The sequence below is a fragment of the Neoarius graeffei genome, chromosome 3 (assembly GCF_027579695.1).
Source record: "Neoarius graeffei isolate fNeoGra1 chromosome 3, fNeoGra1.pri, whole genome shotgun sequence".
Classification (NCBI taxonomy): Eukaryota; Metazoa; Chordata; class Actinopteri; order Siluriformes; family Ariidae; genus Neoarius; species Neoarius graeffei.
The window spans coordinates 31871224-31943312 of record NC_083571.1 but is presented as its reverse complement, the minus strand read 5'-3'; the positions used below and the strand labels follow the sequence as shown (position 1 = coordinate 31943312).

General features: G+C 44.5%; 1 protein-coding gene across 2 annotated transcripts; it reads left to right on the top strand.

The window, feature by feature from the left end:
• The first annotated feature begins 15788 nt into the window (after nucleotides 1-15788).
• On the top strand, nucleotides 15789-44701 carry rnf38 (ring finger protein 38). 2 transcript variants are annotated; one of them, XM_060916668.1, is made up of 13 exons: nucleotides 15789-15957; nucleotides 17101-17720; nucleotides 25772-25833; nucleotides 40037-40230; nucleotides 40324-40585; nucleotides 40679-40852; nucleotides 41036-41212; nucleotides 41293-41454; nucleotides 41568-41671; nucleotides 41762-41849; nucleotides 42335-42456; nucleotides 44164-44263; nucleotides 44396-44701. In XM_060916668.1, the coding sequence occupies exons 2-13, from the start codon at nucleotides 17222-17224 to the stop codon at nucleotides 44456-44458; spliced, it is 2007 nt and encodes a 668-aa protein (XP_060772651.1). In that variant the 5' UTR covers nucleotides 15789-15957; nucleotides 17101-17221; the 3' UTR covers nucleotides 44459-44701. The 2 variants fall into 2 exon arrangements, with proteins under 2 accessions (XP_060772651.1, XP_060772652.1); XM_060916669.1 differs by lacking the exon at nucleotides 17101-17720 and having other exon boundaries at nucleotides 15792-15957.
• The last annotated feature ends 27388 nt before the right edge of the window (nucleotides 44702-72089 follow it).

Here is a 72089-nt window from a genome sequence, read left to right as displayed (position 1 = left end):
TGTCCAGCCTGGATGTGTCCTTCTTGGATGTGTTGCCCCCCCAGCACACCACGGTGTAAAACAGGACACTGGCGACCACGGACTGATAGAACATCCACAGGAGTTTCCTGCAGATGTTAAAGGACCGCAACCTCCTCAGGAAGTACAGCCTGCTCTGTCCCTTCCTGTACAGGTGGTTGGCATTGTATACTTATAAGTCCAGTCCAGCTTGCTGTCCAGCCACAGCCCGAGGTACCTGTAGGAATCCACAGCCTCCACCTCGACTCCCTCGATCAGAACTAGTCATGACCTTGGTCTGGACCTCCCAAAGTCAATGACCAGCTCCTTGGTCTTCGAGGTGTTGAGCTGCAGATGGTTCCTGTTGCACCAAACGGCAAAGATATGTAATATTGGATCATTTTCCTCAATAAATAAATGACTAAGTATAATATTTTTGTCTCATTTGTTTAACTGGGTTCTGTTTATCTACTTTTTGGACTTGCGTGAAAATCTGAATATGTTTTCGGTCATATTTATGCAGAAATATAGAAAATTCTAAAGGGTTCACAAACTTTCAAGCACCATTGTAAGTGATTAACTCGCTAAATAAGCTAGCCTAGCTAGCCAGATCTTTTGCTGTTGAACAGTATGAAAGCTCTGTATTAAACTAAAAATGTCACTTTGATGTTTGGTTTCGATTGTCTGTTGTGCTAAATATATCCTAACCCTATCAAACACATAGCTAGCTAACAAACTTATAGCAAGTTACCGAAACCCCAACAGCATCTAGTTAAAATTACATTTCTTTATACTGTATACTGTTGATAATGGAGATGGTGTTCACTTCAGCATAGCTCACTTGGTTAGAGAGAACATTAAAACATTATTATTAGAACATAAGAACAGAATAGAAACATTTTCGGATTAGTTGGGCTAGCTATAGAAATATCTCATCTCATCTCATTATCTCTAGCCGCTTTATCCTGTTCTACAGGGTCGCAGGCAAGCTGGAGCCTATCCCAGCTGACTACGGGCGAAAGGCGGGGTACACCCTGGACAAGTCGCCAGGTTATCACAGGGCTGACACATAGACACAGACAACCATTTACACTCACATTCACACCTACGGTCAATTTAGAGTCACCAGTTAACCTAACCTGCATGTCTTTGGACTGTGGGGGAAACCGGAGCACCCGGAGGAAACCCACGCGGACACGGGGAGAACATGCAAACTCCACACAGAAAGGCCCTCGCCGGCCCCGGGGCTCGAACCCAGGACCTTCTTGCTGTGAGGCGACAGCGCTAACCACTACACCACCGTGCCGCCCGCTATAGAAATATGAAAAAGTCATTTGTAAAGTAATAACTCGAGCAGTTTTCCGCAGATGACATTTAATTTTCTTGATGACTAATTTTACTTCACTGAATGGTGAGTATAGAAGCAGTGCTTTTGCTCAAGTCGGTGTGTTTTGTATTTTTTTCCACGACAGCAAATTATTTAAAATTGACCCCAGTTTCTCAACTGTCACTTCAGATTCACTCCTTTTTCATCTGCAGTTGGAATCCAGACAGTTTCCACATCTTAAAATCCAGGTTTTGTTCCCTTCACCAAAATATCCTACATCAGCTCACAGTTGGAAAGCACAGAAATGGAATGACCAGGATTTCAGAAATAGAAGGAAAAACAGCACAAAGCATATGCTTTAAAAAAAAACCAAAAAACAAAAAACCCATTATGACCATGTATAACCAAATTCATCATTCAAAGTTATACAAAACATGTGTATTAATTTTCTTGTTCCTTCATTACACAAGAGGAAAGATGAATTTCTCCTTTTCATCTTCAGTAAGCCCATACAGACATGGGAAGAACGTGCAAAGAAACTCCACAGAGAGTCGAACTGGAGATCAAATCGAGGGCTCCGGAGCTGTGATGAGGTGGGAACAGTACCTGCTGTGCCCTAACCGCTAATTTCTCAGATGAACGACAGAAATACAGCATCGACCCGACGTATTAGGACCACAATCACTAAATCTATCATGGATATTTCAATATAATGTGTTCCTTTGAAAAAAATAACATCAAACAGGGTATCAAATTGTTTGCTTCCCAAAAAGCTCTATTTGGATTAGATTTACACTAGGTCTTTGGGAACACTGCGATAGATTGGTGACCTACCCAGGGTGTTCCCCACCTCTCGCAGGGATTGGTTCCAGGTTTCCCAGCGCCCCTTACGGATAAGCGGTATATATAGTGGCTGGATGGATGGGCTCTGTGATAATTTCTTATTTTACAGGTCTTGTTTTGAATTCCGTCCGGATCGGCCACACCAGTGTTTTTCTCCATCCTAATGTTTTTCACCAAATTTGGCGCTCGTCTGAACATTGTAGTCCTGTCCGGAGTCATGTCCGTGATTATCTATGTACAGTAGATGTTTGAAAAACCAAAAATAGATGTGTGACTACTGCTTCTTTATGTGTTTAGTCACATAGTAAGCATATCAGTGACCTTCCCACAAATATTAAACACTTCCCAGGACACAAAACGAAAGACGGATGCTTCTCATAAGCTACTTCGTGATCATTGTTTTGTTGTGTGGGTGTGTATGTGTCTCATCTCATCTCATTATCTCCAGCCGCTTTATCCTTCTACAGGGTCGCAGGCAAGCTGGAGCCTATCCCAGCTGACTACGGGCGAAAGGCGGGGTACACCCTGGACAAGTCACCAGGTCATCACAGGGCTGACACATAGACACAGACAACCATTCACATTCATACCTACGGTCAATTTAGAGTCACCAGTTAACTGCATGTCTTTGGGGGAAACCGGAGCACCCGGAGGAAACCCACGCGGACACGGGGAGAACATGCAAACTCCACACAGAAAGGCCCTCGCCGGCCCCGGGACTCGAACCCAGGACCTTCTTGCTGTGAGGCGACAGCGCTAACCACTACACCACTGTGCCGCCGGTGTGTATGTGTGTTTTTTAAATTATTTTATACACCCAATGGTGGTACAGTGGTTAGCACTGTCACCTCACAGCAAGAAGGTTCCGGATTCGAACCTCATGGTTGACGGGGGCCTTTCTGTCTGGAGTTTGCATGTTCTCCCTGTGTCAACATGGGTTTCCTCCAGGGGTTGCACAAGCCAGTGCATACGTAGTGCCAGTCTCAAGCCCGGATAGACCGGGGAGGGTTGTGTCAGGTTGGGCATCTGGTGTAAAACCTATGCCAGATCAAATATGCAGAACAGATCTGCTGTGGTGACCCCCTAACAGGAGCAGGTGAAAGAAGATGATGAAGAAGAAGAAGAAGAAGATACACCTCAAACTGAAATAAGAGCCAGCATCTCTTATGTACTCCATCATCTACTGGGACGCCATGTTGTGAATGGAGCAATCACATGACCTGGAAATGCCTCCTTTGGTAAGGTGACCAGATTTCTGAGAAGAAAACCGGGGACATTTTCGGTTCAGCCGTGAAAATATAATTAAAACATCTAATGCTTTCATCTTTGCAATAAAAATGGGGGACATTTCTGTTTTTCATGTATTTTGATCATGCATTGCATAAACAGTGGGATTTTCCTCACTGAATGCACTGTAGGCCGATTCTACAAGTGCTTTAGGTTAACACTAATTAAAGACAATGTAAAAACCTCTGGTATGGGTACATAGTTTAGATTTATAGACTCTTAAATTGTAGGCTAGCTGAAATAGATGTTTTAGACCCATGAAAGTAAATATATCTCATCTCATTATCTCTAGCCGCTTTATCCTGTTCTACAGGGTCGCAGGCAAGCTGGAGCCTATCCCAGCTGACTACGGGCGAAAGGCGGGGTACACCCTGGACAAGTCGCCAGGTCATCACAGGGCTGACACATAGACAACCATTCACATTCACACCTACGGTCAATTTAGAGTCACCAGTTAACCTAACCTGCATGTCTTTGGACTGTGGGGGAAACCGGAGCACCTGGAGGAAACCCACATGGACAGAACATGCAAACTCCACACAGAAAGGCCCTCGCCGGCCACGGGGCTTGAACCCGGACCTTCTTGCTGTGAGGCGACAGCGCTAACCACTACACCACCGTGCCACCAGTCTCATCTCATCTCATTATCTCTAGCCGCTTTATCCTTCTACAGGGTCGCAGGCAAGCTGGAGCCTATCCCAGCTGACTACGGGCGAAAGGCGGGGTACACCCTGGACAAGTCGCCAGGTCATCACAGGGCTGACACATAGACACAGACAACCATTCACACCTACGGTCAATTTAGAGTCACCAGTTAACCTAACCTGCATGTCTTTGGACTGTGGGGGAAACCAGAGCACCCGGAGGAAACCCACGCGGACACGGGAAGAACATGCAAACTCCACACAGAAAGGCCCTCGCCGGCCCCGGGGCTCAAACCCAGGACCTTCTTGCTGTGAGGCGACAGCGCTAACCACTACACCACCGTGCCGCCCCGTGCCGCCAGTAAATATATTAAATGAATAATTACCATATATGCCACTAGTAATGGACAATGTATTTAAAAATATACAAAACACACAACACAATTTCAATAAACAGTTTGCTTCAATCCAAGCAATTTCAAGGTACGGTAGCATATTATTATTATTATTATTATTATTATTATTATTATTGAGGATACAAATGATTCCCGATCTCCCATAGCCTAAATTGTAGCCATAGCTGAATTGGTGACCTCGCCTAAATGAGTAGCCTTAATCAAAATGTGTAGTCCGCTACACATCACAACAAATTATACAAATTACTGACACTTTGGTAACTTAAGGTGGCACGGTGGTGTAGTGGTTAGCATGGTTGCCTCACAGCAAGAAGGTTCTGGGTTCAAACCTAGTGGCTGGTGAGGGCCTTTCTGTGCGGAGTTTGCATGCTCTCCCCGTGTCTGCATGGGTTTCCTCTGGGTGCTCCGGTTTCCCCCACAGTCCAAAGACATGCGGTTAGGTTAATATGGGATGGCCTTGGGCTGAGGTGCCCTTGAGCGAGGCACCTAACTCCCAACTGCTCCCCGGGTGCTGTTAGCATGGCTGCCCACTGCTCTGGGTATGTGTGTGCGCTCATTGCTCACATGTGTGCAGGTGTGTGTTCACTGCTTCAGATGGGTTAAATGCAGAGAGGAAATTTCACAAGGGTGTGATAAATAAACTTGTGCTTTCTTTCATTACCATAAGCCTACAGCTTTACATAGCCAGCTACTCTGTGGGATAACACACCAATTTGTGTGTAAGTTAGCTTATGCTGTTGAACTGTTATGATTTTACCTCAGCTGGATTTCTGTTACAGCAATGCTACATCTAGCAACAACTTCAGCTGACTGATTGGTGCTGCACTGAGCTTTCTCCTGCTAGCATTAGCCACAGTAGGCTATGGTTTGTTAGGTCAACCGCTACATCTCAGTACAGTGTGACAAGCAATGTTATGTCATATACAACATCGCAAAATGTAGCTTACGCATTTAAAGGCTAAATAACAGATGACAAACAATATCACTTAGGCCTACAAGAAAAGACTATGGTTCACCTGTCCAGGAGCGGATGAAGCAGTCTGTCAAAGCTGAATGAATGACTTTAGTTTAGGCAAAGATTCTAGCACTCTGTTAAAAAGTTGTTCCTCAGCTCCACCAATCAAAATATTGGAAAGACTATCGTCAGATGTGTTCCAGGGGCAGATCCAGGAAAATTGGAGGGGGGGCTGTGCATCAACCCAGTAAGGCCGGGGGTCCGAGGGCTGCCAGAGTCCCCTGGAAGCTCTGCAGTTTTTAAGTGCCCGGAGATACATTTTGAGCTGTCAGAGACATGTTGTAAATGAAATCCCTTAAAGAAAATTACCATATCAAAAATATGTTTTAAAATTAGGAACTTTCAAAAGCATGTTTTTCATTACTGAAAATGATATTGTCAGAGTTGCAGGTATACGTGTAGAACATAATACAACTGATATATGGTAATATTTATGAAAGTTGCATTGTCATGTAATGCATTACCACATGACACACTACAGTGTAGTACACTGACCACAAAACACCTTATATCAATAAATTATTACTATTTTAGCAACTGCAATCTGAGCTCCTGCTCAGGACATTCAATATACATCTAAGACAGTGAATATCTCATCTCATCTCATTATCTCTAGCCGCTTTATCCTTCTACAGGGTCGCAGGCAAGCTGGAGCCTATCCCAGCTGACTACAGGCGAAAGGCAGGGTACACCCTGGACAAGTCGCCAGGTCATCACAGGGCTGACACATAGACACAGACAACCATTCACACTCACATTCACACCTACGGTCAATTTAGAGTCACCAGTTAACCTAACCTGCATGTCTTTGGACTGTGGGGGAAACCGGAGCACCCGGAGGAAACCCACGCAGACACGGGGAGAACATGCAAACTCCGCACAGAAAGGCCCTCGCCGGCCACGGGGCTCGAACCTGGACCTTCTTGCTATGAGGCGACAGCGCTAACCACTACACCACCGTGCCACCCCGACAGTGAATATACCCAGGGAAACTGAGGGAATGTAAGCAACCACTTAAGACAGAGCTTAATACCGGGAGAACTATAAACAAAGACTGCAAGAGTTTCATGTCTATAATACAAAGTCAGTAACTGCAATCTGAGCTCCTGAGTCTAATGCCGCTTTTCCACTACAAACGCGGCTGAGTCGGGCTGAGCCGTGCCGTGCCGAGTTGGGCTGAGTCGAGCTGAGTGGGGCTGTTGGAGTTGCATTTCGACTACAACCGTGCTGAACCATGCTGGCTGGAAGTGGGTGGACACATTGGGTGGAGTTAGCGAAAGTGGGTGGACGTCACGTGATGTCGTTAAGCAGCGCAAACAGTGACATCAGTGAGCTTTTAAGCGGTAGTCTCACGACCCGGATAGTAAACAATAAACATGGAGGACATGGAGTCGTTAGTGTTGCTGGTCTTGGTTCTGTGGCTTGTTGTCACCGATAACGCCAACAGATACTGGCAAGAGCGTATAGATGAGGCGAGGCGCATAAGGCTTCAGAAATTCTCGTAATTCGTAATTATTATTCTTCCGGGTTTACGGTGTTTACAGATCCCAGCGTGCTTGCGGGGCGTGTGTGGGCATGTGAGGACACTCCTCCTCACCAATCAGTGCACAGGGGAGTGTCTGCTCACGCCCCCAGCCTCACTCGGCTCGGTTTGGCTCGCTTCAGCCCCACTCCAAAACCGTGTGAGTTTTAGGGGCTAAGCAGGGCTGAAGCGAGCTGAGTCGTGCTGTTCTTTGGTAGTCGAAACGCGAGCCATGTCGGGCTGAAGTGAGCTGAAGCAAGCTGAAGTGAGCTGAAAAAGGGTAGTGGAAAAGGGCCATAATAGACTGAGATAACTATACAATCACTGTGTGAGTTGGACCTATCCAGCCACTGTAGTCAAAATCAGAGTGAGACTCACCCCCCAAAATGGCACGTGTACCATGTACATACACAGGGTATAGTGAGTACAGGGATACCCTATTAATGAATACGAGCAGTAGCCGGACAGCCGACCCGTGTGTGTACGCAGTAAGCCTGCTGCAGCATCTTATCATTTTGGCTTGTGAACATGCGTGTTAACAATACCATGAACATAAAAGGATGGCGCACACCCTTTACATGTAGGAATACAGTGCAGTCCGGGAATACAGTATGTTGTTATGTCGATGCACGAAGTTCTGGCACCCTATTAAAATCCAACAGGACTCGCCCAGCTTGCTTTTCACTGCATTCGTGTCATGAGCGGGAAAAAACTAAGCTCGGACCTACTATTAAATGTAAATTTTTACCATAAACTCTTCAGCTCAATCCCACATAATGAATTATTTTGTTAATTTTTTTAAACTTTATTAATTAATAAAAAAAAAATGCCAGGCATATCTCGGTATCTGCAATACTAAAGCTTTTATTTTTTTTACGGGTGCACTCGCCGGGTGTGCCCCCCCCAAATCCATGCCAGTGTTCTAGAACACCTCTGCTATCGGCCTGAGCCCATCCATTACTGCTTATTCTATTCAGGGTCACGGGCAAGCTGGAGCCTATCCCAGCTGGCTATGGGTGAGAGGCAGGGTACACCCTGGACAAGTCGCCAGATCATCGCAGGGCTGACACATAGAGACAAACAACCATTCACACTCACATTCACGGTCAATTTAGAGCCACCAATTAGCCTAACCTGCATGTCTTTGGGTGTGCATGTGGGGGAAACCGGAGCATCCAGAGGAAACCCACACAGACAACATGCAAACTGCACACAGAAAGGCGCCCGTCAGCCACTGTGCTCGAACCCAGAACCTTCTTGCTTGCTGTGAGGCGACAGTGCTAACCACTACACCACCGTGCCGCCCAGCCTGAGCCCATGATCCACAAACTGATACGTGAGGTGTCTGCTGAAATCTGGTAGATGGTTTGGGCTGGGGGGGGGTTCGGTCTTTTTTTTTTCTGGATCTGTCGGTCATGGTTAAAAACAGGGACATTTCTGGGGACAACTCCAGCCGGGGACAGGCCACCAAAAACGGGGACTGTCCCCGGAAAACTGGGATGTCTGGTCACCTTGTCCTTTGGTGATTTTATTGATGTGAAAGTTTTATTACTGAGAAAACTTGTAAAAATGTATTAGATACATACAGTATGTATTACAGTCTCACTGACGAACCAGTTGAATCTGAACAGAGTTTAAGACGCATTTGAATTGCGTCCTGTTTGTTCACGGTCTTGTTCAGGGGCGCTGTGGTGAAAGTAGTTAGCACTGTCGCTGTACAGCAAGAAGGTTCTGGGTTCGAGCCCAGTGGCTGATGGGGGCATTTCTGTGTAGAGTTTGCATGTTCTCCCTGTGTCTGTGTGGGTTTGCTCCAGTTTCCACCACAGTCCAAAGACATGCAGTTAGGTTAACATAGGACGGCCTTGGGCCGAAGTGGCGGTGCGCATGTGCTGCATACATGCTCTTCTACGATGAACTAAATTTTGTTGTATTTTTCAGAAACCGAACAGCAGTACGGGTTTATGCCAAGGAAGAGCACATCGAATGCAATTTTTGCTTTAAGAACGTTAATAGAGAAGTACAGAGAAGGCCAGAGAAAGCTACATTGTGTGTTTGTAGACCTGGAGAAGGCATACGATAGAGTGCCGAGAGATGAGTTATGGTATTGTATGAGAGAGTGTGGAGTGAATGAGAAGTATATCAGAGTGGTGCAAGACATGTATGAGAACAGTGAAACAGCAGTGAGGTGTGCAGTTGGAACGACTGAATGGTTCAAGGTGAAGGTGGGACTCCATCAAGGATCTGCTTTGAGCCCTTTCTTGTTTGCCATAGTGATGGATAGCTTGACGGATGAAGCGAGGCAAGAGTCACCATGGAACATGATGTTTGCGGATGATATTGTGATATGTGGTGAAAGTAGAAAGGAGGTTGAGTTGGGTTTGGAGAGATGGAGGTATGCATTGGAACAAAGAGGAATGAAGGTGAGCAGTAGCAAAACAGAATATATGTGCATCAATGAGAATGAGGATGAGAGTGTAGTGAAGATGCAAGGAGTAGACGTAAAGAAAGTTGGTGAATTCAAGTACCTGGGGTAAACTGTGCAGGAAAATGGGGGCTGCGATAGTGAGGTGAGAAAGAGAGTGCAGGCAGGGTGGAGCAGTTAGAGAAGGAGTCATTTGTGATCAGAAAGTCCCAGCAAAAGTGAAAGGTAAGATGTATAAGACAGTAGTGAGACCAGCTGTGATGTATGGATTGGAGACAGGAGGCAAAGTCGGAGGTGGCGGAGTTGAGGTTTGCGATGGGAGGTTGGACAGGATAAGGAATGAGCACATCAGATGGACAGCACATGTGGAGAGCTTGGGAATGAAGCTAAGAGAGATGAGACTGAGATGGTATGGGCACATCCTGAGAAGAGATGCAGAGCATGTTGGAAGGAGAATGTTGAGGATGGAGCTGCCAGGCACACGAAAATGAGGAAGGCCAAAGAGGAGATACATGGATGTGGTGAGAGAGGACATGAAAGTGGTAGAGAAGACAGGGAGCAATGGAAACGAAAGATCCGCTGTGGAGAACCCTAATTGGGAGCAGCCAAAAGAAGAAGAAGAAGATGTGTGCAGTGACCAGAGGTGGACAGTAACAAAGTACATTTACTTGAGTACTGTACTTAAGTACACTTTTTGAGTATCTGTACTTTACTTGAGTATTATTTTTTAAAGAAACTTATGACTTTAACTTCACTACATTTGAACGGCAAATATCGTACTTTTAACTCCACTACATTTCTGTCAAGGTCCTCGTTACTATGAAGCAGCTTTGAAAGTGGATGTTTTTTCATTTCTTTTCTAAAACGTGATGTTTTTTTTTGCAGGTGACACTGAGACAGTATCAGTAATCACTAGGGTCACGTCATGTCTGTAGACTGTATAAAATCAAGTTCACTGATTTCTCAGCAGCATTATTTAACACGAGTAGTCGATGGCAGAATGGAAGGAGGCGGTTCTTCTGGAGAATGCACTCACCCAGGGCTATAGCTAGAACCCATATTTCAGTTTTCTGAAAGGATTAAAGATTCGTTTCACTTTAAAAGTTTGCTTTAGTTGCCAAAAATGAACCACATCAAACTACAAAAACTCATCGTCCAACCTGCAGAAGCATATTGAGGTGTGTAAATATTTTATTTCAAGAGAAAGCTCGCAATGAAGTTGTCTGTGCTTTTAGAGCTAGCGATAATGTTGCAATAGCTATGCAGTCTCATCTCATCTCATTATCTGTAGCCGCTTTATCCTGTTCTACAGGGTCACAGGCAAGCTGGAGCCTATCCCAGCTGACTACGGGCGAAAGGCGGGGTACACCCTGGACAAGTCGCCAGGTCATCACAAGGCTGACACAGACACAGACAACCATTCACACTCACATTCACACCTACGGTCAATTTAGAGTCACCAGTTAACCTAACCTGCATGTCTTTGGACTGTGGGGGAAACCAGAGCACCCGGAGGAAACCCACACGGACAGAATATGCAAACTCCACACAGAAAGGGCCTCGCCGGCCACGGGGCTTGAACCCGGACCTTCTTGCTGTGAGGCGACAGTGCTAACCACTACACCACTGTGCTGCCCCCTATTCTAACATTGTAATAAATAAAATGAATTAAAAAACGATAGTCACACTAATGCAGATCATCGCCGCTTCATGCATCATCAAAATTTGTCTCACGGCCCCCTTTCCCATGGCACAACATCACTGCCAGGGTCAGTGTATGGTCCGTGTGACTGCGTATATTTTATATAGGGGTGCCTTGAGAATTTGCATACTTCTGATGGGTGCCGTGACCGAAAAAAGGTTGAGAAACGCTGCGTTAAACCACCATGATGGCACAACATGCGTTCATTTTGTGAATTCACATTTCTGTCTTTGGTAACAGCGTTAGGTTTTGTAAGCGTTGTGGCAATAAGACAACAATGTCTCATCTCATTTCATCTCATTATCTCTAGCCGCTTTATCCTGTTCTACAGGGTCGCAGGCAAGCTGGAGCCTATCCCAGCTGACTACGGGCGAAAGGCGGGGTACACCCTGGACAAGTCGCCAGGTCATCACAGGGCTGACACATACACTACGTTCAGACTGCAACCTGAAACGACCCATATCCGATTTGTTGTGAAATCCGATTTTTTTTGTTAGGCCATTCACATTACCAATTATATGAGACTTGTATGCGATCTCCAATATGAACGGAAAACGACCCAAAAGTGTCCCGCATGCGCAAATTGACACGTAATAAGCACATCTACGTAATACGTAAACAAAAAAAAAAGCGCACTCTTCAAGTTTGCAAGTAAAGCATGGAGATGAGGCGAGACCTGGCGATGTGGTTTTTGTGGCGGCGGCGGAACTCACACAATAATCTGATTAATGTGGGCAGCAGACTAATGAGACCGAAGGTGTCAAATTACTGGAAATTTCCAGAACAATCTTATAATCTTGTAATACAGGATGGTTTAAGTTATAAATCAGTTATAGAAACTGTTTTATTTAATCAGGCTAACAAGTCAAGTCAAGTTTATTTGTATAGCGCTTTTAACAATAAACATTGTCGCAAAGCAGCTTTACAGAATTTGAATGACTTAGAACATGAGCTAATTTATCCCTAATCTATCCCCAATGAGCACACCTGTGGCGACGGTGGCAAGGAAAAACTCCCTCAGACGACATGAGGAAGAAACCTCAAGAGGAACCGGACTCAAAAGGGAACCCATCCTCATTTGGGCAACAACAGATCAACATCCAGGTCCCTACCAAATCCACCATTAGCTTGATCAATTCTATAAAAGTCTATTTAAATTCTGAAAACTGTACAAATGTTGTTGTTTTCCACCAAAGAGGCGGGATTAGCCAACGCAGAATAGTGACGTTTGTCTCTTGTTGATGACGTGTAGGTCGCATGAATGCGACCTGTCCGGTCAGACTGCAGTCGCATGTGAAAATAACGGATATGCATCGGAATTAGGACCACATATCCAAGCGGCCTGGGTCGCATGTGAAAAAAATCGGATCTGTGTCGTTCAGATTGTCAATAACAAATCGGATACAGGTCGCATATGGGCAAAAAAATCGGATATGGGTCGTTTCAGGGTGCAGTCTGAACGTAATAATAAGTTGAATTTTTATAGCGCCTTTCAAGAAACCCAAGGACGCTTTACAATTATAGACAAAGGAAAAAAAAAAGGAAAAAAAAAAAAATAATAATTAAAAAATGAATAAATAATAAAAAATAAAAAGTCCACCAAGTAGGGGTCAGGATGTAATTCCCGTGGTGTAGCAGCCACAGTCCCACCAAAAGGCGCATGAAAATGAGTCCCACATCTCCAGCACAGCCGCCGTGACGCCGCCAGCCACATCGCTCGAACACCTCGCCGTGGATCCACAAAGCGAGCAGAGAAGCTCCACCACGCAGAGCGCTGGTGTGTCCCAAAACAGCTGCTGCGATGCCACCGAGCAACATCGCTTGGAACATCACACCAAGCGTTAAAGCGCAGAGCGCTGGACAACCACGATGTAAAATGAGCAACGAGCTCACTGCGGTCTACAGCTGGGAGCGCAGGCATTGCCCACAGCGAACCAAGGCCTGGAGGGAAACCAACGCCCAAAACTGGGTCCGGAGCTACACCACAACTGGCGAACAAACACTCAAACAAACATCAAACTACACAAACACACAGAAAAAAAATTAATTGAAAAAGAAAGAAAAGAAAATTAAAAAAGCTCTGGTAGTCATAGACACAGACAACCATTCACACCTATGGTCAATTTAGAGTCACCAGTTAACCTAACCTGCATGTCTTTGGACCAGGCCCGGCGCCAGGAACAGTTTACTAAGGGGGCAATTAGAAATCGCAAGGGGGCAAATATTTTTCATATAGTGTGTAGTAGTGATGGCGGTCTGACAACGTGTTTCAAACAATTAACTGCGCCAACCACAAAACCACGGCCCCGAAGGTTGCTTTAGTCCGGGAAAATCATGTGACATATTACCAGGGCAGTTGCGCTTTATCAACTCCCGTGCCCACCTGTTAACCCTCCCCTCCAATTTTCTCACAGACACGCATTACAACCGGAAAGATGCCAAACATAAAACACACACAAACCTACAGGCAAGTCCTTTACATTTAAAATACATACAAATAGCTCCGCGGCATGAAAACAAAACGTCAATGCAAGTCTAAGGTACTTGGCTCGGCGGCCAAAATCATAATTTAAAAAAATCAACAGACCCCGTGGCTGCACCAGTAATAGCCTTCCTGACTCGCACCGAGTCAACGCTAACCACTTAATCCGCAATCCCAGTTTAGGCGTGTGGGGACTAAACACTCTGAAGTGATGAATTTTCACCCCCGCTGCATGGGGGGTGACGTCAACGACACATATTCTTACGCTATTTGCGCACAAAGCGGACCATATATGAACACATACACCAACATAAACGGAGATAAACTTAGCCTACAAAGAAAGAAAATGGATTCACAATATTGTGATTGAATTCATTTAATTCGGTGGGGGAAAGACTACTCCCGTAAACTGACTGCACATTGCAGGATATTGCGGAGACAGTGCACTTGTAAGGCCAAGTTTACATTAGACCGTATCTGTCTCGTTTTCTTCGCGGATGCACTGTCCGTTTACATTAAACCGCCTGGAAACGCCGGGAAACGGGAATCTGCCAGGGTCCACGTATTCAATCCAGATTGTGTCAGCTCCGGTGCTGTGTAAACATTGAGATACGCGGATACGCTGTGCTGAGCTCTAGCTGGCGTCGTCATTGGACAACGTCACTGTGACATCCACCTTCCTGATTCGCTGGCGTTGGTCATGTGACGCGACTGCTGAAAAACGGCGCGGACTTCCGCCTTGTATCACCTTTCATTAAAGAGTATAAAAGTATGAAAATACTGCAAATACTGATGCAAATACTGCCCATTGTGTAGTTATGATTGTCTTTAGGCTTGCCATCCTTCCACTTGCAAGTGGTAAGTGATATGCGCTGGGATCACACACACAGCGGCTCAGTCCCGAATCACTGCTCGTGCGCTCCACTCGCGCGCTCTGTGAGCTGCGCAGGGCCGGAGTGCGCACCCTCCAGAGGGCACTCACTGTTCAGGGCGGAGTGATTTGGAGCGCAGGATGCCTGCGGAGCCGAGCGTATCCGTGTATTGGTGTTGCTGTGTGCACGCAAATCGTGTATTGGTGTTGCTGTGTGCACACTAATCGTTTTAAAACCGTTAATCTGATGATCCGCTGATATGGTCTAATGTAAACATGGGCTTTAAGTGTCATAACAACCAATCAGATTTGTTCTACCGTGCCAGTTTTAGTAGTGATTTATGTGAAATGTATTTTTGTACAATGCGCAACCACTTAATATTTTGTATTTGAAAATGCAAATTATTAATACGTCTATAATACATTATATTTTCATAAGAAAACAATTAAGTGATCTGAGTCTCCGTTGAGGGGGCGGGGCTGTCGCCACGAGGGGGCGACGCCCCCTTTCGCCCCCACGGCGCCGGGTCTGCTTTGGACTGTGGGGGAAACCGGAGCACCCGGAGGAAACCCACGCGGACAACATGCAAACTCCGTACAGAAAGGCCCTCGCCAGCCACGGGGCTCGAACCCGGACCTTCTTGCTGTGAGGCGACAGCGCTAACCACTACACCACCATGCCACCCCTCATTCTATTCTATTCTCATCTCATCATCTCTAGCCGCTTTATCCTGTTCTACAGGGTTGCAGGCAAGCTGGAGCCTATCCCAGCTGACTACGGGCGAAAGGCGGGGTACACCCTGGACAAGTCGCCAGGTCATCACAGGGCTGACACATAGACACAGACAACCATTCACACTCACATTCACACCTACGGTCAATTTAGAGTCACCAGTTAACCTAACCTGCATGTCTTTGGACTGTGGGGGAAACCGGAGCACCCGGAGGAAACCCACGCGGACACAGGGAGAACATACAAACTCCGCACAGAAAGGCCCTCGCCGGCCACGGGGCTCGAACCCAGACCTTCTTGCTGTGAGGCGACAGCACTAACCACTACACCACCGTGCCGCCCCTCATTCTATTCTATTCTATTCTTTTGTATTCTATTCGTTTTTCTCAAATTCCAGCTTCTCACAGCCACTCGGTTGTGTTCGGGTTTTTCCGGAAACACTCGGCTGCGCCGACAACAACGTTCGGGTGCGATTGGCTCTGTGTGCTGTTAGTTTGGTCTGGTGTTGGTTGGAAATGTGAAAATCCCCGTTGATGGGCTCTGTCACATTTTAATCAGCGCCGTCAGTCTGGGGAAATACAGGAACTCAGCTTCTGGGAGAGAAATATAGAAACATATATCTACACACACACATACACAACACATGAGTCTAAGACTGAAGTTTGGGATTTGTACCAGTTTTGTTGTGTAAACTCGGTAAGTGAGGTGGTTTTTATAAGAATGTAGGCTGTTTTATGTCTCAAAGGGGGGTTTGTCCTGTTTTTAGCTTCGGTGGTGAGACAAGGATGAAGTAGAATTAAAATTCCGGGTAATTGAGAAAGAAAGAAAGAAAGAAGGAAGGTTAAGCTAAGCTAAAACCCCCTCCCTGAAATACCTCTCACCGGGTAACGCTTTTTATTTTAGATCTGATTATATAAGCAGGAATTTCTTCATTTCTACCTGGATACACCTTTTTAAAAATATATATTTCCATGTCATAATTAGTACAGTTATTTATATACATGTGTATATTTTTAAACCAGGACTGTTTAAACACTGCTAAGGCATTTCTGTGCTTTGCTACTTGTTTTTTTTTTTTACGGTTTAGCTCCTACGAGTTAGCCACTGAGTTTAGGTTCACACGTCGGTTTTGAAACACGAGTGTATTTTTATTTGCTTTCGCGAGTCTCATTTTATAAAAGGGGGAAAAAAAACAAAACTAAGTCGTGTATTATTTGTGTGTTGTTGTATTTTTTATTTTTTGGTAATGTTGGTGCGCTCGCGCTGTGTGTTTTTTATGCTAACGCGAACTAGCTTCAGCCTGAGGCGGCTAGCTGCTGCTAGCCAGGGGAGGGAGGAAAAAAAAAAGGTTTGACGGAAGTGCTTAAACTTATTTACGTCGAGGTTCTAATCGAATAAACAACAAAACACACGTTTATATGTTTCTATACACGTATATACGTGCGTGTGTGTGATTTTTAAATTGAACTAGACAAGAGAAACCGTAAAAAACTACTAGTTATTGTGTCTGCCTGTGAGCGTAGGTGCTAACTGGCTAGCTAGTTGTATCGCGATATATTGCTTGTGTGGGATAAACTCTCGCACACACGGGCTGTTTTTATCGAATTCTATATCTTTTCTGATCTCTAAAACAACACCTTTACGATGTATACAATACAAGTTAGTTAGTTATCGCCTGGCTGGCGTTTTCAGATGCACCAAAACAAAAGAGGGCTCAGTTAGATGACGTGAGTGTCAGAGCCAGAGCCAGCTCCACCTTTCACTTTATTTTTAAAACGAACACATTTAATTTTGTGTGTTTAAAAAGTTTCATCTGACTCATGTTTTTGTTCTGGACAGATTTTATTCACTGCCTTGGTGGTGGAGAAGAAGAAGAAGTGGGGAAAGAAAGGAGAAAAAGAGAGATAGATAGATAGAAAGAGAGAGAGAAAGAGAGAGCGCGCCTCCCTGTGTAAAGGAGATGCCCATCGCGGCTACTGGTGCGCCACCAGCGACTCCTGAGCCCCGCGTGCGTCCCCGCGTCCACGCTGGCGTTGAGCGCGTGCCCAAGCGCGCTCCGCAAGGTGAGTACGTTGCACCGGAGGCGGCTCTTGTCGCGGACAGGCTGCACGGCGTTTCCGCCTCCTCAGCAGCCACTTCTTACCCTTTACTCCCTTCTCCCCCGGCGCTCTCACCCCAACCCATGACCACCGAGCCGCCCAGGACTCGGTCCCGCTCGCGCTCCGGGTTCTACCAAAGCGCTGGCGCAAACAGTAGCGCAGGGAGTTCAGGCGCAAACCTCCATCATCATCATCATCATCAACAGCAACAGCAGCAGCATCACCACCAGCTCAGTGGTGCATGTGCAGGGCTCGGAGCTCACGGACACCCAGAGAACCTGCGGACACCTGCCGGCGTGCTTTCTCCAGGAGGACATCGGCATCCAGGACCCGGAGCGCACAGGAGCCCGGGCGGAGCAGGTATGGCTCTCGTTAATGAACATCACAGAGTGTGCTGTTGTTGGAAATGTATCAACGACAGCATGGTGTGATGACACTGTGGGTTATTTTTCAGTAACAGCACATCGTGGTGCATTTTTATCCCTTTTATATATACCATGCGGAATTGCGAAAACGTAACTTTATCCGGTTTTAGTTACGTTTAATTTAGGATAAATCCACTTCACACTGAACGCTTGCATTGCAAAATAAATGAAAAGTCGCCGCACTGATGAGCTGCTGTCGGTTCAGTAATGTACAGAGGATCTACTGCTGACGTTCGGACACTAGACTCGACGAGCGATGGTTTGGGTCCGGACCAGGTGACGGCTGTAAACACACTGGAAGGGACAAAGCAGTTCAGTTCACTGTTACTAAGTAACACTTGTTAGAGTCGTCTCAATAAAACGTATTGATTTGCTCTTATGGAAAGTTAATAGTTAATCAACACCTTCTGACCAGTCAGAACAGGGGATTCAGCAGCACTGTGGTGTTATTTGAGTTAGAGTAAAGGTCTTTACTGGATAAGTAAAAGTTTATGGATTCAGCTCAGCCCAGTGGACCTTGGTGGGGTTTTTTTTTTTTTGGGGGGGGGGGGGGGGGGGGGTAAGTCGCTGCAGGAACCGCTCCCGCTTCAGACGCTTAATTTTATTTCCCGCTGGACAAATATAGCTGGGCGGATTTTCCCCCATCGCAGGGAAAGTCAGAGACGATTGTGCTGTGACTTTGGCTCTAAGTTAATAATTGGCCTGATGGCTGGATTTGATTATCCTCCATCATTCAATCCTGTGTGTTCTATTCTTGGTGTGTCTTTGGGTGGTTTTGAGGAAAATATTTTTGGCTTTTGTAGTTGGACATGGATGCGTTTGGATCGAATTTAGGCCTCTTAACCCGGGCAGAAGTCGATTTTCTGCACGTTTAAGCTACGCTTTCTTCTAAAACGGCCTTGAAAATGTATCATGCGAACGCTACATCTGTTACGCTGCTCAGTTTGGAAAATAGTAATAACTGCTTATAATCCTTCATGTTTCCTGATTTGATGAAGCCGCATTTATGATAAGACTAAGAAATTGCGTAAGTTTTTTTTTTTTTAAATTGGAGTGTGTAGACTTGGGGTGTGTATACTTTTTATATCCACTGTTTTATAAATGTTTACTTTTTTTTCTGTAATCGTGTGAATAAGAGCTGCCCAGTCTGCACATAAAAAATAATTAGGAGGTAGCTTAAGATAATCACATATGATCAGCTAGTTAAGGAGAAAACCGATGCTGGGACCCGCCATGCTCTGTCCTTGCGTCACAGTTTCTCTCCAAATGTGCGTCAAAATGCATGCGACGTTTTTATGAAACCCTTTACGCGTCGCGATATGTAGGTTTGTAACAAGCTGCGTGAATAAAAATAGATAACACGTGTACAAGTACTTCCAGAGTTTGTAACTGATATTTAACAAGAAATGAATTCTGTATTTCTGGAAAATGCATCATGACTTCATACGTCACCGTATCGCCGTTGTATTGTCATGTCGCTTCGTGTGATCTAAAACCTTGAAGTGGCAGCATGTAGAAAATTACATAATGACATTTTGCGTAAATTAATTATTTTTTTTATCATCAGTGATTTTTACATACCTACGTGGAAAGGTCGCCCAGTCAGCCGTGCGTGCAAACGTGTAACAGAAAAGCATTCCTCCTTCAGGGCAGATGTGTGTACATTCGGAAAGTTCTATAGTTTCGGTATCAAGTTGCGTCACATCACCGTGAAGCATGTTGCGGTAAAAATGAGCTAGGTCACAAATAGACTGTCTTTTTTTTTTTTTTTTTTGTGTGGTTGTTTAACGTGTTTTTCACCAGTCAGCTACCAATAATTCTGACAGCAAATATGTTCGTTGCAAGTGTCGAGGCTACTGACAGGAGAGCGACGGAGTAAATAAATATACACACAAGTAAGAATTCACCAGTGTTCCAGTATCGACTCTTGGAGGACGTTTAAAATCAAAGTATAGAAAATTTTGAGGTGGCCAGTTCCCGCCCTCGACAACTGTAGGTGTGTGTGTGTGAGAGAGAGAGAGGTTTTGAATGTCGGTTAGTAGGAGTTAAAAGGTTATTCTTGCCAAATGTGAAGAACGAAAACATTTCCCAGCTGCATCACAGCTTTCACCAGGCACAGTGAGTCACTGTCACACACATGCACAACTTGAACACAACTTTTCCAACTTTAGAGATCGTGTTGTTTGGTCACACAAAGCACTCAATGGGTAAGCACACCAGAGTTTACTCAAAGAACAGCGCGACACACACACACGTGCGTGCGCACGCGCACACAGTGATTTAACCCCAGACTGGAAATACCTGCCTGCCTGCCTGCCTGCTGCTTCTGTCTACCAGCTGTGAGTGAGACAGACAGAGAGACACAGTCATTTGCCTTTGTTTCCTTATTTTAAAGCATTTCTGCCGTTTTATCTGCAGTCTGTGTGCACACAGATGATCCTCACCTGTAATGTGTGTGAGAGAGAGTGTGAGTGAGTGAGTGCACGCACGCACGCGCAAAGGAGAGATATCGACCAGGATCAAAGAGACGGCTTTGATAACGAGGGGAGCGAAATCCCCTGAGTTCAACACCATCTGCTCGCAATACAGAACAAATGCAGCTCACGTGTTCTCTCCCTCTGTGTGTGTGTGTGTATGTGAGAGAGAGAGACAGGTACAGGCCTCTAGAGAGCTGTTCTGCTGTAGGTGTTCACTCATATTTTTATCAGAGGAGAGTGAAGTGGTTCATCAGTTCCCTATAGGATCATTTTAGTTCTCATTGTCTCTCTCTCTTTACCACACTTGCTTGTTCTGTCTCTCTCTCTCTCACACACACTCGCTGTTTCTCAGTCTCTCACTTTTCATCTGTCTATACTGTATTTACTAAAGAGTAGCTGTGTGTGGGAGCACGAGTGCGTGTCTGTTCTCAGACACCTGGCACCTGTGAGCCCGTCCGCTCTCGAACATTAAACATTTCGTTGTCCTCCTGTGTCCCTCTGAAGATGCTGCCAGGTCCAGACTCCACACTCAGTCTGCTCTTTCATTTATTTTGTGTCATCACCCCCCCCAAACGCAGGTGGAAGCGAAAAGCCTCGCTCTCATTGACCGAAAGAGAACGGAGGCCTCTCGGTCCATGTAAAGGGCCCCAGTTTGGCGTATTAGGTTAATTAACAAGCATGATCCGGGCCCAATTAGAGTGGCTTATCCGTGCCGGAGCTTCCAGAGACGCAGACCTCCTGCTCCACGTCCACGTTTTCTCAAGAGTCCTTAAACAGGTGCAGCTGTGGAGGAGGTTCGGGTTTATTTCAGTTCTGTGATCCGCTCCGTCAGTAAAGTCAAGCACAGGAGATGATCCATGACGTCTGTACGCGAGGTTCATGTCAGATTGATATCTGATTCAGTTCCTGTTGTCATTGTTCTGTTTTTAAAGAAATGAACACGAACGCACAGCCGGTGATGCGATAAATTAGATACTTGCATGAATAAAGCATTTCATGTCTTTTGCGCATCACATCCAGAGTGTTCGTTCGTCTCGGTGAGTCATGTTTGAATCAACTCCTTGCAGGTGAGTCGATTCATTTTCTCACCGGTTCACACAAGTGAATAGAGACCTCTCATTGTCTGTCTTTACCTGTCTCTCTCTCTCTCTCTCTCTCTCTGTCAACCTTTTCATTTTCTCCCTCTTTCTTGGAGACTCGTTCTGTCAGCGTTCCAAAAGTCTCTTCACAGAGTTGTTAAATAGCAACACTTGTTTAAAATCCGTTTATTACACTCACGTTACACACAGCAAGTCACTGTGTAAGTCGTTGCCATGGAGAATGAGATCGCGAGTGTCTTCATCGATCCTGACTCTTCCTTTCACTTCTCTGCTTAGTACCGGTCTTCATCTTGTTCATGTTTTAGACGATGTAAGCGATGTTCACCGTGACCGTGAGGCAGGAGAGGGAGAAGCGTACACGCTTTCGGCGTATTCGAGTAAATACGACACGTTTTTAGATCAACACTTCGTTCCATAGCTTTGGCAGGCGCTAATTAGAGTCTCCATGGTGCTGCAAAGCATTGCTGCACAAAACTAAAAATAATATTTTCATCAGGTTCATCATCACATGATCACGGTTCAATTGACGTTACTGTTCCTAAACTGATCCTGGATCAGCTCGCACTGTTTGCTGTTTCAGATTCATAACCAGTAACCATCTGCTCTTTTTTTTTTTCTCCCCGCATTGACGTGTCGATTTATTTAAAACCGTAAGCGATGCTAGAGCGAACACTTCGTATTTTATTCAGCTCAAATCAACACTTTCTCGTTTCACTTTCTCTCACACACACACTCCCACACTCCTCCATTTTCATAACAAAGGGAGCTATTTGTTTTCTCCTGCTTTTGTGCGTCTCCAGGCAACCTCTCGAGCAGTTCCGGCCACTTCGGAGCTGGACAGGGAAACGGACCAACAAGCCGCCAACCGGCCGATTCGCTAAAAAAACTTCCTGACTAACCGAGTGAGCCTGTTAAGTCCTGTAGTGGAAAAATAAATCCTGAATCTCTGGTTAATTTCTACATGTTAGTCTTTATTTTACTAGGAATTTACGAGCAAACTTAAACGAGTACTTATGAGTTTTTTGGGGCGCTCGCACTCTAAAAAAGCATTTGGGTGACGGAACTGTTTTTTCCAGCTATGGTTATAAGGCGGAGTAAGAGACACTCTGCTCTCTTCCCCATACATGACCTCACAGACGCTTGTGGTTGACAGGAGAGCGAGATGAGGATGCCCCTCCCACCCAGGATGCATGCACAATGTTTGTTCTTATGGGATTCGTCAGTCTCTTGCCATTCGGTTCGTTGCAGTTGCTCACGATAACGCTCATTTTCGAGATTACGAAATGACCTGACGTCAGACGGTTGAACCCATTTTGGTGACGAGCCCAACTCAGCCTGTTGTCGAACCCTGACCAAACCCCAGTGCTTTCTTAAATAACAAAGCCAAAGCCAGCTTACTGTCTCAGCCAGGAACTGCGCTGTGTCCTGTCATGGTACCTGTTTACTGTGTGTGTGAGAGAGAGAGAGAATGCATGCAAAAGAGGGCTGAAATGAGAGAAACTCTGAGTGGGTGAAACCAAATCATGTTTCATGGGGCCCGTGGTGGAGTGAGTGAAAAGGGCCAAGAGAAGGAGAGAGGAAGAGAAGAGAAAGGGAGAGTGGGTGTGATCACGGATAATGTCTCTCTCTGTCTCACTGTCTTTCTCGCTCTCACTGTTACTTGGTCAATCTTTCTTTTTCTGTCCATCTCACTGTCTGCCTTTCTCGCCTCCTCTATGTATATCTTTCTCTCTTATTCAGTTCCTCTCTCTCTCTCTCTCTCTCCCTATCCCTCACAGTCTGTCTCTCCTTCTGTTTCTCTGTCTGTCTCTCTGAGAGAGGAAGCTGAACACAGAGAGGAAACATTAGCCCAAACACTCGCCCTCCCTCCCTCCCTTCCTCCCTCTCCCTGGTCTGGTTTCAGCTTTTCCAACTCCGTCCTCTTTTCCTCTGGCTTTATGTTGCTGTTGGGTTTCAGAGGTTAAAGTGCGCTCTCGCGCTCTCTCTCTCTCGCTCTCTCCACTTACTTCCTCTTTTCCTGTGCTGTGTTTGTTGCTTCTTTCTATTCAGCTGGCTTACAGTTATGCAAAGCACGCTGGCAAACACACACAGTCGTCCTGCGTGTCTGATCGTGTGCGCGCGTGCCGATCTCTCGAACATATTTTGAAATATGCTGTGAGATTTAAAAGCTGTTTGCTTGTGTATAGTGTAAGGAAGGCTCCACATTCACGTTCAAACTCCCGATATCGCTCAGATAACCTGCCGGAAATAAACCCGAACGTCCGAGTGACTGTTCTCCTGTGATAGTGGTACATCCCGGACCTGTTTGACACAAGTTTTATTTTCCATTCCAACCAAATATTCATTCATTCATTCCCATGTCTGTGGTGATTTATAAGATGTGTGTGTGTGTGTGGACGATTTGACAGGTGAACCGTGTGTGTGTGTGTGTGTGACAGAGAGAGAGACTGTATTATTAATGGTTAGCAGGGGGAGAGAAAGGGAAAGGAAAGGAGTGAGGGACTAAAAGGGGGCAAGGGTAGAAAGATGGCGGAAATGGATCGAAATAGCTGATGCACTCTGGAGCTCCGAGTAAAATCAATAACGGCCATAAGGGGACGCCTCAGCCCCTTAATGTCTGCCTCTCGCTCTCTTTTCCCATCCCCCCCCCATATAGCTATCCAAGACACCCCCTTCCTCTCCTTTTACCCATCCATCTCTCCGCTGTCTTCAGGAGCGTCCTGTCAGTCCCGGCTCTTCCCCTCCGTCCATCTCCGATGCCGTCTTGAGGGAAATATGGCCGGAAAGGCTTACAATTAATCCTTCGCTGCACCAAAATCGGTCATCCAAGTGCAGACGTTCCAAATGGTCCTTTTATGTATTTTAATGTGATCCTGTCTCTTAAAGACACACTTTTTTTTTTTTTTTTTTTTGGGAGTGTTTATTAGGCGCTTTCCAGACAGCACTCTGAAATTAATCAACACCTTCAGACCAAACTGGAGCAAACCATCTCTGAGTGAAGGAGGGGGGGTGGGGTGGGGTGTCGTTGATGATTCTACATTGCCGTTTCAGTGGATTCCTGGCATGTTTACTCACGCCACTTCACACCTCCAGACCCTGGCGTCATGTCAATCTCACAGGTGTGAATCAGACACGGCGTTAAAGTAGCAGGGCTTTCCCAGCATTCATTGGGGCTGAACTCCGTCAAACTCCCTCCCTGTTCATGACGAAGCACGAGGAGTCGAGTGCGACTTTTACTATTGCTCTTCTAACGCCTACTGTGACCTAGTACTACTAGTGTTATTCTTATCGCCATGCTTATTACTACTAGTCGTAGCGGTATTACTCGGCTTACTACGGCTCTTTTTACGACTACAAGTTGTAGTAATCTCATTACTACTAATACTCTGAATCTTTATCGTCGTCTTACGTACTAGTCCTACGACTCACTTACTACTTTTGCTCCTATACGACTAGTACTACTCCGTAACTAATGCTTGTCCACGACTGCGCTTCCTGCTAATAATACCACCCTTACTGTTACTACTACATTATCCTGTGATGGACTTCAATGAACTTGGTAGCTCCAGACCTGACTTGAAGAACCGAACCGCACAAACCTGACGGGCGGGGCAGCAAACCGTGTTTTAATTAGGAACCATGACGTTTCGCACCATCTGTTGGTGCCGTTATGTGGTAATCGGCGTATGTCGGTAGAAATGTTCCAGATTTTGAGTCACGTTTAATCATCTGCGTTTGCGGATTTGCACTTGGGTGCAAGTTATGGTCATTCTTAAACACCTGTTAGTTTAAGTCCAAGCACATGACCAAGCGTTCGCTCCCTGTCTCTCGAGCTCGAGTTTGCGAGGCCGAGATGTGCCTCATGGATGGGTTCAGATCAGTCCGTGCCGAGATGAAACACAACAGATCAAACTCTTGCTGAGAAGCACAGAGGATGATTTAATTAGTTACAGCCACACACACATCTTAATTCTGTCTTCAAGCATCAGAGAGGAGAGAGAGACAGATCTTCTGCAGTATCAAGCAACAAAAAAGGATTCTAGTCTCTCTCTCTCTCTCACACACACTGCTGTCCTTGGAGCAGACATTTCAAGTCATCCAAGGGTAACTCCCTCCTCTTCACCTGACGAAATCCGAGCACAAGAATACAGAACACCTACACACGCGCATTAATATTGTACTAAATTGCACCAACATGAATATTACTGCTAATCCCAGTAACCAGGACATTTGAATCTAATCTGCTTTCGCTAATATGTATTTCCTGGAAGCCTAAAAATCATGTTAAAGTGACGTTAGGTGTTTTTGGGGCACTATTTGCAAACTCGAACGTCCTGAAAAGTATAATGTGAGCTTTTGTTTTACCGTGTGTGTGTGTTATTAATGTGTCTGTGTCTGTTCCTCTGCAGGAGCGATGGGAGGAGTGTATCACTATCATTCCGAGCCGTCCTGCGCAGATACCACAGATAAGGTAAAAAAAAAAAAGTTTCAAGTTTCACAGTAATGCTCTTGCTGGTTATTGTACTGTGCTGTAGCTTACTTTGTTTCGTCGAAGTATTGAACAAGCAAGTGATTTAAAAAAAAAAAAAAAAATGATTCGTCCACACTTTACTTCTATCTCTCTGGCACTGTTGCTTCATTGACCTAAAGGTCCAAACTTGTAATCTCCGACTCGGGACAGTCTTCTGAACCCTGAGCTGGCGTTAAATCAAAATGGCCGCTCTCAGGACGAACGATAAGTCGTCAAAGTAGCTGTTAGTAGCATACACAAGAATTTGCTTTGGATCGGTGAGCATGCAGATGTATTTTTATTAAATCTATAACACTGAGTCGACATTTTGCACTTCTGAGAAGGTAAATAGGCTATGGGTTGTTTTACAATCAGGGTACAAAGTTTGTGTCACATGCCCCTTTTTCACCAAAGCAGTTCCAGGGCTGGTTCGGGGCCGGTGCTTAGTTTGGAACCGGGTTTTCTGTTTCCACTGACAAAGAACTGGCTCTGGGGCCAGAAAAACCGGTTCCAGGCTAGCACCAACTCTCTGCTGGGCCAGAGGAAAGAACCGCTTACGTCAGTGGGGGGGCGGAGTTGTTAAGACCAACAACAATAGCAAGACCGCGAAAGATCGCCATTTTTAAGCGACAAGAAGCAGCAGCTGTACAAACACGAAGTCATCCATTATTATGATTGTTGCTGCTGCTGCTGCTTCCGTGTTGTTGTTGCGTCGATGTTCGCGCCAAGGTTTATGCAAACGCAGCGACGTAACTGACGTATACAACGACGTAATGACATGTCTTCCCTTAGTACCGCGAGCTATGGAAAAGCAAACTGGTTCTCAGCTGGCTCGCAAGTTGAACGAGTTGTGAACCAGCACCAGCACTGGAACTGATTTGGTGGAAAAGGGGTAACGGGTCCAAAATTCAAATTGATTCAGACTGGTTCTTGTACCAGTTTTTAAGTGAAGGACAAGTTAAAGAACAGATTTCAGGTAATTTTTTGACACGTGTATGGTAGTTTTGTGTAATCTGCTATAAGATAAAGAAAAGTAGCAAAAATGTTATCAAAGACTCCTTGTCAAAAAATAGCTGATAGAAATAAAATTCCAACAGTTAAGAAATTGTTAGTAGTCCATAACATTCACCTAATGTTCTAGCATGTTCATGAACTATTTAGATTTTTTTTTCCTAAGTAAATTAAGTGTACACTACCGTTCAAAAGTTTGGGGTCACTTTGAAATGTCCTTATTTTTGAAAGAAAAGCACTGTTCTTTTCAATGAAGATCACTTTAAACTAATCAGAAATCCACTCTATCCATTGCTAATGTGGTAAATGACTATTCTAGCTGCAAATGTGTGGTTTTTGGTGCAATATCTCCATAGGTGTATAGAGGCCCATTTCCAGCAACTCTCACTCCAGTGTTCTAATGGTACAATGTGTTTGCTCATTGCCTCAGAAGGCTAATGGATGATTAGAAAACCCTTGTACAATCATGTTAGCACAGCTGAAAACAGTTGAGCTCTTTAGAGAAGCTATAAAACTGACCTTCCTTTGAGCAGATTGAGTTTCTGGAGCATCACATTATTTTGTGGGGTCGATTAAATGCTCAAAATGGCCAGAAAAATGTCTTGACTATATTTTCTATTCATTTTACAACTTATGGCGGTAAATAAGGCCCAATCCCAATTCTAATTTCTACCCCTTCCCCTTGGCCCTTCCCCTTGAAACTGAGCTACAAGGGATAGGGCTTGAAATTCAACCCCTACGTATTGGGATAGCCCTTCAACGATTGCATACGTCATCACGTACCTCTGTCAGCGTTTACGTTAGCAAAACGCGACCAAATGCGTCATTGGCTGCGACCAGCTGCTGCAGTCAGAGCCAGAGGCAGAACCAGAAATCTCTGCTGAAATGCCGTCTGCTGCTGTTGTGATCACTGTGTCCTGGGCTATAGGCCTCTTTTTACGGTTGTCTGCAGCTAAACGGAGAGTGTGTTTTCCCACTCTGAACAAGTGCATATCACAGTACTATGTTGAAAACTCGTTTCAGACAGTTAAAATGACCAATATGATGAAAATGTGTTAAAAGCTCGAAAACATGAAAATCCATGCTTAGAAAGTTGTTTCATGTCACATATGCTCGAATGCACTCATTTCACTCAAAATCACTGTTCCTTGTTAAAAGTTTGCTTTATGCGCTGAAAATGTGTTTGGAACAGGTTGAAGGCGCTCCTGCTGTAGGAAAGCTGTTTTCTTGCACTCAGTGACCCAAAGTGTGTATTCCCACTCTGAACAAGTGCATATGACAATCTTTCGCCGCGGGAACCGCCATCTTTCTGAAATCCGCATGAAATCTCGCTGAAATCCGCATGGCATTGTGGGAAATCACTCAAACCCCTTCGTTCGGAGTCAGCTCCAGGAAAATCTCCGTTTGGAGGGGTGCAGAAGCCCTACCCCTTCCCCTACCCCTCCGCGTTAACTGGGATTGGGATACCCCTACCCCTTCACGTGAACGCGCAAAATGGAGGGGAAGGGCCAAGGGGTTGGTCCAAGGGGTGAAATGGGATTCGGCTTAAAAGTGTGACTTTTCATGGAAAAAACACAATTGTCTGGGTGACCCCAAACTTTTGAACGGTAGTGTAGCTTTAAGCAGGGCTGGGAGAAACAAATGAAGTGATTCTCGGAGAGGACATTTTTTTTTTTTTTTGACAATTCAGAATCCACTACTTCCATAGTGCTTTTAAATATAAGGCTGTAAGCTTTGTGTTAGTTGTCTCTAATATTTATGTCCCAATATCTTGACCACATTTTAGGATGAAAATAATCATTTTAGATATGTTATTTTATATTGAAAAATTAGCTGTCTCGGAGAGGACTTTTTTTTTTTGACACAATTACATACTAATTTGATCAAAATAGTCTGAAAACTTACTGGCATTCAACATTAAAACTTAACTATGTTTCCAATGATATGGAACCAAATATTTGTTTTATGGTATAAAGCAGTGGTTCTTAACTGGAACAGTCTTGGGACCCACAATTTTCCATGGTCATTGGGTCGCGACCCAATTTTTTTAGCGTTCAAGTCAATTTAATGTAATTCTCAAAATATAACCATAATATGTAATAATAACATTATTATTATTATTATACCTGTGTTTGCATCTGCATGGCCATTATATGCTGTATGTCTGATCAATAAACATAGGCAAAACGACGGCTTCATGCTGTCATGTGCAAGTGTCTCGCCACATACCACACAGATGGGTTTCTGTACCATTTTGTCCTCAACACAACTAAATCCATATTTCAAATATTCGGGGTCGTACCGTCGTTTCGACATGTTGTTCACCACTCAAATGACTAGCACGCACGTTATGTCGCATAAACATTCTGCGTCTATGGCAACAGATGACATGGAGCTGGAATCATCTCTCAAAATAAGAGTTGTAAATTGTCGCAGAAAAAAGTTGCACTTTTTTTTTTTTTTTTTTTTTTTAGTGAATCAATGAAATAGCATTTTTTTTTTTTTTTTTTTTAACACCACAGCTCCGCGACCCACCCAGGACCTCTCCGCGACCCACTTTTGGGTCGCGACCCACCAGATAACAGTCCACCGTACTTCCATAATGAAATATGCTCTTATCTGAGTTGAGACGAGCTGCTCCGTACCTCTCTGAGCTTTGCGCGACCTCCCAGTCAGTCAGACGCAGTCAGACGCGCTGTCACTCCTGTTAGCAACGTAGCTAGGCTCAGTATGGCCAATGGTATTTTTTGGGGCTGTAGTTAGATGCGACCAAACTCTTCCGCGTTTTTCCTGTTTACATAGGTTTATATGACCAGTGACATGAAACAAGTTCAGTTACACAAATTGAAACGTAGCGATTTTCTATGCTATGGAAAGTCCGCACTATAATGACAGGCGTACTAATACCTTCTGCGCGCTTCGGCAGTGCATTGACACGGAGCTCAGATATCAATGCGCTGTTAGTACGCCTGTCATTATAGTGCGGACTTTCCATAGCATAGAAAATCGCTACGTTTCAATTTGTGTAACTGAACTTGTTTCATATCACTGGTCATATAAACCTATGTAAACAGGAAAAACGCGGAAGAGTTTGGTCGCATCTAACTACAGCCCCAAAAAATACCATTGGCCATGCTGAGCCTAGCTACATTGCTAACAGGAGTGACACTGCGTCTGACTGACTGGGAGGTCACGCAAAGCTCGGATAGGTACGGAGCAGCTCGTCTCAATTCAGATAAGAGCATATTTCATTATGGAAGTACGGTGGACTGTTCCTTTAAGAAACACTGGTATAAAGAATGATTTAAGTGCATCCCTGTGGTCAAAAAAGCACTTTTTCTAAATGACACGAGTAATTTTGCTAAATATGACATATATATTGCCATACATTCACCAAAAATAACGCTATCACCAAATTTTTTTTTGCATGGGAAATAGAGCGATCACAGGGCTACAATAAACAACCAAGTTTATTTAGTCAAGCCTTTTGATATTGAAGATGATAAGTGTTAAATGGGATTTTTAGCTTGCGTACCCTGATTGTAAAACGACCCTTATACGTCACTCATCACACTTAGCCGACTAGTTTATTGCTAAGAAAAGATGCACTTTTTTTTTAAACCCCCCCCCTCCTCCACTTCATAGCTCGAAGGTTAAAAATAAGTCATTCAGAGTTCTGCTTTCTCGCTACTTGTCGAAGTGGATGTCTTGCTTTCCTGCTAGAGGAGTTGTTTTAACTGGGCGGGGCGGGGGATCCACTGACTCCCTTCATAGTCTTGGAATGTTTGGTGATGGTGTCGGGAATCGTTAATGGATCTGTCACGATGGATAGCTATCAGCTGTAAGATTTTTTTTATTTTATTTATTTTTCAAGTGTTCATGTTTTCACTTGTTTTGTAACCCGTACAACAAAACGTCTTTCTCTGATTTCTCTTCTTCTGTTTGTCCGTGCTGCCAAACAAGCAGTCGTGAATATCGTGAATGAAAATGACCTGTTGTGTCATTTATCACAGCGATTTCACTATACAGTGATTTTTAAGTGTCTCCGCTTAAGCATAAAATGCAGCTTAAATTTTCTAATAATGCAAGAACTCAGTACGTTCAGGGACTGCACCTACACCCAAGCCATAACCAGCTTCCTGTAATCATGTGGTGATATCCCAGGATGCCACTTTGAGAACCGACGATATGCATAGAGCTTTTAAGTATTTATTAATGTTAAAAGTATGTAAATGAGCTCTGCCCATCCCAACCAATTGCAGACAAATAATTTTATCGCAGTCGGCCCGACAATAACGAGATTTTGCAGTCTGTTTATTATATCGGTGAAAATTGCACCAGCCCCCCCCCCCGAGAAAAGGAGACGGAGCAAGGAGACAAAAACGAGGTCTAGTGGCAGAAACGGGTGGAGTGGATTGGCGGCGAGGTGTGTTAATGATCTCAGCTCCAGCTGTGGGGACGCAGCAGGACAAGCAAAAGGGCGAGAGCGAGGAGGAAGTGGTGTCTTGCAAAAAAAAAAGCTGTACAATGTGGAAAAAGTGTGCGTGTGTGTGTCGGCTTGAAGGTTCCGCTTCAGTCAGCTGATACATCTGCTGTTCTCTTGGGGAGGGGGGACTTGCTAAATTGGTGGCTGTGTCCGTCCCAGTTACACTAAGGCAAAAAGGAAAAAATAGCGTGTGTGTTGGTCGGAGTGAAAGCGCCATATTCTGTGCTGTTAGCGAGAGCAGACAAGAAGATTGGCTCGTGGGAGGTCCTGAAACATAGAGCGCTGAAGCTACTGTGTGTGTGTGTGTGTGTGTGTGTGTGTGTGTGTGTGTGTGTGTCTCCATTCCTGGGCTTCCACACAGGCAGGAACAGGCTATCCTCGCTTCAGAATGTAGAGGCAGCCTCAAAATGGGTTTGGCTGTCAGAGAGAGAGATGGCGGGAGGGAGGGAGAGAAAGAAAAGGGCAGAAAATAATGAGGGAGGGTGGGTGGGTGGGCAGGCAGGCGGGTGGTGGTGGTGGTGGTTGGGGGGCAAAGAACAAAATAGCCTCGACACTGTAGCTCTTCACACACAAATAATTGATAGCTCTTGGTCTTGATGTAAGGACGAGAGTATGGATAAGAGATTTGACCTTAGGGCTCGGATGGTTATGCGGATATAATTATCCGGAGGTCAGAAAGTTCAAGACGCAGCACTGACAGGAAGTGAACTTGAGGCCCAACCCTGCACTCTGACCTTGCACTTCCTTGTTTGTCTCCAAGGACGTTGAATATATACTGAAAGAAAAGCACTGCAATGGTTAGTTAAATATAGTGGGACAGTTGTGTGTGTGTGTGTGTGTGTGTGTGTGTGTGTGTGTGTGTGTGTGTGTGTGTGTTTTCTCACTAATTTTTCCATGGAGAAATGGGTGAAAATTATCAGCCCAGAAAACAATGTTCATGACGGAACACAAAACAACAGCGACAGTAGCTCTAAGTTATTTGTAGCACACGTGGTCAGACGTTTTTCCAGTTCAACTTCACTTCCTTCACAGAAAAGGAAGAATTGCCTCCTTTTCATCGTGTCCTGTCCTGTGTGACTTCTTGTTAAACGTCTACATACGTTACAAAGGGAGAAAAAAACTTGGAAAGAGGTAGCCGTGCATCCGGAGACGAAGCTAGCACGTAGCAAACAATGGGATTTCGCACGTTATTATATGGCCCTTTTCCACTACCCTTTTTCAGCTCACTTCAGCCCGACACGGCTCGCGTTTCGACTACCTCAGAGCAGCACGACTCAGCTCGCTTCAGCCTGACTCAGCCCCCAAAACTCGCACGGTTTTGGAGTGGGGCTGAAGCGAGCCAAACCGAGCCGAGCGGGGCTAGGGGCGTGAGCAGACACTCCCCTGTGCACTGATTGGTGAGGAGGCGTGTCCTCACATGCCCACACATGCCCTGCGAGCACGCTGGGATCTATAAACACCGTAAACCCAGAAGAAGAAGAATTACGAATTACGAGAATTTCTGAAGCCTTATGCGCCTCGCCTCATCTATACGCTCTTGCCAGTATCTGTTGTCGGTGACAACAAGCCACAGCACCAAGACCAGCAACACTAACGACTCCATGTTTATTGTTTACTATCCGGGTTGTGAGACTACCGCTTAAAAGGTCACTGATGTCACTGTTTGCGCCGCCTAACGCCATCACGTGACGTCCACCCACTTTCGCTAACTCCACCCAATGTGTCCACCCACTTCCAGCCAGCACGGTTCAGCGCGGTTGTAGTCGAAATGCAACTCCAACAGCCCCGCTCAGCCCAACTCAGCACGGCACGGCTCAGCCCAACTCAGCCGCGTTGGTAGTGGAAAAGCGGCATTAGTGAACTAGTTAGCGTTTTACTGTGTCTAGCTACAAGCAGGGTGAGATCCAGAAACTGAGCGAGAGGTGTCTGATGGCCGAGTGAAGAGCTGCTAGTGGGGTCCGGGGGCATGCTGCCCTGGGAAATTTTGGAATATTGAGGCAAATTTGGGGCCCTCTGGTGTAATCTTGGCATGGAAAAGCAGTTGGGAGAAGCTCAGGGGTTTCAGGTAGTGAATTTCTGTAAAAGGAATCGGTCAGCTCAAGTCATTTCAAGAAAACGCTTTATTTTCTGCCATTTTATAGTGCATGTAGCCTTGATTAGCACGTTGTGGTAAATTGGTGATGGCTGTTCCAACCACAGAAGCTAACCTTAACATGTGAATATTGAGTGTGTATCTAGGGGCATGAAAATTTTGAAATTCACGTGCATTCTCTGCTTATAAATTACTACCCATTTCCCTGTAAAATACTTGCAAAATCTGTATGAAATTTCCCTCCAGATGCATGTGTGCTTGGCTTTCTCGGGTACCCTCTGTAGTACGCTGCCTGGCTCTGGAACATAACTACATACGTGACGGCGTGGTCATATGAACTGGCTCAGCCAATCAGAGCACGAGAATCGATCAAATAATATGACGTCGCTTCCCGTAATGTTAGACCCGAATCAAAGACAATTTCATGGTGAAATAATTGGATTTGCAGCAAATTGTGGGCAGTGGAGATGATCTAAATCGCTTGAACATTGAAAAGCAAGGGTTTTATTTATTTATTTACTTACTTACCCTGGGCTCAAGTAGCCGGCGCAGAAAACCACCGGCGTTTATTTTCATCTGCCAGTGCAACTAACGTTGGTCGTTTTTGTTTCATCGTAACTTCCTCTCATATGGAATTTAGAAGCCTGCCATTGCAGGAAATTATCCAGATAACACGGAGATTACAAGTGAATAGTGTGCGAGGTTTTTAGGTGAGCTGGAGAAAATGTTCAGTAATGGACTTTGTTTTCCAGAAATAAGCAGCAAATTGCTGTGGTATAGAGATCTTGCAGTCACGTGACTGGAAAGTACACAACCGCCATCTTGTCGGTCAAAAACACCGCTAAATACTGCTGCACTCGTGTACAGAATGGATCAATTTCAACCGACGGATTACACGGCTCATTTTTCTAATGAACAGATAACTAGATATATGTCTAAAATAAACGATCTACAGATTAGTGACCCTTATGGCTTACCGGACGGAGTTTTCACGACCGGATTTTGAACTGCCAGCGGAATACCCGGACGTGTATAATTACCTCATTAACTTTCCCTCGCTGTTCAGTGGTGAAGCACTGCGTGCCTATAAATCTCTGGACAGTTATCTTTACAGAAATTCAGGATTTGTCAGCGACTCAGATGTGGCATCTTGTAAACAAGAATCCTCATTGGATGGGTAAGTCACTTAAGTATTGAGTATAGCACTGACCAGCCGATTATAGAATAGAATAAGGTAATTCCAGCTGTAATTCCAAATCGTCCATCTTGTTTACATGGATCTGGCGTTGGAGAGGTAGAGGCTTAGCAGTGGAGGTTTGAGTGGCTGTTTTCTGAGCTTAGTCAACAGGCCGCTCTGCAGCCTCGCTTTTGCTTCTGCTCCCGGCGCCGCCTCCTTCGCTTTGCTTCCGATAACAATCCACGGAGACCCCGCTGGTCTCGCTATCTTGTCCGGAATGTTGTGCATGCGATGGAAATCGCTACAAACTGTCATTTTCTGCTGGAAACCCATGTCCAGTGAGTCCATACGGTTGTAGTGGATATTGAAGTCCGGTACAGACGAACAACACGCAAAAATACACATAAAAAACGTGCACAGGTAGGGAGAGCTTGTAGCTGCAGCCGTTGTAGTAGAATTGTATATAGTAGGGTTTTCCAGAAGAAAAGGTAGAAGTAAAAGCAGAAGTAGAAGGCGGAATATGGCGTTTGACTGACAAGATGGCGTCTGTCACAATCTGGATCGGCTGTGACGTCACATGCAAGTGCTCCATAAGGGGAATAAATCACTTTGGGGGGGGGGGGGGGGGGGATGATGAACGTTCAGGGTTGCAATAGTCACTTCAGAGCAGTGAATTTGTCTGGCTAAATCTAGGACTTGTTGTGTTTAAATGCCCCAAGGCTGTGCTGGGTGTGGGTGTGGATGGAGGGGCCGGTTGTGTGCAAATGCCTCAAGGCTGTGTGTGTGTGTGTGTGTGTGTGTATGTAAATGCCCCGAGTGTATAATCGTCCTTGTGTGTGGGGGTAAGTTCAGGTCCAGTTGTTGTGTGGGTGTGTCGTGCTGATGAGCAGGTGTATGATACATCACGATATTCAATACCACAATATCAGTACACGAGTGCGTAGGCAGAGAGCGAGGCTGGTTTTTGTTTTGTGAAAGCAGCATCTTGTTTTTCAGTTAGTGTAAATTTAAATATGTCTTCCTGTAAAACTGTGTGTGTAAATCCTGGCTGCTTTGTGTAATGCCCTAAAGCTGTGTATGTTTGTGTGGCCTAGTTGTGCGTAAATGCCCTGAGGCTGGGTGGATGGCGAGAGCGTCAGAGTCTCTGTTCATAGCTCCTCATCCTCAGCAGCTTTAATAATCCCGTCTCCCCCCCACCCCGTTCCCCGGAGACTGCGTCGCGTCCTCTCTGTCCGTCTCTCCAGCTTTCATATTGTTCCACCTTCCCTTGTATCCTCTCATCATCCTGTCATCCCGTGCACACGTAGTGTTAACGCTTTGAGGCTGGAGTCATCTGTCACGCCTGTCTTGAAGCTACAGTCATGAGGTTTGCTTTATGATGAGCAAATTGTGGCCATAATAGGATGCACGTGACCAAGGAGCTACACTCCGATAGATAAGCGTTCAGACGGGACGTGATTGATCTGACGTGTGCCGAGAAAGCATTCCCCACACCATCACACCACCACCACCAGAGCCTGAACTACAGGGCGTCGGAAAAGTCAGGAACCAGTGAGAGTAAAGCGACAGTGGTGCTTGAAAGTTTGTGAACCCTTTAGAAGTTTTGTATTTCTGCATAAATATGACCTAAAACGTCAGATTTTCACACAAGTCCTAAAAGTAGATAAAGAGAACCCAGTTAAACAAATGAGACAAAAATATTATATTTGGTCATTTATTTATTGAGGAAAAAGATCCAATATTACATATCTGTAAGTGGCAAAAGTATGTGAACCTCTAGGATTAGCAGTTAATTTGAAGGTGAAATTAGAGTCAGGTGTTTTCAATCAATGGGATGACGATCAGGTGTGAGTGGGCACCCTGTTTTATTTAAAGAACAGGGATCTATCAAAGTCTGATCTTCACAACACATGTTTGTGGAAGTGTATCATGGCACGAACAAAGGAGATTTCTGAGGACCTCAGAAAAAGCGTTGTTGATGCTCATCAGGCTGGAAAAGGTTATAAAACCATCTCTAAAGAGTTTGGACTCCACCAATCCACAGTCAGACAGATTGTGTACAAATGGAGGAAATTCAAGACCAGTGTTACCCTCCCCAGGAGTGGTCAACCAACAAAGATCACTCCAAGAGCAAGGCGTGTAACATTCGGAGAGGTCACAAAGGACCCCAGGGGAACTTCTAAGCAACTGAAGGCCTCTCTCACATTTGGCTAATGTTCATGAGTCCACCATCAGGAGAACACTGAACAACAATGGTGTGCATGGCAGGGTTGCAAGGAGAAAGCCACTGCTCTCCAAAAAGAACATTGCTGCTCGTCTGCGGTTTGCTAAAGATCACGTGGACAAGCCAGAAGGCTATTGGGAAAATGTTTTGTGGATGGATGAGACCAAAATATAATTCTTTGGTTTAAATGAGAAGTGTTATGTTTGGAGAAAGGAAAACCCTGCATTCCAGAATAAGAACCTTATCCCATCTGTGAAACGTGGTGGTAGTATCACGGTTTGGGCCTGTTTTGCTGCATCTGGGCCAGGACGGCTTGCCATCATTGATGGAACAATGAATTCTGAATTATACCAGCGAATTCTAAAGGAAAATGTCAGGACATCTGTCCATGAACTGAATCTCAAGAGAAGGTGGGTCATGCAGCAAGACAACGACCCTAAGCACACAAGTCGTTCTACCAAAGAATGGTTAAAGAAGAATAAAGTTAATGTTTTGGAATGGCCAAGTCAGAGTCCTGACCTTAATCCAATGGAAATGTTGTGGAAGGACCTGAAGCGAGCAGTTCATGTGAGGAAACCCACCAACATCCCAGAGTTGAAGCTGTTCTGTATGGAGGAACGGGCTAAAATTCCTCCAAGCCGGTGTGCAGGACTGATCAACAGTTACCGCAAACGTTTAGTTACAGTTATTGCTGCACAAGGGGGTCACACCAGATACTGAAAGTAAAGGTTCACATACTTTTGCCACTCACAGATATGTAATATTGGATCATTTTCCTCAATAAATAAATGACCAAGTATAATATTTTTGTCTCATTTGTTTAACTGGGTTCTCTTTATCTACTTTTAGGACTTGTGTGAAAATCTGATGATGTTTTAGGTCATATTTATGCAGAAATATAGAAAATTCTAAAGGGTTCACAAACTTTCAAGCACCACTGTACATGGTGGAAATTGGTTTGTTAGACCAGGTGGTGTTTTTGTTTTTTTTTTCCAAACCTTCAACTGTCTAGTTTGAGTCATTTCTAGGCTCAGGTTCTCATTCACCGCCGACAGGAGCGGAACCCGATAAAGTGGCCGGTGAATTTGTATCACCCCAAGTCATGATTGTGAGAACTTTGCCCACTTTTGAACCCTTAAAGTCGAGGCTGGTCTTCGTTCTTTTGACCACAATTTACTGCCAGTGTGAACGCAGACACGCGTGCACACACACACTCGGGCCAAGGACATTGTTTGCTTTGGGATTTGAATGTGCACTGTGTTTCTGCGCTTCCTGATGGGAACGAAGAGGCTTCTGGGTAAGAGAGGGTGAAGTGTGGAGAGACTGGGTGCTGATGTGAAGGCTGAGACAGAGGCAAGTGTGAAACGTGACACTGAGCCTGATTAGGCGCACGTGTTTTTTTTTTTGTGTGTGTGTGTAAAAAAAAAAAAAAAAAAGCTGTGTGTGCTTGTTGGATCTCGTCCCTCAGTGATTTCCTGTTAGTGATTAAACACGGACACATGTGCTCACACACTCAGTGGTGATGATGGCTGCGCCCTGACTGTCGAACTGTGTGAAATTTACCACCCACAACTTGTGTCCCCAGGGGTTTTAGATGTGTGCGGGTGTAAAATGTTCCAAGTCGTGCCTCATTTTGGCTTTTTTTTTTTTGTGTGTGTGTTTTTTTTCTCCATTTGTTAATGGTGTAAAATGTGTTTTTTGTTTCTCTCTTTGTCTCAGTCTCTGTCTTTATCTCTTTCTTGGTCTCTGTCTACCTCCCTGTCTGTCTGTATCTCTCTCTGTGTGTTTGTGGGTGGGTGTGTGCGTGTCCTGTATGAGTGGTTGTGAAAGCTCCCAGTGACTCAGTGAGTTCCTGTAAAGCGACGCACTGTGCTGTAGAGCAAGTCGACTAACGCTTGCAACACAACGAATGTGTCATTTCAGCGTCACACTGAAGCTCGTCCTGCATGTGTGCCCGTGTGTGTGTGTGTGCATGCGCATCTGTTGCGCAAAAGCCCCTCCCCACACCCAGCATTTCCTCACTCTTGCAGGAAGTGACCTCACTCTGTCCCAAGGCAACAGAAGGTGGTGATGTTGCAGGCAGGAAATGGCTTTAGTTTGGATGGGCGTAATTAGCTGTGTGTGCTACTGAGCAGATACACTCTTCTTCTTCTTCTTCTGCATTGCTTAGCTGCTGTTTATCCCATTGATTAATTGACAAGTGTTCTATATTAATATTTGATTTTAATATCGGGTTTGCTGTGTACCGTAGTGCCATAATTGTTTAAATCAAGTTCGGTTTATTAACAAGCTTGTATCCTGTTTTCTTTTGCAAAGGTTTCAGGGCTTAAAATACACTGAAAGGAAATGACATTTGGGACGTGACCATGCAATGAATCTGCTTCTTCATGTACACAGTAAATGGCTGGGTTTATAGATGATAAATGAGAAATCGATTAATAGATAGGCGAGTGAGTGAGTAAGCAGATCAATGGGACTGGAACGGTGCAATTTATTATTTTTATGTCTCCGTTAATACCTCAGCAGACAAACTTAATAGTTATTCCATGAAATTGAGTCGTACATGAGCTGATGGCCGATGAGGCGCGTAGCACCGAGTCGGCTATAAGCCACACATGACGAGATTATAACTCTTTTATTCTATCCACATTCACTGGATTTTGAGAAACGGAGCATTTTTATTTTTTGCAAGTTCGATAAATAAAAACTTTTCTACAAAGCGTTTGACAATCATTTCCACTTAGAATGTAAAGAAACCGGCAGAAGGGCTGGCAATTTGTGAAAAGGGCTATAATAATTCTTGAAGGGGGAAAAAAAAATGCATTCTTACCATCAAATGCTTTTACTTCATATTGTGTTGCTTTTGTATTTTTTTTTTTTTGTGGTTTTGCTTTTGAGTAGACTTTTTATTTCGTCGTCAGTCAGTTCAGCAACGTGATCCGCCTGTTTGTTTTTCCCTACTCACGATATATGAGCTAATATCGTAGTAGTAGAGTAGCCAATCAGAGCTCGCGATTGCTCATATCCAGTGAATGCGGATAGAATAAACTTGTATCTATTCAATCGCCTGTGAAAAGTAAATAATGTTTCAGTATTGAGAGCTTGAACGCTCTGAAAGTTTGATAGGGAAAGACTCTACAGTCTTACATGCTCCAATCTGTCTCACTCTCACAGACAGAGGACTCTCCCAGCCCAAAACGCCAGCGACTCTCCCAGCAGTCTGTGCTCGAGCTGGCCTCAGCCCCGCCCTCCACGCCCTCGCCGCCCATCAGGCCGTGGGAGCTCCCCCCTAGTCGTAGATCACACCCCTATCCTCACTCACACTACCACTCGGAGCGCTGTCACACACCCGCCAGGCACAGACGCAGGTATGGTGTAGATTTTGATGAGGTGGTCCATGATGACATCAACAGTGATTTTGATTTGATTTGATTTGATGATGTTGCTCTGTGGTACATCAGCCCTCCAGCACGACGTCAGCGTCCCCGGCGCGAGCGCCTCTCTCGGCTCCATCACGGCTCCCCTGGCGGCACCCAGGACGAGAACTACCGCCACCCTGCTCATCCTCACACACATGCTCTTCACTCGTACGGGTCAGCCGTGCCCCCTCACCCGCCAGCGGGTACCGACGAGCCCCGCGCCTTCCATCCTCCTGCTCTGTCGCCACGGTTACATGGTTACTCACAGCAGCAAGGCACCGTGGTCATGGACCTCCATGAGCAGGTAAGATGGCATTTAGGTTGTGATGAAAGTCAAAAATGGCGCCGTGTGTGGACATCGTGCGAAGTAATTTACGTTTGTGTGTGTGTGGGATAGCTTCCTCAGGGTACAGTCCCCGTATCGTACACAATGTCTCCAGTGACGGCCCACGCCCTCCCGCCTCCTCTCTGTACGGGACAGCATATCCCAGCATGCTCCTCTCAGCAGCAGGTGCCCGCCTGCTCAGTGGTCTTCAGCAGCCAGCAGCACTACCCTGTCTGCCCACCTCCGGTAATTGTGTTTGTGTGTGTGAGAGTGAGTGAGATTTGAGGCAGCACATGAGCGTCACACTCCTGATACTCTGCTGCCACCTTGTGTTCAAAGCAGAGAACTCCAAACTCGGTTATTATAATTTTTCCATTTCTGTTTTCGTTGTGTATTAATACGTTAAAAATTTTTCCGCTTCCTTTTTAGATGCTGCCTGCGTGTTCGGTGCAGCACTTGCCCGTGCCGTACGCGTTTCCTTCACTGCTTTCCAGCGATTCAGCATTCCTGCTCCACCCACAACACCACCTCTCACATCATCACCATCCGCCACACCTGGCCCCGCCCACGCACTTCCTGCCCTTCCAGACACAGCAGTCTAGATCAGTGAGTATACACACAGGATATATTAAAGCGCGCACACACACTGTAGTATGATTTGTCGCTTAAAAGCTGCGCTTGTGTAGCCACTACAGAGGATTGAGAATGAGGTGGAGCTGCTCGGCGATCACCTGTCAGTAGGAGGCAACTTTAATTACACCCACTCGAGCCACCCCAGCTCCCTGCCTCCCTCCACGCCGTTGCAGTTCCTCTCTCACGAGCCCCTGACGCAGGAGCTCTTCGGAGTGGTAAGTGTTGTTCTGATTCCTTAATCCACAAGGATGTATTCATGAACATGACAAGATGACAAGTGGTTCTTCGGAACGGTTAACAGCATCGTCTTTGACTTTGTTCTGCGCAGCCGTATCCACACTTCATGCCTCGACGCATCACAGGTCGGCGGTATCGTTCACAGCAAACCGTGGCTCCGCCCCCATATCATCCCAGCCTCCTTCCATACTTCCTGTGAGTTTTTACCATTTTTGTCCAAAAAGCTGCATTTCCAGGATGTGTACGGAGTGTAAATGTGACAACGCGGCTTCTTTCTCTGTGTAGATCTGTTCTTCCGGTGCAGCCTACAGCAGTGGGGCCTGCCATCAGCTTAGAGCTGGACGTAGACGACGGAGAAGTGGAGAATTACGAGGTGAAGTATCATTTATAACGGTCCACAAAACATTTCTAAAGCTATATCCACTAGGGGGCGGGTCAGAGCTGAGACATGGCGGTTATGGCAGATTTCCGTAATGATTCGCAGCCAGCTGTTCTAGGTCTCGCTTATGCTCTGTGCTGCTGGAGACGCAGACAAAAACAGACTCGGTCCTTGATAAAACTTTGCTCCAAAACCATAAACTGTGTCTCAAACCTCCAATTGCATCTAAGTGTTTAGAGGAATCCCCCCCCCCCCCAGGGTAAAAGACTACATGGCTTTTTAAAATTTTTTTTATTTAAACATTAGGAACTTGTTTAGCGTATACAAAAAAAAAAGATAAAAGCAAGTACAACCCTGATCTTATGAAATGTGTATTAAGTTTTTTTTTTATTTTTTTAAAATTCATGGACGACTTCTTACACCAAGATGTCATTAACAGTTTACTTTAATCTTGTGTGTGTGCACATGCGTGTGTTTAGGCTCTGCTGAACCTTGCCGAACGTCTCGGGGAAGCCAAACCACGCGGCCTGACAAAAGCAGACATCGAACAGCTGCCTTCCTACAGATTCAACCCCAGCAACCACCAGTCTGAGCAAACCCTGTGAGCAAAACTCACGCGCACACACACGGCGCAGAGTCAGGATGAGTACGAACAGCAGTAATGATGGGGTTATGACTCGTCGACTAATTGTGCTCCTGTTGAACAAAATATAGTGCGTTGGGTTGCAGTAGTGAAGCCAAGGGTGCCGATACTTTCCGAGTGCAACCGTTAAAGGAGTACGCCACCCCCAGGTGAAATTGAGTCAGTCCCTGCAGTCCCTAGAGTTGGATGAGTGAGCCAAAGCGTTTTGTAGCCGACCCAGCCATTGCCCTGATCTGGAAACGCCCCGGTTAGCTTTAGCTTAGCGTAGTCGCTGTAATCCGGCGTGTCCAGCTAGCATTGTCATTGCAAAAGTGAATCAAATAACTCAAGATTTTTTATAATTGTTTCTCATGACCTGTACGTTCACATCGAGTACACATATCAATGCAAATTAACACGAAGGGATTTACTAGACCAATTTATATCTGGAACTATTTTCAGCCACAGCACAGGCAAAGCACCGCTGCAGGCGCAAAGACACCACGCAGCACCACAACTTCCGTCAATACACCAGTGTTACCAGGGAAACCAGGGTTTTCAGGTGCTGCGTGGTGTCTTTGCGCCTGCAGCGGTGCTTTGCCTGTGCTGTGGCCGAAAATAGTTCCAGATATAAATTGGTCTAGTAAATCCCTTTGTGTTAATTTGCACTGATATGTGTACTTGATGTGAATGTACAGGTCATGAGAAATAATTATAAAAAATCTTGAGTTATTTGATTCACTTTTGCAATGACAATGCTAGCTGGACACGCCGGATTACAGCGACTACGCTAAGCTAAAGCTAACCGGGGCGTTTCCAGATCAGGACAATGGCTGGGTCGGCTACAAAACGCTTTGGCTCACTCATCCAACTCTAGGGACTGACTCAATTTCACCTGGGGGTGGCGTACTCCTTTAAAATGCTGAAGCTGAAATGGCATTCTGTTGAACTGATGGTGCACTGTGTACACTACCGTTCAAAAGTTTGGGGTCACTTTGAAATGTCCTTATTTTTGAAAGAAAAGCACTGTTCTTTTCAATGAAGATCACTTTAAACTAATCAGAAATCCACTCTATACATTGCTAATGTGGTAAATGACTATTCTAGCTGCAAATGTCTGGTTTTTGGTGCAATATCTCCATAGGTGTATAGAGGCCCATTTCCAGCAACTCTCACTCCAGTGTTCTAATGGTACAATGTGTTTGCTCATTGCCTCAGAAGGCTAATGGATGATTAGAAAACCCTTGTACAATCATGTTAGCACAGCTGAAAACAGTTGAGCTCTTTAGAGAAGCTATAAAACTGACCTTCCTTTGAGCAGATTGAGTTTCTGGAGCATCACATTTGTGGGGTCGATTAAATGCTCAAAGTGGCCAGAAAAATGTCTTGACTATATTTTCTATTCATTTTACAACTTATGGTGGGAAATAAAAGTGTGACTTTTCATGGAAAACACAAAATTGTCTGGGTGACCCCAAACTTTTGAACGGTAGTGCATGTACTGCTGTCTTGTACCCTATGTAGTGAGCACAGGTAGTGAACAGGATGAGATTTTGGATGTAAACGGGTTTATGAAAGGATCCTCGTACATCAAAGCAGTTTTAGATTATAGGTAATGTAAAGAAAATCCATAAAGCATTTTAGTTTAGCTGTTTTTAACCTGCTGTGTGTGTGTGTGTGTTTCAGATGTGTGGTGTGCATGTGTGACTTCGAGTCCCGACAGCTGCTCCGAGTCCTGCCCTGCAATCATGAATTCCACGCCAAGTGTGTCGACAAATGGCTCAAGGTGTGTGTGCGCATTAGTTATTATAAAGCAACACTGAATCTTAATGAAATACTCACTCACTTCTGTTCTGATTGGCCGTATTGGTATGACCTTTGACCTGGTCTCTTATCCCCCCCCCACCCCACCCCGCAGGCGAACAGAACCTGCCCTATCTGCCGAGCCGACGCCTCCGAAGTTCAGCGGGATTCTGAGTGACTGGTCCCAACCCGTTTCACTCCTGCCCCATCACACACACTCATACTCGCCTCATACACACACTCGTGTACACATCCCATTCCGCAGTTTCCTCTGGACCTTTTCCATAACGTCACAACACACTGGACTTCCTTTGAGAAAAGTATATATATACAATACACACACACACACACACACACACTCCCCCTCTCTCCTCCTTCTTCTTCTTCCCCTGCCCTTAACAGTAAAAGTTCTGTGAATAGCTCCTGTTTGCATCACATTGTCGTTCTTCTAAAAAGCAAGCACAGACGTCTGAACAAACACACACACACTCTGTTCTACTAACCCCAAGAATCCAAAGATGGTTCTCGGTTTAATTTAGGTCACTCCATCACTGCCATTTCCTTCATCTTCATTTCTTTATTTGTATATTTTATTATCTTCAGGTGGGTACAGGGTGGCTGAGGTCCTCATTTTGCATTTGGTGTGCGTGTGTGTGCGTGCATACACTAACATTCCCGAGCGTGTGAATTTATCTTATGTGAGGAAGTGAATGTTTTTTTTTGTTTGTTTGTTTTTTTTGTGTGCGCGCGCACATGTCCTTTCCCCCACCCCTCCAGCCTTTTTCTTTTACAAATAAAAAATATTGCATATTAATGGATGTATCAATATAGAGGGACAGAATAACACAAAAAAAAGAAATTGTTCTTTTCTTCTAAAAACGAGGAAAAAAATGTATCTATATTATTAAGATGGGTGGGGCAGTCATATAGAATTGGAATACTGTGAGTGTGTGTGAGTGTTGGCACACGTGTGTGTGTCGGTGTATCATTTGGTTACTCGTGTATTATTTATCCTGTATGTGTGGTACAGAACACTGGCTTCCCGCTCTCGTCTCTCATTGGCTGCAGCGCTCGCGTGTGATTGGTCAGGAGGCGCCTTATTTTTATTGGCTCTCCTGGCTCGAGTCTGTTTTTCTTTCTTTTCCAACATCCCGCCGTTATCCTGGAAAAGAAGGATGTAGTCTTCCTTCCATAGCAATCTTTATTATTATTATTTATTGTTTTATTATTATTATTTTTTTTAAAGAAAAAATCTTGGCAGGTTATTGACACGCATTTCCACAAAGCATTTTGAGAAGAGCGAGCTTGAGGATGAAGTCGTTCATCATCCGTTCGCAACAGGAAGACCTTGTTGTCGATGGCAATCCCATCTTGATTGTTAAAAACACCTTTATAAGCATTAGTAGTGTAGCCTCGTTCATTTTTTTTTTCTTGTGTTTCTTCTCATTTTTAACAGTAAATGTTAAATTCCTTGCACAGTTTGTTTTGTTCATGATCAAACGACCCCGCCGTCAAGATCGGTCCAGTTTCCTGGGTTCATTCCGACTTGCTAGGTTTGTCTAAGGTTGCTTATAGCCCAGAGGTTTGCCTATCAATCAGCTAGTTTTCTGTTCTATCCCCTTCTTTAGTTTTGTACTGGCGCATTCAGAATGTGCAAAGAGGAATTGGAAAAAATGACAGAACATTGCTTCCTCTGAGACACATGAAGCTGCTGTTTGTTTTCGAACTGGGCGATGTAACAGCACACTTTGAGAAAAGCGCTATCCGCCCTCTTCTGCATACACAAGCTCACAGATGCCCATTATTGGCTAGTGTTTCTGTGGTTGACACAGGAGAGAGAGAGAGTGCATGTCCTCGCCGGTTTTGCTCTCTCGGACCCCTGGTGTGTGGATGTCTATGGCACCTTCGTTCAATCTCGTGATCTTCGACCATGTAGCTAAGCAGTGACGTTTTTTGAAAAAACAAGTTGTTTGAGGAAAGGCGCTTTCTTTCTTTTTTTTTTTTTCTCCCCCCAGCAAGCTAAATCTTGTGGCTGAAGTGCACAACTAAAGTTTCAGAGGGAAAAATCTCAGCTGATTTTGAGCATATTTGGTGAAAATTCGATTGTTGATTTGCAAAACCACTTGTATAAGATGGAGAAATTTGGGAGAGACACACTGATGTACACTTCCATTTTGATTTCATGCTCAGCACTACATCATTCAGCACTTGGCAATATTTACGACAAACCTGCAGTTCAACTTTCTGACTTTATAAATGTATGATCAGGTAGCACGTGTGTGTGTGTGTGTGTGTGTGAGACACAATGGCACGTTGGTAGAATTTGCATTATTCCCAGTTCATGTTTTATTCTAAAAGTAACGCACAACAAACACGGTTTCCTTTCTCAGTCTCTCTCTCTCTCTCTCTCTCTCTCGTCTCCAATCCTCTGTGTGTGTAATAACCTGCCATAGATGCTTCATAGGATTATCATAACCACGACCGTCCCTGCCTCGACTTGGGTATGTGTGTGCCAGTGAAGGTGTGAGTAATAAACGGTTACATCATTAAGCTCTCGTAGCTCGCAAACCCGTAGTGTCTTAACTGCAGATGCCTTTCAGCCGTTCTCCAGCATCAACGTCATGCATCATATCGCTGATGCAGTGATCGCAACGTCACAATATTCCTCTTATTTGTCTTGGATCGCTTTACTAAACCCGACGTTTTACTTTATAATGTATGTATTTTCCCTCCTGCTTGGTACAATAGCAGTTACCTCATTTTTACTATTTATGGTGTTATCTTTTTTCCTTTGTTTTATTTTTTTGCTAAACGAATGAGACAGCTTCTGATCCTCTTTTTTTTTTTTTAAATGGGTTTTAATTTGTTTTCCATTAAAAGTACAATTGTATCGTTTAACATGTAGTTTCTTATGTATAATATCTGTAACCAAAATCATTTGAAGGCTTGATATAAAAATTTTTAACAAACATTTGTACATTTTCTATGAGAGTTATTACTAGTAACGCTTTACTAAGTAGTGCAATGATTTTTGTTTGGTTTTTTTTTTTTTTTTTTGGTTCCTCTCTGACCCCAATTCCCAGTCTTTTTGGATTTGAAAGGGTGGTTCAGTAATAAATGTATAATGTTCTCTTCCACAACTTGAGGTTTTATTTCTTCTGACATTCATTTTCCATCATAATGAGTCAAGGGCATACAACTGCTGTGCAACAGGAAATACATCAATACAATGCATCAAAAGATTTGCTGTAATTTTCTCCAGGACAGGTATGAAAAATATTAATCTAATGGAGCTGAAATCCTGAAACCCAGTATTCTGTAGAAATGATTGCACTTCTTTAAATGCAAACACTTTTTTATAATATCCCTGTGATTTCAATTGTGACCTCTAGAGGGCGACATGGTACACCGTTAAAGCTTCTGTCTCAGTAAGATGACCTTCACACTGTACTCTCCATGCAAATAATTTGAAAAGGACAAACAGCAGGTCCACGCAGCTGGGCGACTTGGAGTTCAGTGGAAAGGCTTCATTAGTTCTGCTGAATGTTGGGAAGAACAACATTACCAGGTTCACACGACCTCACGGTTCTGAAGTGTAAATTGTCTTGAAAGCCTTGGGATAAACTTTGTAAATAAATGATGGATAAATGCCTGAAAATATTCAGTCTACTGAAGAGAATTGTAGAGTGTTTACCACACACAACTGACATCCCCCCCTCCCCCAACTATATTGTTTTAGCTTCACTCTGGGAGTTGTTTAGATTAACGTTTGCTTCATGTCCTCATATCATACCGGCGAGTGGCCTAGTGGTTAGCGTGTCTGCCTCTCGATCGGGAGATCGCGAGTTCTGCTCACGGTCGGGTCATACTAAAGACCATCATAAAAATGCTGCGTACTGCCATCTGGCAAGGCACGCTCAAACCCTCGCGGTTACCAGAGGACTAGCCCCCCACTGTAACCCTAGCTATGTAATATAGGCAAGAGGCCGAGGGCTATGAAATGGAGATCGGCACTGCCAAACGCGCCATAAATGGTGCGGGAAAGACTTTGGCTTCATGTCTACAGCATGGCTGTTCTAATCGGCTTCACTGTGATCATGCTTATGATTGAGGATAGCCAGAGTAACCTTACCGTAAGTCTGAAGAACAAGTGGAAGCTTCTATAGTTAGTGAAAAGGAAAATCATTCCTGTGAGTAACGAGGACACGCAAGCACAGGTTAAGTTCATAGGCCTTAATGGTACGAATGAACAGTTCTACCACAGGTCTTGAGTCCCATAGTGCAGCTCCACCACAGGCCTCACTGAACCCATTAGAGTGTTTTCTGAATTCCTCTAATGGGGCCGGTCGTGTTGTGGAGACCAGAGCTCTTGCTGGTCCACAGCTCCATGGTGCTGCTCCATCACAGGCCTCATTGGATGCCGTGGTACAGCTCCATTACAGGCCTTACTGGTCCCAATGGAACAGCTCCTGCACAGGTCTCACGGAGTCCCAGGGTGCAGCTCCATAGCAGGTCTGATTGGGCAACCATAGGCCTCATTGAGTGTCATGGCACAACTCGATCACGGGCTCAGCTAAAAGCCCAACTACACCATTGAGCAGCAGATTTTATTAGGGCCCGCTGCACCACAGATACGACTGCATGAAATTGACTGGGGATCCATTACAAGCCTTGTTTTCCCCAGAACAGCAGAACTATCACAGGTCTCCTTGGGCCCAGTAGAGCAGTTCCATCCTACAACCCCGATTCCAAAAAAGTTGGGACAAAGTACAAATTGTAAATAAAAATGGAATGCAATAATTTACAAATCTCAAAAACTGATATTGTATTCACAATAGAACATAGACAACATATCAAATGTCGAAAGTGAGATTTTGAAATTTCATGCCAAATATTGGCTCATTTGAAATTTCATGACAGCAATACATCTCAAAAAAGTTGGGACAGGGGCAATAAGAGGCTGGAAAAGTTAAAGGTACAAAAAAGGAACAGCTGGAGGACCAAATTGCAACTCATTAGGTCAATTGGCAATAGGTCATTAACATGACTGGGTATAAAAAGAGCATCTTGGCGTGGCAGCGGCTCTCAGAAGTAAAGATGGGAAGAGGATCACCAATCCCCCTAATTCTGCGCCAACAAATAGTGGAGCAATATCAGAAAGGAGTTCGACAGTGTAAAATTGCAAAGAGTTTGAACATATCATCATCTACAGTGCATAATATCATCAAAAGATTCAGAGAATCTGGAAGAATCTCTGTGCGTAAAGGTCAAGGCCGGAAAACCATACTGGGTGCCCGTGATCTTCGGGCCCTTAGACGGCACTGCATCACATACAGGCATGCTTCTGTATTGTAAATCACAAAATGGGCTCAGGAATATTTCCAGAGAACATTATCTGTGAACACAATACACCGTGCCATCCGCTGTTGCCAGCTAAAACTCTATAGTTCAAAGAAGAAGCTGTATCTAAACACGATCCAGAAGCGCAGACGTCTTCTCTGGGCCAAGGCTCATTTAAAATGGACTATGGCAAAGTGGAAAACTGTTCTGTGGTCAGACGAATCAAAATTTGAAGTTCTTTATGGAAACCAGGGACGCCGTGTCATTCGGACTAAAGAGAAGCACGACCTAAGTTGTTATCAGCGCTCAGTTCAGAAGCCTGCATCTCTGATGGTATGGGGTTGCATTAGTGCGTGTGGTATGGGCAGCTTACATATCTGGAAAGACACCATCAATGCTGAAAGGTATATCCAGGTTCTAGAGCAGCATATGCTCCCATCCAGACGACGTCTCTTTCAGGGAAGACCTTGCATTTTCCAACATGACAATGCCAACATGACAAACACATACTGCATCAATTACAGCATCATGGCTGTGTAGAAGAAGGGTCCGGGTACTGAACTGGCCAGCCTGCAGTCCAGATCTTTCACCCATAGAAAACATTTAGCGCATCATAAAACGGAAGATATGACAAAAAAGACCTAAGACAGTTGAGCAACTAGAATCCTACATTAGACAAGAATGGGTTAACATTCCTATCCCTAAACTTGAGCAACTTGTCTCCTCAGTCCCCAGACGTTTACAGACTGTTGTAAAGAGAAAAGGGGATGTCTCACAGTGGTAAACATGGCCTTGTCCCAACTTTTTTGAGATGTGTTGTTGTCATGAAATTTACACTACGTTCAGACTGCAACCTGAAACGACCCATATCCGATTTGTTGTGAAATCTGATTTTTTTGTTAGGCCGTTCACATTACCAATTATATGAGACTTGTATGCGATCTCCAATATGAACGGAAAACGACCCAAAAGTGTCCCGCATGCGCAAATTGACACGTAATAAGCACATCTACGTAATACGTAAAAAAAAAAGCGCACTCTTCAAGTTTCCACCAAAGAGGCGGGATTAGCCAACGCAGAATAGTGACGTTTGTCTCTTGTTGATGACGTGTAGGTCGCATGAATGCGACCTGTCCGGTCAGACTGCAGTCGCATGTGAAAATAACGGATATGCATCGGAATTAGGACCACATATCCAAGCGGCCTGGGTCGCATGTGAAAAAAATCGGATCTGTGTCGTTCAGATGGTCAATAACAAATCGGATACAGGTCGCATATGGGCAAAAAAATTGGATATGGGTCGTTTCAGGTTGCAGTCTGAACGTAGTGAAAATCACCTAATTTTTCTCTTTAAATGATACATTTTCTCAGTTTAAACATTTGATATGTCATCTATGTTCTATTCTGAATAAAATATGGAATTTTGAAACTTCCACATCATTGCATTCCGTTTTTATTTACAATTTGTACTTTGTCCCAACTTTTTTGGAATCGGGGTTGTAGTTCTCAATGGGTCCAACAACGCAGCTTCACCACAGGCCTCACTCGGGCCAACGGAGCTGCTTGAATTGATGAAACTGGTGTTGCATTACAAGTAATTTCAAATATTATCTCATTGCACCCAAAAGACGTTTGGCAGAGCTTCATCTTTAGCCTCACTGTTTTTCTCGTTGCTGCCGTTTTAAGCTTTAAACCCGAGAACGTTTTTATAAACTCGGACTGCTCAACTATTCTTTGCTATTCCGAGAAGCTTTTTAAAGATTAATTATTAAGTACTGTTAAGTACTAGTACTAGGCTTGTCTCTTGGAGAAAGTGGCTTCAACACGTACCTTGCGTTTCTGTTCCATCTGATTAGCTGCTTAAATCCACATAAAGGGCACATGATGTAGCGTAATTAGGTTAAACTGACTCATAAACTGCCCTTAGACATTATTAAAATGTGGTTTAAGTGTTTGAATCATAATCTTACAGCAGTGCTTCATCGAATGACTTGAAGCTGTCCTCACAGGCCATAAACCTTGATATCAATTTATGATGATGTAGCTCTATGGCAAGTTCATTTAGGTTTGCTCTTTTTGATTAGCTTAAGGTCGTTTTAGACAGAAGTCCTTCAGGCTCGTTTGAGCCATGTTTAAAACAACACTAGAGCCACATGACATAATTAGGTCATACTGACTCCAGAAGGGACCTTGGGACCTCACCAGACTCAAGCCTTATTTGCATTTGGAAGGAACCGTGAAGGAAGTAACCTTGGATGAAATTCTAAAGGAGAGAGGGCAAGAGAGCTGCATTTTGATGTTACAGGTAACGAGATACGAGGAGAGTTTGATAAATGAGCTCGCTATGTCAACCAAAGAACATTAGTTCAGCTGTCAGACTTTACGTAATGAGACAAGTTTAACTAGTGTTGATCGGGATCAAGTTTTCAATTCCCTCGGCAAATCACGCCACGGTATTTACCATAAGCTCTGCCCTCTTTGACCTAAGAATACCTTTTTATTTAGCGCACTCAGGATATGACGAGTCTGCAGAGATTTTTTTCACTGCAGATACACAAACCCAGAGATTCTTTTTACATAACCATTTCCCCCTCCAATTCATATTTTATTCATGAATGATTTGCACAGTCCAAGAGACAACCACTTCACTTGAGATACAAGTTTTAAAAACGGCTGCAGGATATTTTGAGACTTTCCAGTCAGGTCCGGTTTGGAGAAAATCTGTTGTACCTTCTAGAGCGCGACAAAACATTACGGTACATGCATTACATGGTAGTGCACAATTTAGGTAGACAAATATCCAGCTTATGCCATCTATCCCCAAACCTGAAAGCAGCAAATGCTGAGTCAATACTGTAGAAATTATAGCTAATACCTGTATAATGTACAACTCCGATTCCAAAAAAGTTGGGACAAAGTACAAATTGTAAATAAAAATGGAATGCAGTGATGTGGAAGTTTCAAAATTCCATATTTTATTCAGAATAGAACATAGATGACATATCAAATGTTTAAACTGAGAAAATGTATCATTTAAAGAGAAAAATTTGGTGATTTTTTAAATTTCATGACAACAACACATCTCAAAGTTGGGACAAGGCCATGTTTACCACTGTGAGACATCCCCTTTTCTCTTTACAACAGTCTGTAAATGTCTGGGGACTGAGGAGACAAGTTGCTCAAGTTTAGGGATAGGAATGTTAACCCATTCTTGTCTAATGTAGGATTCTAGTTGCTCAACTGTCTTAGGTCTTTTTTGTCGTATCTTCCGTTTTATGATGCGCCAAATGTTTTCTATGGGTGAAAGATCTGGACTGCAGGCTGGCCAGTTCAGTACCTGGACCCTTCTTCTACGCAGCCATGATGCTGTAATTGATGCAGTATGTGGTTTGGCATCGTCATGTTGGAAAATGCAAGGTCTTCCCTGAAAGAGACGTCATCTGGATGGGAGCATATGTTGCTCTAGAACCTGGATATACCTTTCAGCATTGATGGTGTCTTTCCAGATGTGTAAGCTGCCCATGCCACACGCACTAATGCAACCCCATACCATCAGAGATGCAGGCTTCTGAACTGAGCGCTGATAACAACTTGGGTCGTCCTTCTCCTCTTTAGTCCGAATGACACGGCGTCCCTGATTTCCATAAAGAACTTCAAATTTTGATTCGTCTGACCACAGAACAGTTTTCCACTTTGCCACAGTCCATTTTAAATGAGCTTTGGCCCAGAGAAGACGTCTGCGCTTCTGGATCATGTTTAGATACGGCTTCTTCTTTGAACTATAGAAATTTAGCTGGCAACGGCGGATGGTGTTACAGGATGTGTGCTGCCACCTGCTGTTGTTTGTGTTACTGCACCTGTGGTTGTTCTATGTGATTACCCACTGTAACTTGCGGCCTCTTGCAACAACACGAATAGTCAAGTACACCCGCACCATCGTGTCCTCGTTCTTGAAACATGGTGTCAGAAGTGGGATAGCTGTTAATAAATGCGACGACTTGACGACGAATTGACAGTTAATGGACAGTGCAATTAAGCAGTGAGTTCATCAGCTATGCATATGCCGTTTTTTGTTTTATTAGTTTAGCACAGTATCGCTAGCACTACCGGGCAGATTAGCTTCTGTGTAACATAACATTGCGGTCAAGATGGCATTCAACTACCCGATCCCACCTCCCACTCCAATGAAGCTCAGCGGAGACTGGAGCAAGAACTGGGACATCTTCAGGGCTGAATTCGAAGATTACAGTTTAGCAGTGGATTTAACACAGGCATCATCAGTGGTTCAGGCTGCCACGTTGAGGAGTCTAATGGGGCCAGAGTGTCACCATGTTTACAAGCACAACCTGCAGTTGACGGAGGCAGAACGCAACAACGTGAAGAAAGTTCTGGATAAATTAGCGGAGTACTTCCACCAGTCTAAAAACGTAATATATGTGCGCTATGTCTTCGGCTCTTGCAAACAGGAGGATGGTGAGTCCATTGACACTTTTGTTACCCGTTTGAGAGAAAAAGCAGCAACCTGTGACTATGGGGCCCTAAGGGACGAATTAATCAGAGACAAATTAGTACTTGGCATTGCCAATGAGGCCACTCGTAGACGGCTGTTGAGAGAACAAGCTCTAACGCTGGCCAAAGCCTTGGAATTATGCAGAGCCGCAGAGTTGACAGACAAAACACTAAGATCTATGGAACAAGACAAGCCACAGACAGACAGCGTCCACGCAGTGTCCAGACAGCCATCAAATAAAACTCCCCGTCCTAACTGGAAGCAGAAGAAAAAATACACCCCAGCCACAGCCACGGCTACAGACAATGGCTCTGCATGCAGATACTGTGGTGTCCATCATGGAAGAGGGCGAGAGCAATGTTCTGCCTATGGAAAGGTGTGCAAAGCTTGCGGTACACCCAACCACTTTGCTCGCGTCTGCATGAAAACCAAGGGATCCGAAGCACCTGCTCAGGTTCACTCCATGGACAATCCAATACTTTCCCAGGAAACAGACAGCAGAGATGATCTCTTCACAACCAAATGCATTGGGGCTGTTGGTCCTAAAGGAAAAAAGTGGTTCGCTGCTGTCATACTGAATGGCACTAAGCAAAAGTGCCAGCTAGACTCGGGAGCCACATGTGACGTTATGAGCCTGAGAGACAAGATGCGAATTGCACCTCAAGAAAAACTCATGCCAAGCAGCACCAAGCTCAAGCTCTACTCAGGTCAGTTGATGACTTCCATGGGTCTGTTCGTGACAGAGTGTGTTGTGCGAGACCGCAAACACACCTTAGAATTTGAGATAGTTAACAGCAGCCACTGCTTTCGGGGTCCACATGCGAGTGCCTCGGACTTATGCAGTTTACTATCCCAGCAGGCCTGAATGCAGTGGACAGTAGCACCCAGGATGGGTTTTTGAGAAGAGAGACTCTCTTCGAGAGGTATCAGGATGTCTTCACCACGCCAGTAGAATCCGTCCCGGGGGTGGTGCACTTTCAGCTAAATCCAGCAGTTCAGCCAGTCCAGAGTGCCCCCTGCAACGTCCCAGTCGCCATGAGGGCGGCAGTGAAAGCTCCACTGGAAAAATACGAGGCGGAGGGCCACATCACCTCAGTCACAGAGCTGACTGACTGGATCAGCAACATGGTGATCATCAAGAAACCAGACAAACTGCGAATATGCATTGACCCAAAGCACCTCAACCAGGCTCTGCTGCGATCACACTACATCATGCCCACTCTGGAGGACATACTTTACAAGCTCCCCAAAGCTAGGGCCTTCACCTTGGTGGACGCGAGGGACGCCTTTCTACAGTGCAGACTGGACGAACCAAGCAGCTACATGACCACCTTTTGGACACCCTGGGGGCGCAAGCGCTGGCTGAAACTCCCGTTCGGCATCTCTGTGGCCCCAGAGGTGTACCAACGGAAACAGCATGAGCTCCTGGTGGGGCTCAATGGGGTGTACCCTATAGCAGATGACATCCTCATCGTGGGCTGCGGGGATTCAGATGAGGAAGCAGGGCGTGACCACGATGCAAAGCTGCTTGCCCTCATGGACAGATGCCGACAAGTCAAACTTTGGCTCAGCATACAGAAGCTCCAGTTTAAAGTGCCAGAGGTTCGCTTTCATGGGCATATCCTTTCGGCAGAGGGTCTGAAAGCTGACCCAGAGAAAGTGAAGGCAGTGATGGACATGCCCCTCCCGACAGATGTGAAGGCCGTACAGTGGTTCGTTGGCTTCGTGACATACCTGGCCAAGTTCCTGCCACGCCTTTCAGAGGTCTGTGAGCCACTGAGGAGACTCACAGATAAAGATGCGGTGTGGCACTGGCTTCCAAAACACGATGCAGCAGTGAAGGAAGTCAAGCAGCTGGTGACTACAACACCAGTGCTGCGTTACTATGATGTGACAAAGGCGGTGACAATCCAGAGCAACGCTAGCCAGCATGGCCTGGGCTGTGTGCTGTTGCAGGAAGGCCAACCTGTTGCATTTGCCTCGAGGGCTCTCACGCCAACAGAGCAGAATTACGCCCAAATCGAAAAGGAATGCCTAAGCATTGTATTTGCATGCCAACGCTTTCATCAGTATCTGTACGGGCGCAACAGTGTCACTGCAGAGACGGATCATAAGCCCCTCGTTGCCATCTTCAGCAAGCCACTGCTGAATGCCCCGAAGCACCTACAGAGCATGCTGCTGTCTCTACAGGGCTACAATCTCGCAGTCGTATACAAGCCTGGCCCAGAGATGTATGTGAGTGATACGCTCAGCAGGGCCACTGTGGCAGACACACGCACAAGCTCCAGGATTGGCACACACACAGTCTGCTGTCTGGAAACAGAACAGAGGGAGGTAGAACAAATCAACCAGGCTGACTATCTTAATGTCACAGACAAGAGACTCATTCAAATTCGACAGCACACAGAGAGAGACGAGCAGCTCCAGGCGGTGAAGACAGTGACACTGAAGAGCTGGCCTGATCGCAAAGAAGACGCCGAAATGGAGGTGAGAGAATACTGGGCTTACAAGCAGGAGCTCAGTGTTCAGAATGGAGTGCTGTTCAGGGGAGACAGGGTCGTTATCCCTAAAGCACTGTGTCATGAGATGTTAGTAAGAGTACATGCAAGCCACATTGGGGGCGAGGCCTGCTACAGGCAAGCACGCGATACGCTGTATTGGCCAGGGATGCGAGCCGACATCCTAGACTTTGTAGGCAAGTGCACAGTCTGCAATGAGTATGCTATCCATCAGCAGAAAGAGTCAATGATGTCTCACGAACTGCCAACACGCCCATGGCAGATTGTCAGCACTGATCTCTTCCAGCAAAATGGCAAAGACTTTCTCCTGATGGTCGATCATTATTCAGATTTCTGGGAGATTGACCTCCTCCCAGATCTCTCGGCCGAGACAACAATCAAACGCTGCAAGGCACAGTTCGCTTGCCATGGGCAGCCTGGCCGTCTAATCTCAGACAATGGCCCTCAGTTCGCATCTCTCCAGTTTAAATAGTTCGCAGCACAGTGGGAGTTTGAACACATCACCTCATCTCCACATCATCCCAAGGCCAACGGCAAAGCTGAAGCAGCAGTCAAGATAGCAAAGAACTTATGCAAGAAAGCCCACCGTGAGGGCGAGGATGCCTGGAAAGCAATCCTGCAGTGGCGCAACACACCGACTGAAGGAATGGACAGCAGCCCAGCGCAGCGCCTGATGTCAAGGCGTCTTAAGACAGCGCTTCCGGTGGCCAGCAAGCTGTTGGAACCGTGTGTGGTGTCCAGACTGCTGGAGAAGCTGCATCATAGGAAGCAGGTCGCCAAAGCAACCTATGACAGCTCAGCCAAGGACCTACCTGAGCTCACGGTAGGCCAAGCGGTGCGAATGAAGCCATTGCCTGGTGACCGGACAGGCATCTGGAGACGGGGATCCTGCGTGCAGAGGCTTGCCCCATGGTCCTACCTGGTCGACATAGAAGGAGCTCTCTACCGCCGAAACAGGGTTGATCTTCGGGAGGCAGAACCAACTACAAGTACACCGCAGATTTCAGACAGCCATGTGCATAGAACCGAGCCAGAGGTAGCTACCAAGGAGCAGGCCAGCCATGCAGCGTGCGCTACCCCACCTGAGCATGTCGACAGCCCAGCTGTTGACATAACATCCACACCAACAAGGCCTCCAGTCACCTCACGCTATGGTCGGCTGACCAGGCCACCAAACAGACTTGATCTTTGAACAGTCTGCTTTGTCCCACAAAAAAAAAAGAAAAAAAAAAAAGGAAAAACCAGTTGTATTCTGTTTGTTGCCAAATGTTTATGTTGTTGCTGCCAGTATAATGTACAACAATGATAGTTGCCAGTATGATGAAACAAGTTATTTCTTTGAGTATTAAATAGGCCTTGGTTCCAGGTCTCAGTTCCACTGGTAACCCTTGCTTTAATTAAGAAAAGGGAGATGTTACAGGTTTCTGTGTGGAGTTTGCATGTTCTCCCTGTGTCCGCGTGGGTTTCCTCCGGGTGCTCCGGTTTCCCCCACAGTCCAAAGACATGCAGGTTAGGTTAACTGGTGACTCTAAATTGACCGTAGGTGTGAATGTGAGTGTGAATGGTTGTCTGTGTCTATGTGTCAGCCCTGTGATGACCTGGCGACTTGTCCAGGGTGTACCCCGCCTTTCGCCCGTAGTCAGCTGGGATAGGCTCCAGCTTGCCTGCGACCCTGTAGAAGGATAAAGCGGCTAGAGATAATGAGATGAGATGAGATGAGATGAGATGTTACAGGTTTCTGTGTGGAGTTTGCATGTTCTCCCTGTGTCCGCGTGGGTTTCCTCCGGGTGCTCCGGTTTCCCCCACAGTCCAAAGACATGCAGGTTAGGTTAACTGGTGACTCTAAATTGACCGTAGGTGTGAATGTGAGTGTGAATGGTTGTCTGTGTCTATGTGTCAGCCCTGTGATGACCTGGCGACTTGTCCAGGGTGTACCCCGCCTTTCGCCCGTAGTCAGCTGGGATAGGCTCCAGCTTGCCTGCGACCCTGTAGAAGGATAAAGCGGCTAGAGATAATGAGATGAGATGAGATGAGATGTTACAGGTTTCTGTGTGGAGTTTGCATGTTCTCCCTGTGTCCGCGTGGGTTTCCTCCGGGTGCTCCGGTTTCCCCCACAGTCCAAAGACATGCAGGTTAGGTTAACTTGTGACTCTAAATTGACCGTAGGTGTGAATGTGAGTGTGAATGGTTGTCTGTGTCTATGTGTCAGCCCTGTGATGACCTGGCGACTTGTCTAGGGTGTACCCCGCCTTTCGCCCGTAGTCAGCTGGGATAGGCTCCAGCTTGCCTGCGACCCTGTAGAAGGATAAAGCGGCTAGAGATAATGAGATGAGATGTTACAGGATGTGTGCTGCCACCTGCTGTTGTTTGTGTTACTGCACCTGTGGTTGTTCTATGTGATTACCCACTGTAACTTGCGGCCTCTTGCAACAACACGAATAGTCAAGTACACCCGCACCATCGTGTCCTCGTTCTTGAAACAGATGGCACGGTGAATTGTGCTCACAGATAATGTTCTCTGGAAATATTCCTGAACCCATTTTGTGATTTCCAATACAGAAGCATGCCTGTATGTGACGCAGTGCTGTCTAAGGGCCCGAAGATCACGGGCACCCAGTATGGTTTTCCGGCCTTGACCCTTACGCACAGATATTATTCCAGATTCTCTGAATCTTTTGATGATGATATGCACTGTAGATGATGATATGTTCAAACTCTTTGCAATTTTACACTGTCAAACTCCTTTCTGATATTGCTCCACTATTTGTCGGCGCAGAATTAGGGGGATTGGTGATCCTCTTCCCATCTTTACTTCTGAGAGCCGTCTAAGGGCCCGAAGATCACGGGCACCCAGTATGGTTTTCCGGCCTTGACCCTTACGCACAGAGATCATCAAAAGATTCAGAGAATCTGGAATAATGATATACAATGTAGATGATATGTTCAAACTCTTTGCAATTTTACACTGTCGAACTCCTTTCTGATATTGCTCCACTATTTGTCGGCGCAGAATTAGGGGGATTGGTGATCCTCTTCCCATCTTTACTTCTGAGAGCCGCTGCCACTCCAAGATGTTCTTTTTATACCCAGTCATGTTAATGACCTATTGCCAATTGACCTAATGAGTTGCAATTTGGTCCTCCAGCTGTTCCTTTTTTGTATCTTTAACTTTTTCAGCCTCTTATTGCTCTCGTTCCAACTTTTTTGAGACGTATTGCTGCCATGAAATTTCAAATGAGCCAATATTTGGCATGAAATTTCAAAATGTCTCACTTTCGACATTTGATATGTTGTCTATGTTCTATTGTGAATACAATATCAGTTTTTGAGATTTGTAAATTATTGCATTCCGTTTTTATTTAAAATTTGTACTTTGTCCCAACTTTTTTGGAATCGGGGTTGTAACAAGTATATCAGTTTCTGCATAGGGTGTCGCACATCTTGTTTGCGTCTTCGACAAAACATCATCGAGTCATTGTCTAGCATCTTGGCTATGTTAGCTATTTGTTCTCTACTCACGTTAGGCCTCATTTATCAGGCTGGATACGAATGGATTTATCTGTAAATTGCTCGTAGGAGCTTTTACACAAGAATTTTGGTCTTTTGTGAAAATCCTGTCAGTTTGCAAAACTGTGTGTTCTTCTACTCCTTCTGAGTGTGTGTAAATTTATGCATAAGATGAGCTCATGTAATCTTTCACGTGATTGATTTCAAATCATATAATTTGTGATGAATTACTGCATTTTTATAAGATGAAATCAAGTTTAAATAGCTTACGTATTGTAGTTACACAGAGAGAGATGCTAATTAAATATAACTCCACTCAAGGCTATTGTACTGAGCTTATGTGTCACTGAGACAGAGAGACGATCTCAGATTATATAAGGACACCCGATTCCAATCTATGACTACAAGACTTGGCTTTTTACCAGTTTAAACCCAGTGAAACCTACACACACACTGTCTCGGTCAGTTTCAGTTTAATGGGCTTTGCTACAATAAATCTACTTACCATGCAATTTTCCCAAAGCAATTACAAGATATTCAACAGTAAGAAATAATGAAGGGTGTTTTCTCGATTGGTGTCCCAGTGATATACAAATGCTGTATGCGTGGAAAAGTGACATTTTAAGTATATGGTTATGAGCATTTGGTCTGTCCAAGCCCACTACATTAAAGTCTAACCATTAAAATACCTCACTCAGCCCTGTTACCATTTCACCTCTGGGAATTATGGGGAACATCCTACATTTGGGAAAATCCAACTTTCCTGGAGATCATGGAAAGAAATGGTGGTGCACATTCTCTCATTCTTTGTCTTTGTTTTCAGAGATGTTGTGATATTGACTGATGAAGTCACTTGGAAAGGGAAACAATCCAACTCAACTTATAGAAAATTAAATGATTAGAATGTCCTTAATGTTAACAATTCAATGCTAAAAAAATTTAACACTGTGATTCATGAAAAAGCTGTCTGGTCTTTATCAGTAATGAAGCCTTGGAAAAAATATTGGCAAGATGGATTTTAATGTGGGGCGGCACGGTGATGTAGTGGTTAGCACTGTCGCCTCACAGCAAGAAGGTTCTGGGTTCAAGCCCAGCGGCTGACGGGGGCCTTTCTGTGTGGAGTTTGCATGTTCTCCCCGTGGGTTTCCCGCACAGTCCAAAGACATGCAGGTTAGGTTAACTGGTGGCTCTAAATTGACCGTAGGTGTGAATGGTTGTGTGTCTCTATGTGTCAGCTCTGTGATGACCTGGTGACTTGTCCAGGGTGTACCCCGCCTCTCGCCCATAGTCAGCTGGGATAGGCTCCAGCTTGCCTGTGACCCTGTACAGGATAAGCGGCTACAGATAATGGATGGATGGATGGATGGATGGATTTTAATGTAGCTGAATGGCACAACACTAACCAAATGGACAAAATTACATTGGCCCAAAGTTGGCAAGATGGATTTAAAGATGGCTGAAATCTCTCCACTCTGTGGCCCAACTCTGATCCAACAGACCAAATAATATTGGCACAACTTTGGTCCAGTAGACCGGCTGATGCTGACCCAAAATTGGCAAAGTAGGTATAAATGTTGGCTCAACTTTGGTAAGTTGGATTAAAAGTTGGTCAGCCCAACTAACAAAAATATTACAGGCATTTAGCAGATGCTCTTATCCAGAGCAATGTACAACGAGCACACGCACACACCCAGCACCCAGGGAGCAGTTGGGGTTTGGGGGCCTTGCTCAAGGGCACTTCAGCCATGGATTTTCCTGCTGGTCCAGGCAATCGAACTGGCAACCCTTTGGGCCCAAGGCTGCCCTGTTTATATTGGATATAATGGTTCAACTTTGGCCCAGTTAAATGGCTGATGTTGGCCCAATGTTAGCAGGTTGGATATAAAGGTGGCTGAAATTCCATCAGTACTTCTGGCCCAATGTTGGCACCTAACCTTAACCCGACCATATAGCTGATGTTGGCCGAACATTGTCATGGTGGATTTAAAAAGGTGGGTAAAATTCAGTTACCCAACACTGGCGCCCAACCAAATGACTATTATACAAGTTTCACACTAGAAGGAAACTTTTTGTTTCTCGAGATGTGTAACACATTTCCTGAAAGTTTAAATGCATATTTTCTTTGTTTCAATGCAAAAAAAAAGACAAGTTTAATTTCTGAGAATGGCAGCACAATCTTAATGTACAAGGGCTGTAAATTATTAAATATATCTGAGTCGATGCTCTTAATTTTTTTTATCCTGAACCAAAAGGACCACAGTAGAAGAAAAATCTCCCCGTTGTCTCAAATTGAAATGAAATGTGTGAGAGAGATTCAGTGAAATGCAGCACTCTCTGAAAGTGATTTGTGATGTTGAGAACACACCTTTCTGACCCAATCACGTCTCATCTTTTTTTAATGCCCTGGCATCCACGCACACGCACACACATTTGGGTATTTTGGGTTCTAGACCACACATCCAAAGTTGAATAAAAGAAAATTATTGGTCAGAGAAAACACAGCATCATAAACACACACATTTCACCTGCTACATATCTATTCCATCATATCCCAACACATCCAGTATCTTTGGGTAGATGTTGTATAATGCGATGATTCTTTCGCTCAGACACACATGCTAGCTGCATAAATAAATCTCATCTCATTATCTGTAGCCGCTTTATCCTGTTCTACAGGGTTGCAGGTGAGCTGGAGCCTATCCCAGCTGACTACGGGCGAAAGGCGGGATACACCCTGGACAAGTCGCCAGGTCATCACAGGGCTGACACATAGACACAGACAACCATTCACACTCACATTCACACCTACGGTCAATTTAGAGTCACCAGTTATCCTAACCTGCATGTCTTTGGACTGTGGGGGAAACCGGAGCACCCGGAGGAAACCCACGGGGAGAACATGCAAACTCCACACAGAAAGGCCCTCGCCGGCCCCGGGGCTTGAACCCGGACCTTCTTGCTGTGAGGCGACAGCGCTAACCACTACACCACTGTGCCGCCACATAAATAAATAAGGAATGAAAAAACCCCAAACAAATCTCAGAGATGCTGCTCTAATATTAAACCTTAATAAAGTTCAGGCTCTACTGCAACTCTTTTTCTTTCCTTTTCCCCTCTGTTTTCCCTCCAAACACACCAGCTGTTTATGCAGATTGCTCCTTTTTATCAACGCTCTTGAGTTCATGATGGGTTCAGATGTGAACTACTTTTGAGTTTTTCATCAAACAGAGCTGTCATGAATAATAATAAACTCATTAGGCTAAGAAGCTTCATTTAGAGCTTTAAAGTCTTAATTGGCCTTTTGGTTTAAGAGATTAGACTCCTTACCATGATACAAAGCGTTGATGTGTTAGCATTTTGCTCAAGAGGTTAAGAGGTGCTTCAACAAAAAAAGCAAATAACGTGTCAAAACGCATATCCGTTAACAGCCATATTTACATTTCGAGCCTCAATGCTTTTAAAAGCTAACACTGTGCTATACATGCACAAAATAATACATCTGTTTATCGTATTTCCCTCTTTAAGGATGTACCAATTCTTAAAATGCAGTCATGTGAACAAGCTCAGCTGAAATAATTGATTCTGAAACTGAGCGCACAGCATGGAAGCTTATGTCCCTGAACAGATACCTCATTGTAGAAGGTAAACTGACTAAACAATGCAACTCCTAGTGCTCAATACACACTTTAGCATAAAACATACATGAGAATCTGTGTTTATCAAATTCTTCTTCTAGTTACGGCAAAAAAATTATTTCCTTTTCTTCCAGCCACCTCATCATATGTTTCTGAACTTTCCCAAGAACAGAACTGAACTCTTTGTGTGAAGAAAAGTTCACGCAATCAGACGGGTTGTTGATGCTTCAGCACGATTCCACAGTTTCCAGTTCTTTTCGGTTGCCTCTCTGACATTAACGCTGGGTGAAGAGAAGTCCTCCGAGCGTCTTTTCGCTGTATAATCTTATAACTTATTCTTGAATAAACACAACATGCTGTAAACAGAGTGCGACCTTAATGCATGTGGCAGGGCATTCACACTGACTGAACACTGAATTTCAATTTCCCCCATTCCCAGCTCTTCCCATTGGCCAAGAGACAGCAAATTAGCATATGACCTGGGGGTGAGCCAGTGAGACGCCGGACCATGCCGACTTCCCTTCATCGTTTCCCCTCGGTTAGTATTAAGAGTTCAGGGTAGAGTTCTGTTACTTTATCAGTTCAAGTGAAGTCGAGCCTGTGACGGGTTCAAGTCAAAGTGGCTGAAGACAGGAGCAGGGCTGAGCCAAAAGGAGGGGGAATATGGGAAAGAGAGAAAAATGAGAGCATTGAAGAGGAAAGAGAAAGAGGAATATAATTAAAAATGCTGTTTTTAATCCTAAAAACGGCATTTTTAATTATAAGATCACTCCTGGTCTCACTTGATCTCCTTGTATCTTTGTCCCTGTCTTGCTCTCTCCCTATATCTCTCACTTTCTCTTCCAACTGTATCTCTCTCTCTCTCTCTCTCTCTCCCTGTATCTGTCCCATCTGTATCTCCCTGTCATGCTCTCTCTCTGTATCTCTCTCTTTCTCTCCCATCTGTCCCTCTCTCTCCCTGTATCACACTCTCCCTGTATCTCTCTCCCATCTGTCCCTCTATCTGTATCTCTCTCTCCCTGTATATCTCTCTCTCATCTGTCTCTATCTGTATCTCTCTCTTTCTCTCCCATCTGTCTCTCTCTCTATCTGTATCTCTCTCTCCCTGTATCTCTCTCTTTCTCTCCCATCTGTCTCTCTATCTGTGTCTCTCTCTTCCATCTGTCTCTCTCTATCTGTATCTCTCTCCCTGTATCTCTCTCTTTCTTTCCCATCTGTCTCTCTCTGTATGTGTATCTCTCTCTTTCCCATCTGGCCCTCTCTCTATCTGTATCTCTTCCCATCTGTCCCTCTCTCTATCTGTATCTCTCTCTCCCTTTATCACTCTATTTGTCTCCCATCTGTCTCTGTCTATCTGTATTTCTCTCTCCCTGTATCTCTCTCTTTCCCATCTGTCTCTCTCTCTGTATGTGTATCTCTCTCTTTCCCATCTGTCCCTCTATCTGTATCTCTCTCTCCCTTTATCACTCTCTTTGTCTCCCATCTGTCTCTGTCTATCTGCATCTCTCTCTCCCTGTATCTCTCTCTTTCCCATCTGTCTCTCTCTCTATCTGTATCTCTCTCTTTCCCATCTGTCCCTCTCTCTATCTGTATCTCTCTCTCCCTTTATCTCTCTCTTTCTCTCCCATCTGTATCTCTCTTTCCCTCTATCTCTCGCTGTGGCACCCTCTCTCTAGCTCTGTCTCTCTCTTTCTCTTCCATGTGCATCTCTGTCACTTTTTCTGTACCCGTAACTATCTCTCTCTCCTCACTGTATCTCTCTCCCTGCCTCCCTCTTTTTCTCTCTTCCTGTATATCTCTCAGTATCTCTCATGTTTTTTATCTCTCTGTATTTCTTCCTGTATTTCTCTTTCTCTCTTCCCAAATCTCGCTCTCCTTGGATCTCTCACTCCCATCTCTCTCTTTAATTCTTCCTGCATAAATCTCTCTTTTCTCCCCTTCTCTCCCCCTTCCGCCCCCCTCTCGCTCATATTACAGGCTCTATAAAACTCTTTGTCTGACACTGACAGCTCCTTTCCTAATCCCATGCTACTCAGAAACAATTCATATGTCGTCCACTCGTCCTTTTTTCACCTCGCATCCATCCAGACCTTCATTTAATCAATAGTCATCCCTTTATTCACCTTGGTGTAGATCAGCTAAGATAATTCCCTTGTCACCACTATGGCAGGTTAATAATTGAACACAGTGAGCGTATATCGCTGGTCTAGCCTTAAAGAAAAAGTGTTGAGAAGTTCATGTGTATGTTTGTACTGTAGGTTCATCTGTATGTCATTTCTGGAGGAAATGGGGAAAAAAGTATTCTGTTTTCACTCAACTTGCCAGAGTTTTCTGGGATAGTGTTCAGGTTCACTGGCATCCTGACCAGGACAAACCATTTACTGAAAGTGAGTATCTACAATCCAAATGTCTCAGTCCATTACATGAACTACTTACAATGCATCAGTTATAAGGAAAAAAAAAAAAAAATATATATATATATATATATATATATATATATATATATACACACACATCTCATTATCTCTAGCTGCTTTATCCTGTTCTACAGGGTCGCAGGCAAGCTGGAGCCTATCCCAGCTGACTACGGGTGAAAGGCGGGGTACACCCTGGACAAGTCACCAGGTCATCACAGGGCTGACACATAGACACAGACAACCATTCACACTCACATTCACACCTACGGTCAATTTAGAGTCACCAGTTAACCTAACCTGCATGTCTTTGGACTGTGGGGGAAACCGGAGCACCCGGAGGAAACCCACGCGGACACGGGGAGAACATGCAAACTCCACACAGAAAGGCCCTCGTCGGCCACGGGGCTCGAACCCGGACCTTCTTGCTGTGAGGCGACAGCGCTAACCACTACACCACCGTGCCGCCCCGTATATAAATAATTTTGTTAGGTTGTTTAATCCATTGTACGGAAGGGTATTGCTGCCATGCCAGAAAAAGAAAAACGGATCAGTATCATGTTATAACAAGAAACCTTTCTTGTTATAACAATGTACTATTTATCTTGTTAGGACGTGAAATGTTTCTTGTTATTATATGATACTGATCCAGTTTTCTTTTTCTGGCCTGGCAACAATACGCTTTTGTGAAAAAAAAATGACACGGACGCCTCCATATTCATCTTTTCTTTGCAGCAAGCTCGTCAGCTAACTGTGATGAGTGATGTCTAGCCGGTTTACCTCCTCAAAACAGTGAACTGTAGAATCAGATTTAACAAATGAATATATCTGTATGTTGATTGATCAAAAGCAAATACAAAGTATATACAACATAGAGTACATAACATACACTCACTGGCCACTTTAATAGGAACTTGTTCTTGATTCTAAGATTCCTGTTCTTGGATGCAGGAGTGGAACCCAGTGTGTTCTCTTGCTGTTGCATGCTGAGATGCTTTTCTGCTCACCACGGTTGTAAAGAGTGATTATATGAGTTACTATAGCTTTCCTGGCATAAAAACCTCAAACCAATCTGGCCATTTTCCTCTGACCTCTCTTATCAACAAGGTGTTTATTTCCACCCACAGGACTGTCACTCACTTGGTGTTTTTTTTGTTTTTGGTACCATTCTATGTGAACTCTTGGGACTGTTGTGTGTGAAAACCCCAGGAGATCAGCAGTTTCTGAAATACTCAAACCAGTCCATCTGGCTCAAACCAACAGCCATGCCACAGTGAAAGTCACAATTTGAGATCACAATTTTTCCTATTCTGATGTTTGAAGTGAACATTAACTGAAGCTCTTGATTTGTATCTGCATGATTTTATGCAGTGTGCTGCTGTTGAGGGATTGGCTGATTAGAGAACGGCATAAAACAGCAGGTGGCTGTACAGTTAGGTCCATAAATATTTGGACAGAGACAACATTTTTCTAGTTTTGGTTCTGTACATTACCACAATGAATTTTGAACAAAACAATTCAGATGCAGCTGAAGTTCAGACTTTCAGCTTTAATTCAGTGGGTTGAACAAAATGATTGCATAAAAACGTGAGGAACTAAAGCATTTTTTAAACACAATCCCTTCATTTCAGGGGCTCAAAAGTAATTGGACAAATTAAATAATTGTAAATAAAATGTTCATTTCTAATACTTGGTTGAAAACCCTTTGTTGGCAATGACTGCCTGAAGTCTTGAACTCATGGACATCACCAGACGCTGTGTTTCCTCCTTTTTAATGCTCTGCCAGGCCTTTACTGCAGCGGTTTTCAGTTGCTGTTTGTTTGTGGGCCTTTCTGTCTGAAGTTTAGTCTTTAACAAGTGAAACACATACTCAATTGGGTTGAGATCAGGTGACTGACTTGGCCATTCAAGAATATTCCACTTCTTTGCTTTAATAAACTCCTGGGTTGCTTTGGCTTTATGTTTTGGGTCATTGTCCATCTGTATTATGAAACGCTGACCAATCAGTTTGGCTGCATTTGGCTGGATTTGAGCACACAGTATGTCTCTGAATACTTCAGAATTCATCTGGCTGCTTCTGTCCTGTGTCACATCATCAATAAACACTAGTGACCCAGTGCCACTGGCAGCCATGCATGCCCAAGCCATCACACTGCCTCTGCCGTGTTTTACAGATGATGTGGTATGCTTTGGATCATGAGCTGTACCACGCCTTTGCCATACTTTTTTCTTTCCATCATTCTGGTAGAGGTTGATCTTGGTTTCATCTGTCCAAAGAATGTTCTTCCAGAACTGTGCTGGCTTTTTTAGATGTTTTATAGCAAAGTCCAATCTAGCCTTTTTATTCTTGAGGCTTATGAGTGGCTTGCACCGTGCAGTGAACCCTCTGTATTTACTTTCATGCAGTCTTCTTTTTATGGTAGATTTGGATATTGATACGCCTACCTCCTGGAGAGTGTTGTTCACTTGGTTGGCTGTTGTGAAGGGGTTTCTCTTCACCATGGAAATTATTCTGCGATCATCCACCACTGTTGTCTTCTGTGGGCGCCCAGGTCTTTTTGCATTGATGAGTTCACCAGTGCTTTCTTTCTTTCTCAGGATGTACCAAACTGTAGATTTTGCCACTCCTAATATTGTAGCAATTTCTCGGATGGGTTTTTTCTGTTTTCGCAGCTTAAGGATGGCTTGTTTCACCTGCATGGAGAGCTCCTTTGACCGCATGTTTTCTTCACAGCAAAATCTTCCAAATGCAAGCACCACACCTCAAATCAACTCCAGGCCTTTTATCTGCTTAATTGAGAATGACATAACGAAGGAATTGCCCACACCTGCCCATGAAATAGCCTTTGAGTCAACTGTCCAGTTACTTTTGGTCCCTTTAAAAACAGGGTGGCACATGTTAAGGAGCTGAAACTCCTAAACCCTTCATCCAATTTTAATGTGGATACCCTCAAATGAAAGCTGAAAGTCTGGACTTTATGTCCATGTCCATTATATAACTATAACTTGAATATGTTTCAGTAAACAGGTAAAAAAAAAAACAATTTTTGTCAGTGTCCAAATATATATGGACCTAACTGTACGTGTGTACTTAATAAAGTGGCCGGTGAGTGTATTTAAAATGAAAGCACTGCTACTGTACTGCGTACTGTTCATACTGTTCATGCTGTGAGCCACCATTTTGATTCGGTGTCACCTGCTGAACTTGACTACGAGTAGAAATTGTTTTGACACTAATAGAAGATGATTAATTTAGTAAATATGTCTAGAAATACTGTAGCTCTCAATGAAAAGGTCTTAATGGTGACACAGCAATTCAAAAATGTATAGACAGGATGTTTGGATAGATTTTAATTTCAAGGTTTCAAACGGCAAAAACAACTCAAATTTGCACTATCTTTAGATAAATGATGAAATAAAAGCATATCTTGAAGATGTGGCTCTCATGGGTAATATAAGAACCTGATTACATCTCTACATATTGGTGTCATCCACAATACTGATGCGATCTTCTCTGACAGCACGCCTGGGAATTGTTATCCAATCCGTCTGTAATAATCTCCATCACCTTATCCTGACTGGCTGTGTTTGAGCGGAGACAAATGCTTTCCTGCTTTGCAAAAATCCATTGCTCTTGCATGGGCTTGAAACCTTTTCTTGTTAGGAAAATAGAGAGATGGCTGTTGCTTGCATCTCTGATCTATTAGGAGAGGATTCTTTGTCATGCAAAATGATGAGCTGACAGATATGGACAGAGACAGAAACAGGCAAAGATGAGAATCATTAAAAGGGAACTGAAGGCAAATTCTTCATTATCAAAATTCTATTTATCTCATTTTATTAAATATCAGAATGCATTTCTGATAGCTATTTTGTCGCTGCTATAGCAAGTTATGAGTGTTTGAAATATGCTCTGTAATATATATCAGTTCATCTGTCAAAGCGACGGCCGTAAACGAGATTCGTTGAGACCTGTGCGTGACATTGTAGGACGGAAGTAAAACGTGCAGCGGAAATCAAAGTGACCAACATCTGCCAACGTTGCCAAAAGACGCGCGCGCCCTCTTTCGAATGCTGATGTAATCAAGCTGGAAGTTTTGTTTGTTTTGAGAGCAATCAGGAAAGTTTGAAAAGAGTAGGCAGTAATCGTTATTTAAATTCATTTTTGTGCAATATTTAGTTTGGAAAACAGTTTTCAAAATGGTGGCACTGATACCTGGCTGACACTTCACATTTCGAAGTCTCGCACAAGTCTCGTGAAGATCGCGCGGATAAGCGACGCCTGCCGTGGACCAAATGAACTAAATTCAACATGGCTAAAAAACGAATAGGCTGATAAGTATAATATTTAATTGCAATTTGTTGCCAATACGAGTCACAATATAAGGTTACTAAAACCGAAAACGTAACTGAATAACACGTTAATTAAGAAATAAAGCAAGTTTAAAAATGACTTCAGTTGTCCTTTAAATGTACAGTGTCATCTTATTAAAACTATATGGTGTTGGTGTCATCTTTGTTGGCAAAGGAACGTGGCTAATAATAGTCATACTGCAGCTTTATTTGATAGTTAGGTGATTCTAGTAGGGTGGCATGGTGGTGTAATGGTTAATGCTGTTGCCTCACAGCAAGAAGGTTCTGGGTTTGAGCCAAGGGCCTTTCAAAGACATGCAGGTTAGGCTAACTAGTAGCTCTAAATTGACCATAGATGAGTGTGAATGGTTGTTTGTCTCTATTACCCCTTTTCCACCAAATCAGTTCCAGGGCTGGTTCGGGGCCAGTCTTGGTGCTGGTTCACAACTCGTTCAACTTGTGAGCCAGCTGAGAACCAGTTTGCTTTTCCATAGCTCGTGGTGCTAAGCGGAGCCACGTCATTACGTCGCTGTATACGTCAGTTACATCGCTGTATACGTCAGTTACGTCGCTGCGTTTGCATAAACCTTGGCGCGAATATCAAAGCAACAACAACACGGAGAAAAAGAAGAAGGAACAACAACAATAATGGATGACTTCGCATTTGTACAGCTGCTGCTTCTTGGCGCTTAAAAATGGCGACCTTTCGAGGTCTTGCGATTGTTGTTGGTCTTAACAACTCCGCCCCCCCGCTGATGTAAGCGGTTCTTTCCTCTGGCCCAGCAGGGAGTTGGTGCTAGCCTGGAGCCGGTTTTTCTGGCCCCAGAGCCAGTTCTTTGTCAGTGGAAACAGAAAACCCGGTTCCAAACTAAGCACTGGCCCCGAACCAGCCCTGGAACTGCTTTGGTGGAAAAGGGGCATATGTGTCAGCCCTGCAATGATCTGGTGACTTGTCCAGGGTGTACCCTGCCTTTTGCCCATAGTCAGCTGGGATAGGCTCCAGCTTGCCTGTGACCCTGCACAGGATAAGTGGTTATGGATAATGGATGGTGATTCCAGTGTCATGGTATTTTGAATTGTGTAGAAAGAAGGAGAAAACTGTATTATGGTATTTCCTATTATACCATAGTGCTACTAAATCCTCCATTCTGATTGGTCAAAAGTTGTTTTGACAATTCAAATGATTAGGTTTATTACCTCCATCAACTGCATTGGAGGAGGTTATGTTTTTGACTCCGTTTGTTTGTTTATCTGTTCCCAGCGTAACTCAAAATGTAGTGAACGGATTTTAATGAAATTTGGTGGAAAGGTGAGCCGTGGGCCAAGGAACAGTTGATTAAATTTTGATGCAAATGCAGATATGTATGTGGATCCAGGATTTGAGATATGTATGTGGATTCAAGATTTTTTTTTTATTGTTCCCAACGTAACTCAAAAAGTAGTGAATGGATTTGGATCAAATTTGGTGTACAGCTTTATTATTATCCTACGTTCAAGTGGTTTGATTTTGATGTTGATTAATATGTGGCTT

Coding starts and splice junctions, on each gene's coding strand:
- rnf38 (XM_060916668.1), top strand. CDS start 17,222: ATGCCCATCGCGGCTACTGGTGCGCCACCAGCGACTCCTGAGCCCCGC. Junction 41,672..41,761: donor AGCCTCCTTCCATACTTCCT/GTGAGTTTTTAC, acceptor TTCTCTGTGTAG/ATCTGTTCTTCCGGTGCAGC. Junction 41,850..42,334: donor GAGAAGTGGAGAATTACGAG/GTGAAGTATCAT, acceptor GCGTGTGTTTAG/GCTCTGCTGAACCTTGCCGA.